This window comes from Petromyzon marinus, assembly GCF_048934315.1.
Source record: "Petromyzon marinus isolate PM22_M1 ecotype Great Lakes invasive population chromosome 73 unlocalized genomic scaffold, UKy_Petmar_22M1.pri1.0 chr73_unloc.3, whole genome shotgun sequence".
Taxonomy (NCBI): domain Eukaryota; kingdom Metazoa; phylum Chordata; class Hyperoartia; order Petromyzontiformes; family Petromyzontidae; genus Petromyzon; species Petromyzon marinus.
In genome coordinates, this window is record NW_027422609.1 from 2,183 (window position 1) to 74,271 (window position 72,089).

At 50.5% G+C, this 72,089-nt stretch overlaps 2 protein-coding genes across 2 annotated transcripts in view; one reads left to right on the forward strand and one right to left on the reverse strand.

Annotated features, from left to right (window-relative positions):
• Positions 1-1,761: 1,761 nt before the first annotated feature.
• LOC142908138 (chromatin assembly factor 1 subunit B-like) lies at positions 1,762-53,353 on the reverse strand (the record flags this gene model as incomplete). The annotated part of the gene is made up of 11 exons (XM_076058403.1): positions 53,161-53,353; positions 48,317-48,464; positions 46,334-46,466; positions 43,180-43,288; positions 40,070-40,173; positions 35,420-35,516; positions 29,465-29,558; positions 21,723-21,816; positions 21,031-21,100; positions 4,054-4,145; positions 1,762-1,904 (listed from the first exon to the last, which is right to left on the reverse strand). Coding segments are annotated over exons 2-11 (1,083 nt in total), but the record flags the coding sequence as incomplete, so codon positions are not given.
• Positions 53,354-58,364: 5,011 nt separating this feature from the next.
• Positions 58,365-72,089, forward strand: part of LOC142908131 (T-complex protein 1 subunit alpha-like) — a 21,098-nt gene continuing 7,373 nt past the window's right edge. The window contains exons 1-5 of the mRNA XM_076058394.1: positions 58,365-58,593; positions 66,536-66,621; positions 68,347-68,475; positions 70,070-70,167; positions 71,048-71,158. Of these exons, the coding sequence (XP_075914509.1) occupies positions 58,524-58,593; positions 66,536-66,621; positions 68,347-68,475; positions 70,070-70,167; positions 71,048-71,158 (494 nt within the window). The 5' untranslated portion in view covers positions 58,365-58,523. The remainder of the gene's footprint in view (positions 58,594-66,535; positions 66,622-68,346; positions 68,476-70,069; positions 70,168-71,047; positions 71,159-72,089) is intronic.

Genomic DNA, 72,089 nt, shown 5'->3' on the forward strand with positions numbered 1-72,089 from the left:
CCACCCACTCACCCACCCACCCACCCACCCACTCACCCACCCACTCACCCACTCCCCCACCCACCCACTCACCCACCCACCCACCCACCCACCCACTCACCCACCCACCCACTCACCCACCCACTCACCCACCCACTCACCCACCCACTCACCCACCCACTCACCCACCCACTCACCCACCCACTCACCCACCCACCCACCCACTCACCCACTCACCCACCCACTCACCCACCCACTCACCCACCCACTCACCCACCCACCCACCCACCCACTCACCCACCCACTCACCCACCCACTCACCCACCCACTCACCCACCCACTCACCCACCCACCCACCCACCCACCCACTCACCCACCCACTCACCCACCCACCACCCACCCACCCACCCACCCACTCACCCACCCACTCACCCACCCACCCACTCACCCACCCACTCACCCACCCACCCACCCACCCACCCACTCACCCACCCACCCACCCACCCACTCACCCACCCACCCACCCACTCACCCACCCACTCACCCACCCACTCACCCACCCACTCACCCACCCACTCACTCACCCACCCACTCACCCACCCACTCACCCACCCACTCACCCACCCACCCACCCACTCACCCACCCACTCACCCACCCACTCACTCACCCACCCACCCACCCACTCACCCACCCACCCACTCACCCACCCACCCACTCACCCACCCACTCACCCACCCACCCACCCACTCACCCACCCACCCACTCACCCACCCACTCACCCACCCACTCACCCACCCACTCACCCACCCACTCACCCACCCACCCACTCACCCACCCACTCACCCACCCACCCACCCACCCACCCACTCACCCACTCACCCACCCACCCACCCACCCACTCACCCACCCACTCACCCACCCACCCACCCACCCACTCACCCACCCACCCACCCACCCACCCACTCACCCACCCACCCACCCACCCACTCACCCACCCACCCACCCACTCACCCACTCACCCACCCACCCACCCACCCACTCACCCACCCACTCACCCACCCACTCACCCACCCACTCACCCACACACTCACCCACCCACTCACCCACCCACTCACCCACCCACCCACCCACCCACTCACCCACCCACTCACCCACCCACTCACCCACCCACTCACCCACCCACTCACCCACCCACTCACCCACCCACTCACCCACTCACCCACACATTCACCCACCCACTCACCCACCCACTCACCCACCCACTCACCCACCCACTCACCCACCCACTCACCCACCCACTCACCCACCCACTCACCCACCCACTCACCCACCCATTCACCCACCCACGGGGGTCATGGTGGTATGAAGGTGTGACGGTGGTGGTGACGGTGGTGATGGTGGTGGTGACGGTGGTGGTGGTGACGGTGGTGGTGGTGACGGTAACGGTGATGGTGGTGACGGTGGTGGTGGTGACAGTGGTGGTGACAGTGGTGGTGACGGTGGTGACGGTGGTGGTGACAGTGGTGGTGACAGTGGTGGTGACGGTGGTGGTGGTGGCGACAGTGGTGGTGACGGTGGTGGTGGTGGCAACAGTGGTGGTGGTGACAGTGGTGGTGACGGTGATGGTGGTGACGGTGGTGTACCAGGCGAGGTCGCTGAGCGTGTGGTAGTGCAGGCTGGAGATGGAGGCGAAGGGAGCGGCGTGCTGGGTGTGTGGTGGTGGTGGTGGTGACAGTGGTGGTGACAGTGGTGGTGACAGTGGTGGTGGTGGTGGTGTACCAGGCGAGGTCGCTGAGCGTGTGGTAGTGCAGGCTGGAGATGGAGGCGAAGGGAGCGGCGTGCTGGGTGTCGTACAGCAGCACGGTATCCTCAGTAGCCACCGCCACCAGCACACGGTAGGGCAAGTCCAGGAACGGGGGAGACGCTGAGGGGTGGGAGACACGGGGTAGGAGACACGGGGTGGTGGGAGACACGGGGTGGTGGGAGACACGGGGAGGAGACACGGGGGTGGGAGACACGGGGTGGTGGGAGACACGGGGTAGGAGACACGGGGGGTGAGAGACACGGGGTGGTGGGAGACACGGGGAGGAGACACGGGGTGGGAGACACGGGGTGGTGGGAGACACGGGGAGGAGACACGGGGTGGGAGACACGGGGTGGTGGGAGACACGGGGTGGGGGGTGGGAGACACGGGGTGGGAGACACGGGGTAGGAGACACGGGGAGGGAGACACGGGGTGGGAGAGACGGGGTAGGAGACACGGAATAGGAGACACGGGGGATGGGAGACACGGGGGTGGGAGACACGGGGTGGTGGGAGACACGGGGAGGAGACACGGGGTGGGAGACACGGGGTGGGAGACACGGGGTGGTGGGAGACACGGGGTTGGAGACACGGGGTGGTGGGAGACACGGGGTGGTGGGAGACACGGGGTAAGAGACACGGGGTGGGAGACACGGGGTGGGAGACACGGGGTGTGAGAGACACGGGGTGGTGGGAGACACGGGGTAAGAGACACGGGGTGGGAGACACGGGGGATGGGAATGAGATGAGACACGGGATGGGAGACACGGGGTAGGAGACACGGGGGTGGTGGGAGACACGGGGAGGAGACACGGGGTGGGAGACACGGGGTGGGAGACACGGGGTGGGAGTGAGATGAGACACGGGATGGGAGACACGGGGTGGGAGACACGGGGTAGGAGACACGGCGGTGGTGGGAGACACGGGGAGGAGACACGGGGTGGGAGACACGGGGTGGGAGACACGGGGTGGGAGTGAGATGAGACACGGGATGGGAGACACGGGGTGGGAGACACGGGGTGGGAGACACGGGGGATGGGAGACACGGGGAGGAGACACGGGGTGGGAGACACGGGGAGGAGACACGGGGGGTGGGAGACACGGGGTGGTGGGAGACACGGGGTGGGAGACACGGGGGTGGGAGACACGGGGTGGGAGACACGGGGAGGAGACACGGGGGGTGGGAGACACGGGGTGGTGGGAGACACGGGGTGGGAGACACGGGGTGGTGGGAGACACGGGGTGGGAGACACGGGGGGAGGAGACACGGGGTGGGAGTGAGATGAGACACGGGGTGGGAGACACGGGGTGGGAGACACGGGGAGGGGAGACACGGGGAGGGGAGACACGGGGAGGAGACACGGGGTAGGAGACACGGGGTAGGAGATACGGGGGATGGGAGACACGGGGGTGGGAGACACGGGGTGGTGGGAGATACGGGGAGGAGACACGGGGAGGAGACACGGGGGGTGGGAGTGAGATGAGACACGGGGTAGGAGACACGGGGGGTGGGAGACACGGGTGGTGATGATGGTGGTGAGGGTGGTGGTGGTTGTGAGGAGGTGAGGGTGGCGGTGGTAGTGAGGGTGGTGGCGAGGGTGGTGGTAAGGGTGGTGGTGGTGGTGATGAGGGTGGAGGTGGTGGTGAGGGTGGTGGTGAGGGTGGAGGTGGTGGTGAGGGTGGTGGTGAGGGTGGTGGTGAAGGTGGAGGTAATAGAGGGTGGAGGTGGTGGTGAGGGTGGTGGTGGTAGTGGTGAGGGTGGAGGTGGTGGTGAGGGTGGTGGTGAGGGTGGAGGTGGTGGTGAAGGTGGTGGTGAGGGTGGTGGTGAGGGTGGTGATGAGGGTGGTGAAGGTGGAGGTGAGGGTGGTGGTGGTGGTGAGGGTGGTGGTGAGGGTTGAGGTGGTGGTGAGGGTAGTGATGAGGGTGGTGGTAGTGGTGGTGGTGGTGAGGGTGGTGGTGAGGGTGGTGGTGAGGGTGGTGGTGGTGGTGAGGGTGGAGGTGGTGGTGAGCGTGGTGGTGAGGGTGGAGGTGGTGGTGAGGGTGGTGGTGGTGAGGGTGGTGGTGAGGGTGGTGGTGAGGGTGGTGGTGGTGGTGGTGAGGGTGGTGGTAGTGGTGAGGGTGGTGGTGGTGGTGAGGGTGGTGGTAGTGGTGAGGGTGGTGGTGGTGAGGGTGGTGGTGGTGAGGGTGGTGGAGGTGGTGGTGAGGGTGGTGGTGGTGAGGGTGGTGGTGGTGAGGGTGGTGGTGAGGGTGGTGGTGAGGGTGGTGCTCACCACCGGGTGGCGAGGGGCGGAGGCTGAACAACTGGGCACAGCAGCGCACAGCTACAGTGGCCTTGCCTGGGGAGGGCAAGTGGGCCAAAGGCCTGGGGGGATACAAAGGCGGGTGGGAGGGCCGTCGTGAACCCCACTCAGAGACACGGACATCGTGAACCCCGCAGAGAGACACGGACATCGTGAACCCCACTCAGAGAGACACGGACATCGTGAACCCCACTCAGAGACACGGACATCGTGAACCCCACTCAGAGACACGGACATCGTGAACCCCACAGAGAGACACGGACATCGTGAACCCCACTCAGTGACACGGACATCGTGAACCCCGCTCAGAGACACGGACATCGTGAACTACACAGAGAGACACGGACATCGTGAACCCCACTCAGAGACACAGACATCGTGAACCCCACAGAGAGACACGGACATCGTGAACCCCACTCAGAGACACGGACATCGTGAACCCCACAGAGAGACACGGACATCGTGAACCCCACTCAGTGACACGGACATCGTGAACCCCACAGAGAGACACGGACATCGTGAACCCCACTCAGAGACACGGACATCGTGAACCCCGCAGAGAGACACGGACATCGTGAACCCCACTCAGAGACACGGACATCGTGAACCCCACAGAGAGACACGGACATCGTGAACCCCACTCAGAGACACGGACATCGTGAACCCCACTCAGAGACACGGACATCGTGAACCCCACTCAGAGACACGGACATCGTGAACCCCACAGAGAGACACGGACATCGTGAACCCCACTCAGAGACACGGACATCGTGAACCCCGCAGAGAGACACGGACATCGTGAACCCCGCAGAGAGACACGGACATCGTGAACCCCACTCAGTGACACGGACATCGTGAACCCCACAGAGAGACACGGACATCGTGAACCCCGCAGAGAGACACGGACATCGTGAACCCCGCAGAGAGACACGGACATCGTGAACCCCACAGAGAGACACGGACATCGTGAACCCCGCAGAGAGACACGGACATCGTGAACCCCACTCAGAGACACGGACATCGTGAACCCCACTCAGAGACACGGACATCGTGAACCCCACTCAGAGACACGGACATCGTGAACCCCACCCAGAGACACGGACATCGTGAACCCCGCAGAGAGACACGGACATCGTGAACCCCACCCAGAGACACGGACATCGTGAACCCCGCAGAAAGACACGGACATCGTGAACCCCGCAGAGAGACACGGACATCGTGAACCCCACTCAGTGACACGGACATCGTGAACCCCACTCAGTGACACGGACATCGTGAACCCCACTCAGAGACACGGACATCGTGAACCCCACTCAGAGACACGGACATCGTGAACCCCACTCAGTGACACGGACATCGTGAACCCCACTCAGAGACACGGACATCGTGAACCCCACTCAGAGACACGGACATCGTGAACCCCGCAGAGAGACACGGACATCGTGAACCCCACTCAGAGACACGGACATCGTGAACCCCGCAGAGAGACACGGACATCGTGAACCCCACTCAGTGACACGGACATCGTGAACCCCACTCAGAGACACGGACATCGTGAACCCCACTCAGAGACACGGACATCGTGAACCCCACTCAGAGACACGGACATCGTGAACCCCGCAGAGAGACACGGACATCGTGAACCCCACTCAGAGAGACACGGACATCGTGAACCCCACTCAGAGACACGGACATCGTGAACCCCACTCAGAGACACGGACATCGTGAACCCCACTCAGAGACACGTCCATCGTGAACCCCACTCAGTGACACGGACATCGTGAACCCCACTCAGAGACACGGACATCGTGAACCCCGCAGAGAGACACGGACATCGTGAACCCCACTCAGAGACACGGACATCGTGAACCCCGCAGAGAGACACGGACATCGTGAACCCCACTCCAGAGACACGGACATCGTGAACCCCACTCAGTGACACGGACATCGTGAACCCCACTCAGAGACACGGACATCGTGAACCCCACTCAGAGACACGGACATCGTGAACCCCACTCAGAGACACGGACATCGTGAACCCCACAGAGAGACACGGACATCGTGAACCCCACTCAGAGACACGGACATCGTGAACCCCACAGAGAGACACGGACATCGTGAACCCCACTCAGAGACACGGACATCGTGAACCCCACTCAGAGACACGGACATCGTGAACCCCGCAGAGAGACACGGACATCGTGAACCCCGCAGAGAGACACGGACATCGTGAACCCCGCAGAGAGACACGGACATCGTGAACCCCGCAGAGAGACACGGACATCGTGAACCCCACTCAGAGACACGGACATCGTGAACCCCGCAGAGAGACACGGACATCGTGAACCCCATTCAGAGACACGGACATCGTGAACCCCGCAGAGAGACACGGACATCGTGAACCCCACTCAGAGACACGGACATCGTGAACCCCGCAGAGAGACACGGACATCGTGAACCCCACTCAGAGACACGGACATCGTGAACCCCACTCAGAGACACGGACATCGTGAACCCCACTCAGTGACACGGACATCGTGAACCCCACTCAGTGACACGGACATCGTGAACCCCACAGAGAGACACGGACATCGTGAACCCCACTCAGAGACACGGACATCGTAAACCCCACAGAGAGACACGGACATCGTGAACCCCACTCAGAGACACGGACATCGTGAACCCCGCAGAGAGACACGGACATCGTGAACCCCGCAGAGAGACACGGACATCGTGAACTACACAGAGAGACACGGACATCGTGAACCCCACTCAGAGACACGGACATCGTGAACCCCACAGAGAGACACGGACATCGTGAACCCCACTCAGTGACACGGACATCGTGAACCCCGCAGAGAGACACGGACATCGTGAACCCCACTCAGAGACACGGACATCGTGAACCCCACTCAGTGACACGGACATCGTGAACCCCACTCAGAGACACGGACATCGTGAACCCCACAGAGAGACACGGACATCGTGAACCCCACTCAGAGACACGGACATCGTGAACCCCGCAGAGAGACACGGACATCGTGAACCCCACTCAGTGACACGGACATCGTGAACCCCACAGAGAGACACGGACATCGTGAACCCCGCAGAGAGACACGGACATCGTGAACCCCACAGAGAGACACGGACATCGTGAACCCCACTCAGAGACACGGACATCGTGAACCCCACAGAGAGACACGGACATCGTGAACCCCACTCAGAGACACGGACATCGTGAACCCCACTCAGAGACACGGAGATCGTGAACCCCACTCAGAGACACGGACATCGTGAACCCCGCAGAGAGACACGGACATCGTGAACCCCACTCAGAGACACGGACATCGTGAACCCCACTCAGTGACACGGACATCGTGAACCCCACTCAGAGACACGGACATCGTGAACCCCGCAGAGAGACACGGACATCGTGAACCCCACAGAGAGACACGGACATCGTGAACCCCACTCAGAGACACGGACATCGTGAACTCCACTCAGAGACACGGACATCGTGAACCCCACAGAGAGACACGGACATCGTGAACCCCACAGAGAGACACGGACATCGTGAACCCCACTCAGAGACACGGACATCGTGAACCCCACTCAGAGACACGGACATCGTGAACCCCACTCAGAGACACGGACATCGTGAACCCCACTCAGAGACACGGACATCGTGAACCCCACAGAGAGACACGGACATCGTGAACTCCACTCAGAGACACGGACATCGTGAACCCCACTCAGAGACACGGACATCGTGAACCCCACTCAGAGACACGGACATCGTGAACCCCACTCAGAGACACGGACATCGTGAACCCCACTCAGAGACACGGACATCGTGAACCCCACTCAGAGACACGGACATCGTGAACCCCACTCAGAGACACGGACATCGTGAACCCCACTCAGAGACACGGACATCGTGAACCCCACTCAGAGACACGGACATCGTGAACCCCACTCAGAGACACGGACATCGTGAACCCCACTCAGAGACACGGACATCGTGAACCCCACTCAGTGACACGGACATCGTGAACCCCACTCAGTGACACGGACATCGTGAAACCCGCAGAGAGACACGGACATCGTGAACCCCGCAGAGAGACACGGACATCGTGAACCCTACTCAGTGACACGGACATCGTGAACCCCACTCAGTGACACGGACATCGTGAACCCCACTCAGTGACACGGACATCGTGAACCCCACTCAGAGACACGGACATCGTGAACCCCACTCAGTGACACGGACATCGTGAACCCCACTCAGAGACACGGACATCGTGAACCCCACTCAGAGACACGGACATCGTGAACCCCACTCAGAGACACGGACATCGTGAACCCCACAGAGAGACACAGACATCGTGAACCCCACTCAGAGACACGGACATCGTGAACCCCACTCAGAGACACGGACATCGTGAACCCCACTCAGAGACACGGACATCGTGAACCCCACTCAGTGACACGGACATCGTGAACCCCACAGAGAGACACGGACATCGTGAACCCCACTCAGAGAGACACGGACATCGTGAACCCCACTCAGAGACACGGACATCGTGAACCCCGCAGAGAGACACGGACATCGTGAACCCCACTCAGAGACACGGACATCGTGAACCCCACTCAGTGACACGGACATCGTGAACCCCACTCAGAGACACGGACATCGTGAACCCCACTCAGAGACACGGACATCGTGAACCCCGCAGAGAGACACGGACATCGTGAACCCCACTCAGTGACACGGACATCGTGAACCCCACTCAGAGACACGGACATCGTGAACCCCACTCAGAGACACGGACATCGTGAACCCCACAGAGAGACACGGACATCGTGAACCCCACAGAGAGACACGGACATCGTGAACCCCACTCAGAGACACGGACATCGTGAACCCCACTCAGAGACACGGACATCGTGAACCCCACTCAGAGACACGGACATCGTGAACCCCACTCAGAGACACGGACATCGTGAACCCCACTCAGTGACACGGACATCGTGAACCCCACTCAGAGACACGGACATCGTGAACCCCACTCAGAGACACGGACATCGTGAACCCCACAGAGAGACACGGACATCGTGAACCCCACAGAGAGACACGGACATCGTGAACCCCGCTCAGTGACACGGACATCGTGAACCCCACTCAGAGACACGGACATCGTGAAGCCCGCAGAGAGACACGGACATCGTGAACCCCACAGAGAGACACGGACATCGTGAACCCCGCTCAGAGACACGGACATCGTGAACCCCACAGAGAGACACGGACATCGTGAACCCCACTCAGAGACACGGACATCGTGAACCCCACTCAGAGACACGGACATCGTGAACCCCACTCAGAGACACGGACATCGTGAACCCCGCTCAGAGACACGGACATCGTGAACCCCGCAGAGAGACACGGACATCGTGAACCCCACTCAGAGAGACACGGACATCGTGAACCCCACTCAGAGACACGGACATCGTGAACCCCACTCAGAGACACGGACATCGTGAACTCCACTCAGAGACACGGACATCGTGAACCCCGCAGAGAGACACGGACATCGTGAACCTCACTTAGAGAGACACGGACATCGTGAACCCCGCAGAGAGACACGGACATCGTGAACCCCGCAGAGAGACACGGACATCGTGAACCCCGCTCAGAGACACGGACATCGTGAACCCCACAGAGAGACACGGACATCGTGAACCCCACTCAGAGACACGGACATCGTGAACCCCGCAGAGAGACACGGACATCGTGAACCCCGCAGAGAGACACGGACATCGTGAACCCCACTCAGAGACACGGACATCGTGAACCCCACTCAGTGACACGGACATCGTGAACCCCACTCAGAGACACGGACATCGTGAACCCCACTCAGTGACACGGACATCGTGAACCCCGCAGAGAGACACGGACATCGTGAACCCCACTCAGTGACACGGACATCGTGAACCCCACTCAGAGACACGGACATCGTGAACCCCACTCAGAGACACGGACATCGTGAACCACACTCAGTGACACGGACATCGTGAACCCCACTCAGTGACACGGACATCGTGAACCCCACAGAGAGACACGGACATCGTGAACCCCACTCAGAGACACGGACATCGTGAACCCCACTCAGAGACACGGACATCGTGAACCCCACTCAGAGACACGGACATCGTGAACCCCACTCAGAGACACGGACATCGTGAACCCCGCAGAGAGACACGGACATCGTGAACCCCACTCAGTGACACGGACATCGTGAACCCCACTCAGTGACACGGACATCGTGAACCCCACTCAGAGACACGGACATCGTGAACCCCACTCAGTGACACGGACATCGTGAACCCCACTCAGAGACACGGACATCGTGAACCCCACTCAGTGACACGGACATCGTGAACCCCACTCAGAGACACGGACATCGTGAACCCCACAGAGAGACACGGACATCGTGAACCCCACTCAGTGACACGGACATCGTGAACCCCACTCAGAGACACGGACATCGTGAACCCCACTCAGAGACACGGACATCGTGAACCCCACTCAGTGACACGGACATCGTGAACCCCACTCAGTGACACGGACATCGTGAACCCCGCAGAGAGACACGGACATCGTGAACCCCGCAGAGAGACACGGACATCGTGAACCCCACTCAGAGACACGGACATCGTGAACCCCACTCAGAGACACGGACATCGTGAACCCCACTCAGAGACACGGACATCGTGAACCCCACTCAGAGACACGGACATCGTGAACCTCACTCAGTGACACGGACATCGTGAACCCCACTCAGAGACACGGACATCGTGAACCCCACTCAGAGACACGGACATCGTGAACCCCGCAGAGAGACACGGACATCGTGAACCCCACTCAGTGACACGGACATCGTGAACCCCACTCAGAGACACGGACATCGTGAACCACACTCAGAGACACGGACATCGTGAACCCCGCAGAGAGACACGGACATCGTGAACCCAACAGAGAGACACGGACATCGTGAACCCCACCCAGAGACACGGACATCGTGAACCCTACTCAGTGACACGGACATCGTGAACCCCACTCAGAGACACGGACATCGTGAACCCCACTCAGAGACACGGACATCGTGAACCCCACTCAGAGACACGGACATCGTGAACCCCACTCAGTGACACGGACATCGTGAACCACACTCAGAGACACGGACATCGTGAACCCCACTCAGAGACACGGACATCGTGAACCCCACTCAGAGACACGGACATCGTGAACCCCGCAGAGAGACACGGACATCGTGAACCCCGCAGAGAGACACGGACATCGTGAACCCCACAGAGAGACACGGACATCGTGAACCCCACCCAGAGACACGGACATCGTGAACCCCACTCAGAGACACGGACATCGTGAACCCCACTCAGAGACACGGACATCGTGAACCCCGCAGAGAGACACGGACATCGTGAACCCCGCAGAGAGACACGGACATCGTGAACCCCGCAGAGAGACACGGACATCGTGAACCCCACTCAGTGACACGGACATCGTGAACCCCGCAGAGAGACACGGACATCGTGAACCCCACTCAGAGACACGGACATCGTGAACCCCACAGAGAGACACGGACATCGTGAACCCCACAGAGAGACACGGACATCGTGAACCTCACTCAGAGACACGGACATCGTGAACCCCGCTCAGAGACACGGACATCGTGAACCCCGCAGAGAGACACGGACATCGTGAACCCCGCAGAGAGACACGGACATCGTGAACCCCACTCAGAGACACGGACATCGTGAACCCCGCAGAGAGACACGGACATCGTGAACCCCACTCAGAGACACGGACATCGTGAACCTCACTCAGAGACACGGACATCGTGAACCCCACTCAGTGACACGGACATCGTGAACCCCACAGAGAGACACGGACATCGTGAACCCCGCAGAGAGACACGGACATCGTGAACCCCACAGAGAGACACGGACATCGTGAACCCCACTCAGAGACACGGACATCGTGAACCCCACCCAGAGACACGGACATCGTGAACCCCACTCAGAGACACGGACATCGTGAACCCCACCCAGAGACACGGACATCGTGAACCCCACTTAGAGACACGGACATCGCGAACCCCGCAGAGAGACACGGACATCGTGAACCCCACAGAGAGACACGGACATCGTGAACCCCACTCAGAGACACGGACATCGTGAACCCCACTCAGAGACACGGACATCGTGAACCCCACTCAGTGACACGGACATTGTGAACCCCACTCAGAGACACGGACATCGTGAACCCCACTCAGAGACACGGACATCGTGAACCCCACTCAGAGACACGGACATCGTGAACCCCACTCAGTGACACGGACATCGTGAACCCCACTCAGAGACACGGACATCGTGAACCCCACTCAGAGACACGGACATCGTGAACCCCACTCAGAGACACGGACATCGTGAACCCCACTCAGTGACACGGACATCGTGAACCCCGCAGAGAGACACGGACATCGTGAACCCCACTCAGTGACACGGACATCGTGAACCCCACTCAGAGACACGGACATCGTGAACCCCACTCAGTGACACGGACATCGTGAACCCCACTCAGTGACACGGACATCGTGAACCCCACTCAGAGACACGGACATCGTGAACCCCACTCAGAGACACGGACATCGTGAACCCCGCAGAGAGACACGGACATCGTGAATCCCGCAGAGAGACACGGACATCGTGAACCCCACTCAGAGACACGGACATCGTGAACCACACTCAGTGACACGGACATCGTGAACCCCACTCAGAGACACGGACATCGTGGACCCCACTTAGTGACACGGACATCGTGAACCCCACTCAGAGACACGGACATCGTGAACCCCACTCAGAGACACGGACATCGTGAACCCCACTCAGAGACACGGACATCGTGAACCCCGCAGAGAGACACGGACATCGTGAACCCCACAGAGAGACACGGACATCGTGAACCCCGCAGAGAGACACGGACATCGTGAACCCCACTCAGAGACACGGACATCGTGAACCTCACTCAGTGACACGGACATCGTGAACCCCACAGAGAGACACGGACATCGTGAACCCCACTCAGTGACACGGACATCGTGAACCCCACAGAGAGACACGGACATCGTGAACCCCACTCAGAGACACGGACATCGTGAACCCCACTCAGAGACACGGACATCGTGAACCCCACTCAGAGACACGGACATCGTGAACCTCACTCAGTGACACGGACATCGTGAACCCCGCTCAGAGACACGGACATCGTGAACCCCACTCAGTGACACGGACATCGTGAACCCCACAGAGAGACACGGACATCGTGAACCCCACTCAGAGACACGGACATCGTGAACCCCACTCAGAGACACGGACATCGTGAACCCCACTCAGAGACACGGACATCGTGAACCCCACTCAGAGACACGGACATCGTGAACCACACTCAGTGACACGGACATCGTGAACCCCACTCAGAGACACGGACATCGTGAACCCCACTCAGTGACACGGACATCGTGAACCACACTCAGTGACACGGACATCGTGAACCCCACTCAGAGACACGGACATCGTGAACCCCACTCAGAGACACGGACATCGTGAACCCCACTCAGAGACACGGACATCGTGAACTCCGCAGAGAGACACGGACATCGTGAACCCTACTCAGTGACACGGACATCGTGAACCCCACAGAGAGACACGGACATCGTGAACCTCGCACAGAGACACGGACATCGTGAACCCCACTCAGTGACACGGACATCGTGAACCCCACAGAGAGACACGGACATCGTGAACCCCACTCAGTGACACGGACATCGTGAACCCCACTCAGAGACACGGACATCGTGAACCCCGCTCAGTGACACGGACATCGTGAACCCCGCAGAGTGACACGGACATCGTGAACCCCACTCAGAGACACGGACATCGTGAACCCCACTCAGAGACACGGACATCGTGAACCCCACTCAGAGACACGGACATCGTGAACCCCGCAGAGAGACACGGACATCGTGAACCCCACTCAGAGACACGGACATCGTGAACCCCACTCAGAGACACGGACATCGTGAACCCCACTCAGAGACACGGACATCGTGAACCCCACAGAGAGACACGGACATCGTGAACCCCACTCAGAGACACGGACATCGTGAACCCCACTCAGTGACACGGACATCGTGAACCCCACTCAGAGACACGGACATCGTGAACCCCACTCAGAGACACGGACATCGTGAACCCCACTCAGAGACACGGACATCGTGAACCCCACTCAGAGACACGGACATCGTGAACCCTACTCAGAGACACGGACATCGTGAACCCCACAGAGAGACACGGACATCGTGAACCCCACTCAGAGACACGGACATCGTGAACCCCACTCAGTGACACGGACATCGTGAACCCCGCTCAGAGACACGGACATCGTGAACCCCGCAGAGAGACACGGACATCGTGAACCCCACAGAGAGACACGGACATCGTGAACCCCACTCAGAGACACGGACATCGTGAACCCCGCAGAGAGACACGGACATCGTGAACCCCGCAGAGAGACACGGACATCGTGAACCCCGCAGAGAGACACGGACATCGTGAACCCCACTCAGAGACACGGACATCGTGAACCCCGCAGAGAGACACGGACATCGTGAACCCCACTCAGAGACACGGACATCGTGAACCCCGCAGAGAGACACGGACATCGTGAACCCCACTCAGAGACACGGACATCGTGAATCCCACAGAGAGACACGGACATCGTGAACCCCACTCAGAGACACGGACATCGTGAACCCCACTCAGAGACACGGACATCGTGAACCCCACTCAGTGACACGGACATCGTGAACCCCACTCAGTGACACGGACATCGTGAACACCACAGAGAGACACGGACATCGTGAACCCCACAGAGAGACACGGACATCGTGAACCCCACTCAGAGACACGGACATCGTGAACCCCGCAGAGAGACACGGACATCGTGAACCCCACTCAGAGACACGGACATCGTGAACCCCACTCAGAGACACGGACATCGTGAACCACACAGAGAGACACGGACATCGTGAACCCCACTCAGAGACACGGACATCGTGAACCCCACTCAGAGACACGGACATCGTGAACCCCACAGAGAGACACGGACATCGTGAACCCCACTCAGAGACACGGACATCGTGAACCCCACTCAGAGACACGGACATCGTGAACCCTACTCAGTGACACGGACATCGTGAACCCCACTCAGTGACACGGACATCGTGAACCCCACTCAGTGACACGGACATCGTGAACCCCACTCAGAGACACGGACATCGTGAACCCCACTCAGAGACACGGACATCGTGAACCCCACTCAGAGACACGGACATCGTGAACCCCACTCAGTGACACGGACATCGTGAACCCCACTCAGAGACACGGACATCGTGAACCCCACTCAGTGACACGGACATCGTGAACCCCACTCAGAGACACGGACATCGTGAACCCCACTCAGAGACACAGACATCGTGAACCCCACAGAGAGACACGGACATCGTGAACCCCACTCAGAGACACGGACATCGTGAACCCCGCAGAGAGACACGGACATCGTGAACCCCGCTCAGAGACACGGACATCGTGAACCCCACTCAGTGACACGGACATCGTGAACCACGCAGAGAGACACGGACATCGTGAACCCCACTCAGAGACACGGACATCGTGAACCCCGCAGAGAGACACGGACATCGTGAACCCCACAGAGAGACACGGACATCGTGAACCCCACTCAGTGACACGGACATCGTGAACCCCACTCAGTGACACGGACATCGTGAACCCCACTCAGAGACACGGACATCGTGAACCCCGCTCAGTGACACGGACATCGTGAACCCCGCTCAGAGACACGGACATCGTGAACCCCACTCAGAGACACGGACATCGTGAACCCCACTCAGTGACACGGACATCGTGAACCCCACTCAGAGACACGGACATCGTGAACCCCACAGAGAGACACGGACATCGTGAACCCCGCAGAGAGACACGGACATCGTGAACCCCGCAGAGAGACACGGACATCGTGAACCCCGCAGAGAGACACGGACATCGTGAACCCCACAGAGAGACACGGACATCGTGAACCCCGCAGAGAGACACGGACATCGTGAACCTCACTCAGAGACACGGACATCGTGAACCCCACTCAGAGACACGGACATCGTGAACCCCACTCAGTGACACGGACATCGTGAACTCCACTCAGAGACACGGACATCGTGAACCCCACTCAGAGACACGGACATCGTGAACCCCACTCAGAGACACGGACATCGTGAACCCCACAGAGAGACACGGACATCGTGAACTCCGCAGAGAGACACGGACATCGTGAACCCCGCAGAGAGACACGGACATCGTGAACCCCACTCAGTGACACGGACATCGTGAACCCCACTCAGAGACACGGACATCGTGAACCCCACTCAGTGACACGGACATCGTGAACCCCACTCAGAGACACGGACATCGTGAACCCCGCTTAGTGACACGGACATCGTGAACCCCACTCAGAGACACGGACATCGTGAACCCCACAGAGAGACACGGACATCGTGAACCCCACTCAGAGACACGGACATCGTGAACCCCACTCAGAGACACGGACATCGTGAACCCCGCAGAGAGACACGGACATCGTGAACCCCACTCAGTGACACGGACATCGTGAACCCCACTCAGAGACACGGACATCGTGAACCCCACTCAGAGACACGGACATCGTGAACCCCACAGAGAGACACGGACATCGTGAACCCCACTCAGTGACACGGACATCGTGAACCCCGCAGAGAGACACGGACATCGTGAACTACAGAGAGACACGGACATCGTGAACCCCACTCAGAGACACGGACATCGTGAACCCCACTCAGAGACACGGACATCGTGAACCCCGCAGAGAGACACGGACATCGTGAACCCCACTCAGAGACACGGACATCGTGAACCCCACTCAGTGACACGGACATCGTGAACCCCACTCAGAGACACGGACATCGTGAACCCCACTCAGAGACACGGACATTGTGAACCCAACTCAGTGACACGGACATCGTGAACCCCACTCAGAGACACGGACATCGTGAACCCCACTCAGTGACACGGACATCGTGAACCCCACTCAGAGACACGGACATCGTGAACCCAACTCAGTGACACGGACATCGTGAACCCCACTCAGAGACACGGACATCGTGAACCCAACTCAGTGACACGGACATCGTGAACCCCACTCAGAGACACGGACATCGTGAACCCCACTCAGAGACACGGACATCGTGAACCCCGCAGAGAGACACGGACATCGTGAACCCCACTCAGAGACACGGACATCGTGAACCCCACTCAGAGACACGGACATCGTGAACCCCACAGAGAGACACGGACATCGTGAACCCCACTCAGTGACACGGACATCGTGAACCCCGCAGAGAGACACGGACATCGTGAACTACAGAGAGACACGGACATCGTGAACCCCACTCAGAGACACGGACATCGTGAACCCCACTCAGAGACACGGACATCGTGAACCCCGCAGAGAGACACGGACATCATGAACCCCACAGAGAGACACGGACATCGTGAACCCCACTCAGTGACACGGACATCGTGAACCCCACTCAGTGACACGGACATCGTGAACCCCACTCAGAGACACGGACATCGTGAACCCCACAGAGAGACACGGACATCGTGAACCCCACTCAGTGACACGGACATCGTGAACCCCACTCAGTGACATGGACATCGTGAACCCCACTCAGAGACACGGACATCGTGAACCCCACTCAGAGACACGGACATCGTGAACCCCACAGAGAGACACGGACATCGTGAACCCCACTCAGTGACACGGACATCGTGAACCCCACTCAGAGACACGGACATCGTGAACCCCACTCAGAGACACGGACATCGTGAACCCCACAGAGAGACACGGACATCGTGAACCCCACTCAGTGACACGGACATCGTGAACCCCACTCAGAGACACGGACATCGTGAACCCCACTCAGAGACACGGACATCGTGAACCCCACAGAGAGACACGGACATCGTGAACCCCACTCAGTGACACGGACATCGTGAACCCCACTCAGAGACACGGACATCGTGAACCCCACTCAGAGACACGGACATCGTGAACCCCACAGAGAGACACGGACATCGTGAACCCCACTCAGTGACACGGACATCGTGAACCCCACTCAGAGACACGGACATCGTGAACCCCGCAGAGAGACACGGACATCGTGAACCTCGCACAGAGACACGGACATCGTGAACCCCACTCAGTGACACGGACATCGTGAACCCCACAGAGAGACACGGACATCGTGAACCCCACTCAGAGACACGGACATCGTGAACCCCACAGAGAGACACGGAAATCGTGAACCCCACTCAGTGACACGGACATCGTGAACCCCACAGAGAGACACGGACATCGTGAACCACACTCAGAGACACGGACATCGTGAACCCCGCAGAGAGACACGGACATCGTGAACCCCACAGAGAGACACGGACATCGTGAACCCCACTCAGAGACACGGACATCGTGAACCCCGCTCAGAGACACGGACATCGTGAACCCCGCAGAGAGACACGGACATCGTGAACCCCACAGAGAGACACGGACATCGTGAACCCCGCTCAGAGACACGGACATCGTGAACCCCACTCAGAGACACGGACATCGTGAACCCCACTCAGTGACACGGACATCGTGAACCCCGCAGAGAGACACGGACATCGTGAACCCCACAGAGAGACACGGACATCGTGAACCCCACAGAGACACGGACATCGTGAACCCCACTCAGTGACACGGACATCGTGAACCCCACTCAGTGACACGGACATCGTGAACCCCACTCAGAGACACGGACATCGTGAACCCCGCAGAGAGACACGGACATCGTGAACCCCACAGAGAGACACGGACATCGTGAACCCCGCTCAGAGACACGGACATCGTGAACCCCGCAGAGAGACACGGACATCGTGAACCCCACAGAGAGACACGGACATCGTGAACCCCACTCAGAGACACGGACATCGTGAACCCCGCTCAGAGACACGGACATCGTGAACCACACTCAGAGACACGGACATCGTGAACCCCGCAGAGAGACACGGACATCGTGAACCCCACTCAGAGACACGGACATCGTGAACCCCGCAGAGAGACACGGACATCGTGAACCCCACTCAGAGACACGGACATCGTGAACCACACTCAGAGACACGGACATCGTGAACCCCGCAGAGAGACACGGACATCGTGAACCCCGCAGAGAGACACGGACATCGTGAACCTCACTCAGTGACACGGACATCGTGAACCCCACAGAGAGACACGGACATCGTGAACCCCACAGAGAGACACGGACATCGTGAACCCCGCAGAGAGACACGGACATCGTGAACCCCGCAGAGAGACACGGACATCGTGAACCCCACTCAGTGACACGGACATCGTGAACCCCACTCAGAGACACGGACATCGTGAACCCCACAGAGAGACACGGACATCGTGAACCCCGCTCAGAGACACGGACATCGTGAACCCCACTCAGAGACACGGACATCGTGAACCCCGCTCAGAGACACAGACATCGTGAACCCCGCAGAGAGACACGGACATCGTGAACCCCGCAGAGAGACACGGACATCGTGAACCCCACAGAGAGACACGGACATCGTGAACCCCACAGAGAGACACGGACATCGTGAACCCCACAGAGAGACACGGACATCGTGAACCCCGCAGAGAGACACGGACATCGTGAACCCCACTCAGAGACACGGACATCGTGAACCCCACTCAGTGACACGGACATCGTGAACCCCGCAGAGAGACACGGACATCGTGAACCCCACTCAGTGACACGGACATCGTGAACCCCACAGAGAGACACGGACATCGTGAACCCCACTCAGTGACACGGACATCGTGAACCCCACTCAGAGACACGGACATCGTGAACCCCACTCAGTGACACGGACATCGTGAACCCCACTCAGTGACACGGACATCGTGAACTACAGAGAGACACGGACATCGTGAACCCCACAGAGAGACACGGACATCGTGAACCCCACTCAGAGACACGGACATCGTGAACCCCACTCAGAGACACGGACATCGTGAACCCCACTCAGAGACACGGACATCGTGAACCCCACTCAGAGACACGGACATCGTGAACCCCACAGAGAGACACGGACATCGTGAACCCCACTCAGAGACACGGACATCGTGAACCCCACTCAGTGACACGGACATCGTGAACCCCACTCAGAGACACGGACATCGTGAACCCCACTCAGAGACACGGACATCGTGAACCCCACTCAGCGACACGGACATCGTGAACCCCGCTCAGAGACACGGACATCGTGAACCCCACTCAGTGACACGGACATCGTGAACCTCACTCAGTGATACGGACATCGTGAACCCCACTCAGAGACACGGACATTGTGAACCCCACTCAGTGACACGGACATTGTGAACCCCACTCAGTGACACGGACATCGTGAACCCCACTCAGTGACACGGACATCGTGAACCTCACTCAGTGATACGGACATCGTGAACCCCACTCAGAGACACGGACATCGTGAACCCCACAGAGAGACACGGACATCGTGAACCTCGCACAGAGACACGGACATCGTGAACCTCGCACAGAGACACGGACATCGTGAACCCCACAGAGAGACACGGACATCGTGAACCCCACTCAGAGACACGGACATCGTGAACCCCACTCAGCTCACTTTTTCAGGTTGCTCCGTGAGAACACGTAGGTTGTGTTCATGACCGAGTCTCCCGACTCGATGCAGCCAGCTGTGGATAGAGCACGCGGAACTCAGAAACACCATCACCACCACCATCACCATCACCAACGTCACCATCACCAACGTCACCGTCACCACCGTCACCCTCACCACCACCACCACCACCATCACCGTCACCACCACCGTCACCACCACCACCATCACCACCACCACCACCACCACCGCCACCACCACCACCATCACCACCACCGTCACCACCACCACCACCACCGTCACCACCACCACCACCACCACCGTCACCACCACCACCGTCACCGTCACCACCACCACCACCACCCTCACCACCATCACCCTTACCACCACCACCGTCACCACCGTCACCACCGTCACCACCACCACCACCACCGTCACCACCACCACCACCACCGTCACCACCACCGTCACCACCACCGTCACCACCATCACCACCACCGTCACCACCACCGTCACCACCATCACCACCACCGTCACCACCACCGTCACCACCACCGTCACCACCACCGTCACCACCACCGTCACCACCCTCATCACCACTACCACCACCCTTACCACCACCCTCACCACCACCACCACCACCGCCACCACCGCCACCACCGCCAGGTTCTCTCCACTGCTGGCTGCGTGCACCGCACCTGGTGCCAGAAGGTGGGAGCCGTCCGGCGTGAAGGAGAGACGCCGGAAGAACGACCTCATACTGTCGTCGTGAAACATGCGACCCATCTTCACCTACAGGCAACACCACAACAACAACAACAACCACGTCAACAACAACAACAACAAGCACGTTAACCACGTTAACAACGACCTCATACTGTCGTCGTGAAACATGCGACCCATCTTCACCTACAGGCAACACCACAACAACAACAACAACCACGTCAACAACAACAACAACAAGCACGTTAACCACGTTAACAACGACCTCATACTGTCGTCGTGAAACATGCGGCCCATCTTCACCTACAGGCAACACCACAACAACAACAACCACCACAACAACAACAACAACCACCACAACAACAACCACGTTAACCACGTCAACAACGACCTCATACTGTCGTCGTGAAACATGCGGCCCATCTTCACCTACAGGCAACACCACAACAACAACCATGTCAACAACAACAACAACCACCACAACAACAACAACAACAACAACCATGTCAACAACAACAACAACCACCACAACAACAACAACAACCACGTTAACCACGTCAACAACGACCTCATACTGTCGTCGTGAAACATGCGACCCATCTTCACCTGCAGGCAACAACACCACAACAACAACAACCACGTCAACAACAACAACCACGTTAACCACGTTAACAACGACCTCATACTGTCGTCGTGAAACATGCGACCCATCTTCACCTACAACCACCACCACCACAACAACCACCACGTCAACAACCACAACCACGTTAACCACGTTAACAACGACCTCATACTGTCGTCGTGAAACATGTGACCCATCTTCATCTACAGGCACCACCACCACCACCACCACAACAACAACCATGTCAACAACAACAACAACCACGTCAACAACAACAACCACGTTAACAACTTTAACAACGACCTCATACTGTCGTCGTGAAACATGCGACCCATCTTGACCTGCAGGAAACACCACAACAACAACAACCACGTTAACAACAACAACAACCACGTTAACCACGTTAACAACGACCTCATACTGTCGTCGTGAAACATGCGACCCATCTTCACCTACAGGCAACACCACAACCACCACCACCACAACAACAACCACTACAACAACAACCACCACGTTAATAACAACGTTAAACACGTTAACCACGTTAACCACGTTAACAACAACCTCATACTGTCGTCGTGAAACATGCGACCCATCTTCACCTACAGGCAACACCACAACAACAACCACAACAACCACGTTAACCACGTTAACAACCACCAGGTTAACAACAACAACCACGTTAACCACGTTAACCACGTTAACAACGACCTCATACTGTCGTCGTGAAACATGCGACCCATCTTCACCTACAGGCAACACCACAACAACAACCACAACCATGTCAACAACAACAACCAAGTCAACAACCACTACAACAACCACCACAACAACTACAACAACAACAACAACCACGTTAACCACGTTAACAACGACCTCATACTGTCGTCGTGAAACATGCGACCCATCTTCACCTACAGGCAACACCACAACCACCACCACCACAACAACAACCACAACCACTACAACCACGTTAACCACGTTAACAACGACCTCATACTGTCGTCGTGAAACATGCGACCCATCTTCACCTACAGGCAACACCACAACAACAACCACAACCATGTCAACAACAACAACAACCAAGTCAACAACCACTACAACAACCACCACAACAACAACAACAACCACGTTAACCACGTTAACAACGACCTCATACTGTCGTCGTGAAACATGCGACCCATCTTCACCTACAGGCAACACCACTACCACCACCACAACAACAACAACCATGTCAACAACCACTACAACAACAACCACTACAACAACAACCATGTCAACAACCACTACAACAACCACCACAACAACAACAACAACCACGTTAACCACGTTAACAACGACCTCATACTGTCGTCGTGAAACATGCGGCCCATCTTCACCTACAGGCAACACCACAACAACAACAACAACCACAACAACAACCACAACCACCACAACAACAACCACGTTAACCACGTTAACAACGACCTCATACTGTCGTCGTGAAACATGCGACCCATCTTCACCTACAACCACCACCACCACAACAACCACCACGTCAACAACCACAACCATGTTAACCACGTTAACAACGACCTCATACTGTCGTCGTGAAACATGTGACCCATCTTCACCTACAGGCACCACCACCACCACCACAACAACAACCATGTCAACAACAACAACAACCACGTCAACAACAACAACCACGTTAACAACTTTAACAACGACCTCATACTGTCGTCGTGAAACATGCGACCCATCTTGACCTGCAGGCAACACCACAACAACAACAACCACGTTAACAACAACAACAACCACGTTAACCACGTTAACAACGACCTCATACTGTCGTCGTGAAACATGCGACCCATCTTCACCTACAGGCAACACCACAACCACCACCACCACAACAACAACCACTACAACAACAACCACCACGTTAATAACAACGTTAAACACATTAACCACGTTAACAACAACCTCATACTGTCGTCGTGAAACATGCGACCCATCTTCACCTACAGGCAACACCACAACAACAACCACAACAACCACGTTAACCACGTTAACAACCACCAGGTTAACAACAACAACCACGTTAACCACGTTAACCACGTTAACAACGACCTCATACTGTCGTCGTGAAACATGCGACCCATCTTCACCTACAGGCAACACCACAACAACAACCACAACCATGTCAACAACAACAACCAAGTCAACAACCACTACAACAACCACCACAACAACTACAACAACAACAACCACGTTAACCACGTTAACAACGACCTCATACTGTCGTCGTGAAACATGCGACCCATCTTCATCTACAGGCAACACCACAACCACCACCACCACAACAACAACCACAACCACTACAACCACGTTAACAACGACCTCATACTGTCGTCGTGAAACATGCGACCCATCTTCACCTACAGGCAACACCACAACAACAACCACAACCATGTCAACAACAACAACAACCAAGTCAACAACCACTACAACAACCACCACAACAACAACAACCACGTTAACCACGTTAACAACGACCTCATACTGTCGTCGTGAAACATGCGACCCATCTTCACCTACAGGCAACACCACTACCACCACCACAACAACAACAACCATGTCAACAACCACTACAACAACAACCACTACAACAACAACCATGTCAACAACCACTACAACAACCACCACAACAACAACAACCACGTTAACCACGTTAACAACGACCTCATACTGTCGTCGTGAAACATGCGGCCCATCTTCACCTACAGGCAACACCACAACAACAACAACCACCACAACAACAACAACAACAACTACTACAACAACAACGTTAACCACGTTAACAACAACAACGTTAACCACGTTAACAACGACCTCATACTGTCGTCGTGAAACATGCGACCCATCTTCACCTACAGGCAACACCACCACAACAACCACCACGTTAACAACGACCTCATACTGTCGTCGTGAAACATGCGACCCATCTTCACCTACAGGCAACACCACAACAACCATGTCAACAACAACAACAACCACCACAACAACAACAACAACCACGTTAACCACGTTAACAACGACCTCATACTGTCGTCGTGAAACATGCGGCCCATCTTCACCTACAGGCAACACCACAACAACAACCACAACCACGTCAACAACAACAACCACGTCAACAACCACTACAACAACCACCACTACAACAACAACCACGTTAACCACGTTAACAACGACCTCATACTGTAGTCGTGAAACATGGGACTCATCTTCACCTACAGGCAACACCACAACAACAACAACCATGTCAACAACCACGTTAACAACGACCTCATACTGTCGTCGTGAAACATGCGACCAATCTTCACCTACAACCACCACCACCACAACAACAACCACCACGTTAACCACGTTAACAACGACCTCATACTGTCGTCGTGAAACATGCGGCCCATCTTCACCTACAGGCAACACCACCACCACAACCACAACCATGTCAACAACAACAACAACCACGTCAACAACAACAACCACGTTAACAACTTTAACAACGACCTCATACTGTCGTCGTGAAACATGCGACCCATCTTCACCTACAGGCAACACCACAACAACAACCACAACCATGTCAACAACAACAACAACCAAGTCAACAACCACTACAACAACCACCACAACAACAACAACAACAACCACGTTAACCACGTTAACAACGACCTCATACTGTCGTCGTGAAACATGCGACCCATCTTCACCTACAGGCAACACCACTACCACCACCACAACAACAACAACCATGTCAACAACCACTACAACAACAACCACTACAACAACAACCATGTCAACAACCACTACAACAACCACCACAACAACAACAACAACCACGTTAACCACGTTAACAACGACCTCATACTGTCGTCGTGAAACATGCGGCCCATCTTCACCTACAGGCAACACCACAACAACAACAACCACCACAACAACAACAACTACAACAACAACGTTAACCACGTTAACAACAACAACGTTAACCACGTTAACAACGACCTCATACTGTCGTCGTGAAACATGCGACCCATCTTCACCTACAGGCAACACCACCACAACAACCACCACGTTAACAACGACCTCATACTGTCGTCGTGAAACATGCGACCCATCTTCACCTACAGGCAACACCACAACAACCATGTCAACAACAACAACAACCACCACAACAACAACAACAACCACGTTAACCACGTTAACAACGACCTCATACTGTCGTCGTGAAACATGCGGCCCATCTTCACCTACAGGCAACACCACAACAACAACCACAACCACGTCAACAACAACAACCACGTCAACAACCACTACAACAACCACCACTACAACAACAACCACGTTAACCACGTTAACAACGACCTCATACTGTAGTCGTGAAACATGGGACTCATCTTCACCTACAGGCAACACCACAACAACAACAACCATGTCAACAACCACGTTAACAACGACCTCATACTGTCGTCGTGAAACATGCGACCAATCTTCACCTACAACCACCACCACCACAACAACAACCACCACGTTAACCACGTTAACAACGACCTCATACTGTCGTCGTGAAACATGCGGTCCATCTTCACCTACAGGCAACACCACCACCACAACCACAACCATGTCAACAACAACAACAACCACGTCAACAACCACTACAACAACCACCACTACAACAACAACCACAACCACGTTAACCACGTTAACAACGTTAACAACGTTAACAACGTTAACCACGACCTCATACTATCGTCGTGAAACATGCGACCCATCTTCACCTGCGGCCACCACCACCACCACAACAACCACTACCACCACGTTAACAACAACCACGTTAACCAACACAACAACCACTACCACCCACGTTAACCAACACAACAACAACAACCACGTTAACCAACACAACAACAACAACCACGTTAACCAACACAAGAACCACTACCACCCACGTTAACCAACACAACAACAACAACCACGTTAACCAACACAACAACAACAACCACGTTAACCAACACAACAACCACTACCACCCACGTTAACCAACACAACAACAACAACCACGTTAACCAACACAACAACAACAACCACGTTAACCAACACAACAACAACAACCACGTTAACCAACACAACAACAACAACCACTACAACCAACACAACAACAACCACGTTAACCAACACAACAACAACAACAACCACTACCAACACAACAACCACGTTAACCAACACAACAACAACAACCACTACCAACACAACAACAACAACCACGTTAACAACAACCACGTTAACCAACACAACCACGTTAACCAACACAACCACTACCACCATGTTAACCAACACAATAACAACAACCACGTTAACCAACACAACCACGTTAACCAACACAACAACCACGTTAACCAACACAACCACGTTAACCAACACAACAACCACGTTAACCAACACAACAACAACAACCACGTTAACCAACACAACAACAACAACAACCACGTTAACCAACACAACAACCACATTAACCAACACAACAACCACGTTAACCAACACAACAACCACGTTAACCAACACAACAACAACAACCACGTTAACCAACACAACAACAACAACCACGTTAACCAACACAACAACCACGTTAACCAACACAACAACCACGTTAACCAACACAACAACAACAACCACGTTAACCAACACAACAACAACAACCACGTTAACCAACACAACAACCACGTTAACCAACACAACAACCACGTTAACCAACACAACAACCACGTTAACCAACACAACAACAACGTTAACCAACACAACAACAACGTTAACCAACACAACAACAACGTTAACCAACACAACAACAACAACCACGTTAACCAACACAACAACAACCACGTTAACAACAACCACAACAACAACCACGTTAACCAACACAACAACCACGTTAACCAACACAACAACCACGTTAACCAACACAACAACAACCACGTTAACCAACACAACCACATTAACCAACACAACAACAACAACCACGTTAACCAACACAACAACAACCACGTTAACCAACACAACACAACAACAACCACGTTAACCAACACAACACAACAACAACCACGTTAACCAACACAACACAACAACAACCACGTTAACCAACACAACAACCACGTTAACCAACACAACAACCACGTTAACCAACACAACAACCACGTTAACCAACACAACAACAACCACGTTAACCAACACAACAACCACGTTAACCAACACAACAACCACGTTAACCAACACAACAACAACAACCACGTTAACCAACACAACAACCACGTTAACCAACACAACAACCACGTTAACCAACACAACAACCACGTTAACCAACACAACAACAACAACCACGTTAACCAACACAACAACAACAACCACGTTAACCAACACAACAACAACAACCACGTTAACCAACACAACAACAACAACCACGTTAACCAACACAACAACAACAACCACGTTAACCACGTTAACCAACACAACAACAACAACCACTACCACCACGTTAACCAACACAACCACGTTAACCAACACAACAACAACCACTACCACCACGTTAACCAACACAACCACGTTAACCAACACAACAACAACAACAACCACGTTAACCAACACAACAACAACAACAACAACCACGTTAACCAACACAACAACAACAACCACGTTAACCAACACAACAACAACAACCACGTTAACCAACACAACAACAACAACCACGTTAACCAACACAACAACAACAACCACGTTAACCACGTTAACCAACACAACAACAACAACCACTACCACCACGTTAACCAACACAACCACGTTAACCAACACAACAACAACCACTACCACCACGTTAACCAACACAACCACGTTAACCAACACAACAACCACAACCACGTTAACCAACACAACAACAACAACCACGTTAACCAACACAACAACAACAACCACGTTAATCAACACAACAACAACAACCACGTTAACCAACACAACAACAACAACCACGTTAACCAACATGTGTGGCTGAGGAGCGGCGGTTGCCACGGTTACCTCGCGGTGTGTGGTTGAGGAGCCGGTGAGCGAGGGGAGTTTGCTGACGTTGAACGCCACTCGGCGTGTTTGGGTGTTGTACACCCGCATCACCCTGCACACAGTCACAGCCGCACAGTGTCACAGTGTCAGTGTCACACGCACAGTCGCACAGTCACACACGCATAGTCACACAGTCTCACACACACACACACAGTCGCACAGTCACACACACAAACACGCATAGTCACACACACAAAGTCGCAGTCACAGACACACACGCATAGTCGCACAGTCACACACACACGCATAGTCAGACACACACGCATAGTCGCACAGTCACACACACACACGCATAGTCACACAGTCACAGACACACACATAGTCACAGTCACAGACACACACGCATAGTCGCACAGTCACACACACACACGCATAGTCAGACACACACGCATAGTCGCACAGTCACACACACACACGCATAGTCACACAGTCACAGACACACACATAGTCACAGTCACAGACACACATGCATAGTCGCACAGTCTCACACACACACACAGTCACACAGTCGCACACACACACATAGTCACAGTCACACACACACACATAGTCACAGTCACACACACAAACACGCATAGTCACACACACACAGTCACACACACAGTCACGGACACATACACATAGTCACAGTCACACACGCATAGTCGCACAGTCACACACACACGCATAGTCAGACACACACGCATAGTCGCACAGTCACAGACACACACGCATAGTCGCACAGTCACATACACACACGCATAGTCAGACACACACGCATAGTCGCACAGTCACACACACACACGCATAGTCACACAGTCACAGACACACACAAAGTCACAGTCACAGACACACATGCATAGTCGCACAGTCTCACACACACACACAGTCGCACACACACACATAGTCACAGTCACACACACAAACACGCATAGTCACACACACAGTCACAGACACACACGCATAGTCGCACAGTCACACACACACACGCATAGTCAGACACACACGCATAGTCGCACAGTCACACACACACACAAACATAGTCACACAGTCACACACACACACAGTCACACACACAAACATAGTCACAGTCACACACACACGCACATAGTCACACACACACAAACATAGTCACAGTCACACGCACATAGTCACACAGTCACACACAGTCACACACAGTCACACACAGTCACACACACACACAGTCAGCCGCAGTCACACACACAGTCACAGACACACACACACACAGTCAAGTGTCACACAGTCAGTGTCGCAGTGTTAGTGTCACAGCCACACACACGCTAGTCATACAGTCGCACAGTCAGACACACACAGTGAACTAGTCAGTCACACACACACACACAGTCACACCCGTGTGGGTGTTAGTGTGTGTGTGTCACTGTGTGTGTCAGTGTCACCGATCACAGCTGAGAGTTGCTATGTAGAGTCTCAGTGTGTCACTGTGTGTGTGTGTCACTGTGTCTGGCAAAACAACCCCCTACCTCCTCGCGGTGCTGGACGGGCAACGCTGTCGTGGACAGTGCTGTGGGGGAGAGGGCCAATTCCGATTGGCCCTCTCCCCTCATGGCGTCTGTGACCACCACAGTGGCTAAACGGGGGGCTCTGGATGGGTGCGAGGGGCTGATAACCCCTCCACCTTCAAAAATGTACCACTAAACCATGACTGAAATATGTTAACTAATAAGCTTGTGCCGGAGGCCCCGGGGGGACGGGCGTCTATGACGTCTCCTGGCCAAACCCCATTTGGCGGAGCCAGGAGATTGAATCTCTACCCGCGGGGCTCCTCCAGAAACAACGAAAAGCCACTACGTGTGGCCACGTGGAATGTTCGAACGCTCACTGCGGAGGAGAGGCTGCCCACTCCTCTGTCGGGAGCTGGACCGGTACCGCCTGGATCTATGCGGCATTCGGGAGGTCCGGTGGACCGGCTCTGGCTCCTGCCACCATGAGGGGTGGACAGTCCTCTACTTAGGGCAGGAGACTGCCAAACAACAGGGTGTGGCTCTTCTTCTGAACAAAATAATGAAGGGGGCGTGGGAGCGTGGCGGTGAGGTGTGGGAAGCTGTAAGCCCCAGGCTACTATGGGCTCACCTTCCCATCAACCGGAGGCGAGGGAGGAGTGGCGGTCGTGGTTACTTATGCCCCCACCGAAGACGAACATCCGTGGAGGGATGCAGGCAAGGCCGATGAGTCAGATGCCTTCTATGACCTCCTGTCACAGGTGCTGGCTAAAGTGGCCCCTTGGGATAGTCATCTTGTTGGGTGACTTCAATGCCCGAGTTGGTCATGATGCTGGCACCTGGTCTGGAGTGATTGGAAGGCATGGGCCAGATCAGCTCAATAACAACGGTAGGAGGCTGCTAGATTTTTGTGCAGCCCATGGGCTTGTAATTACCAACACGTGTTCCGGCATCGGCACATCCACACATCATGGATGCATGCCGGGTCCAAGCAAGAACATCTGCTGGACTACATAGTGACGGAACAGCGGATGCGGGCCCATGTCCTTGACACCAGGACCTACCGTGGAGTTGATCTGCCCACTGACCATCGACTAGTCATCTGTAAGATGCGCCTGCCATTCTTCCACTCCGGTGGTGGGTGTACACCCAGGACCCCATTCCAAACTAAGGTGGCCTGGTCTCAGCTAGCTGATGAAAGTTGCAAGCAAGAATTTCATCATCGCTTGCGGCTGGGGTTAGCATCGTCCCCCACTCCTCCTGATGTCGAGGGTAAATGGGCGAGGTTTAGGACTGTGACTCATGCAGCTGCAATGGCTGCTGTGGGTACGCGGTCCAGACCTCCCCAGAGACCCTGGCTGACAGAGGAGGTGTTCAGGATGGTTGAGAAAAAGCGACAGGCCCACTCTCATCGGCTACAGCATCCCACGTCAGAAAATGAGGAGGCTTACCGCAGCCTTCGCTCGGAGGTTCGGAGAGCCGTGAGGCGCTGCAAGGATGGGTGGTGGTCGCGGGTTGCTGAGGAGATGGAGTCTGCCTCAATGGCCCGTGATCACAAATCCCAATTTAACTCTATCAAAAAAGTAACCTGCAGCGCCACACCTATTACCATTATTAGGGGAAAGAACGGTGATCCAATCTGCCGACCCCCAGGAACAGGTTTGCAGATTTGCTGAGCATTTCAGTGAGGTCCCGTTAGAGGGGGGATCCCTCAGCCTGGAAAACATCGTGGCACAAAGTGAGGATAACCCTGCTGAGGCTGCGGTGCCTCAAATATTGGAAGTCACCCCCTGTGAGTGGCTGGCTGAGGTGCCATCTGCTGAGGAAGTACTGAAGGTGATCCAGAGTCTGAGACCAGGAAAGGCACCAGGCAGAGATGATCTCCCAAGCGAAATGCTGAGGGAGGATGGCGTTTGTGCACAGACTGCCCTATATGACATCATAACAACAGTCTGGACCACTGGATGGGTTCCGCAGGATTGGAAGGATGCCCTGGTGGGGTCCCCCTCTTTAAGAAGGTGGACCGCACAGACTGTAACAACTACAGGGGCATCTCACTCCTCAGTGTGCCCGGAAAGGTCCTGGCAAGGATTATTCAGCATCATCTTGCCAGGCACGCTGAGGAGAGGCTTGCGGAGCCCCAATGCGGTTTCAGGAAAGGGCGGTCTTGCAGATGCCAGATGGCACGGGCTAGAGAAGAGATGGAGTGATGTGGTACAGGAGGACGTGGAGCTGAGTGGACTTGCCAATGACTGGTACCAGCGGTGTCAAGATCGGCCTCTGTGGAGGATGCTCGTGAAGGATGCTACTGGGCAGTTGGAGGTAGTCGCCCTCCAACAACAACGGAGGGCGGAGGAGCGACGCTCAGAACAACGAGCGGAGCGCCGGGTGGCTAAAGCACAGCAGGTTGGCACAGTAGGGGGCACAGGTGGTGCATCAGCCAGTCATCTCAATCATCTCAGTCAGTCGACCCGTGGCACCTGGGTCTGCCCCGTGACCTCCTGCCAGCGGGCGTTCGACACTTCACGTGGCCTCACGGTGCACATAGCCTGGCACAAGCGTCGTGGTGACGTCACCGCCACTTAGTGGCGAATGGCGGTTGTTGTTGTGTCACTGTGTGTGTGTGTCACTGTGTGTGTGTCACTGTGTGTGTGTCACTGTGTGTGTGTGTCACTGTGTGTGTAACTGTGTGTGTCACTGTGTGTGCGTCACTGCGTGTGCGTCACTGTGTGTGTGTGTGTCACTGTGTGTGTGTGTGTGTGTCACTGTGTGTGTGTGTGTCACTGTGTGTCACTGTGTGTGTGTCACTGTGTGTGTCACTGTGTGTGTCACTGTGTGTGTGTGTGTCACTGTGTGTGTCACTGTGTGTGTGTCACTGTGTGTGCGTCACTGTGTGCATCACTGTGTGTGTGCGTCACTGTGTGTGTGCGTCACTGTGTGTGTGTGTCACTGTGTGTGTGTGTCACTGTGTGTGTGTGTCACTGTGTGTGTGTCACCGTGTGTATGTGTGAGTCACCGTGTGTGTGCGTGTCACTGTGTGCGTGTCACTGTGTGTGTGTGACTGTGTGTGTCACTGTGTGTGTGACTGTGTGTGTGTGACTGTGTGTGTCACTGTGTGTGTGTCACTGTGTGTGTCACTGTGTGTATCACTGTGTGTATCACTGTGTGTGTCACTATGTGTGTGTGACTGTGTGTGTCACTGTGTGTGTCACTGTGTGTGTCACTGTGTGTGTGTGACTGTGTGTGTGTGACTGTGTGTGTCACTGTGTGTGTGTGTGTCACTGTGTGTGTGTCACTGTGTGTGTATCACTGTGTGTGTATCACTGTGTGTGTGTGACTGTGTGTGTGACTGTGTGTGTGACTGTGTGTGTCACTGTGTGTGTGTGTGTCACTGTGTGTTTACTGTGTGTGTCTCTGTGTGTGTGTGTGTCACTGTGTGTGTGTATCTCTGTGTGTGTGTCACTGTGTGTGTCACTGTGTGTGTCACTGTGTGTCTCTGTGTTTGTGTCACTGTGTGTGTGTGTGTCACTGCGTGTGTCACTGTGTGTGTCTCTGTGTGTGTGTGTCACTGTGTGTGTGTATATCTCTGTGTGTGTGTATATCTCTGTGTGTGTGTATATCTCTGTGTGTGTGTCACTGTGTGTGTGTCACTGTGTGTGTGTGTGTGTATCTGTGTGTGTCACTGTGTGTGTATCTGTGTGTGTCACTGTGTGTGTGTCACTGTGTGTGTGTGTGTATCTCTGTGTGTGTGTCACTGTGTGTGTGTCACTGTGTGTGTGTGTCACTGTGTGTGTGTGTGTCACAGTGTGTGTGTGTGTGTCACTGTGTGTGTCTCTGTGTGTGTGTGTGTGTCACTGTGTGTGTGTATCTCTGTGTGTGTGTCACTGTGTGTGTGTGTCACTGTGTGTGTGTCACTGTGTGTGTGTCACTGTGTGTGTGTGTGTATCTCTGTGTGTGTGTCACTGTGTGTGTGTCACTGTGTGTGTGTCACTGTGTGTGTGTGTGTATCTCTGTGTGTGTGTCACTGTGTGTGTGTGTGTATCTGTGTGTGTGTCACTGTGTGTGTGTGTGTATCTCTGTGTGTGTGTCACTGTGTGTCACTGTGTGTGTATCACTGTGTGTGTGTGTCACTGTGTGTGTGTGTATATCTCTGTGTGTGTGTCACTGTGTGTGTGTGTCACTGTGTGTGTGACTGTGTGTGTGACTGTGTGTGTCACTGTGTGTGTGTGTGTCACTGTGTGTCACTGTGTGTGTGTGTCACTGTGTGTGTGTGTATCTCTGTGTGTGTGTCACTGTGTGTGTGTGTGTCACTGTGTGTGTGTGTGTCACTGTGTGTGTCACTGTGTGTGTCACTGTGTGTGTCACTGTGTGTGTGTGTCACTGTGTGTGTGTGTCACTGTGTGTGTGTGTCACTGTGTGTGTGTGTGTATCTCTGTGTGTATGTCACTGTCACCGATCACAGCTGAGAGTCGCTATGTAGAGTCCCAGTGGGTCCCAGGCCACACCCTGCACGTAGCTCTTGTGCTCTGTAAACATGTACAGCTTGTGGCCTACACACACACAGGTAGATACACACACACAGGTAGATACACACACACAGGTAGATACACACACACACACACAGGTACACACACACACAGGTAGATACACACACACAGGTAGATACACACAGGTACTGTAGATACACACACAGGTAGATAGATACACACACAGGTAGATACATACACACACAGGTAGACACACACACACAGGTAGATACACACACAGGTAGATACATACACAGGTAGATACACACACAGGTAGATACACACACACAGGTAGATACACACAGGTAGATACACACACACAGGTAGATACACACACACACAGGTAGATACACACACACACAGGTAGATACACACACACACAGGTAGATACACACACACAGGTAGATACACACACACAGGTAGATACACACACACAGGTAGATACACACAGGTAGATACACATACACACACACAGGTAGATACACATACACAGGTAGATACACATACACACACACAGGTAGATACACACACACAGGTAGATACACACACACAGGTAGATACACACACACAGGTAGATACACACACACACACACACACAGGTACACACACACACAGGTAGATACACACACACACACAGGTAGATACACATACACACACAGGTAGATACACATACACACACAGGTAGATACACATACACACAGGTACATACACATACACACACACAGGTAGATACACACACACACAGGTACATACACACACACACAGGTACATACACATACACACACAGGTACATACACATACACACACAGGTACATACACACACAGGTACATACACATACACACACACAGGTAGATACACACACACACAGGTACATACACACACACACAGGTACATACACATACACACACAGGTACATACACATACACACACAGGTACATACACACACAGGTACATACACATACACACACACAGGTAGATACACACACACACAGGTACATACACACACACACAGGTACATACACATACACACACAGGTACATACACATACACACACAGGTACATACACACACAGGTACATACACATACACACACACAGGTAGATACACATACACACACACGTACGTACACACACACAGGTAGATACATGCACACACACAGGTAGATACATACACACACACAGGTAGATACACATACACAGGTAGATACACATACACACACACAGGTAGATACACATACACAGGTAGATACACATACACACACACAGGTAGATACACATACACAGGTAGATACACATACACATACACAGGTAGATACACATACACACACACAGGTAGATACACATACACACACACAGGTAGATACACATACACACACACAGGTAGATACACATACACATACACACACACAAGTAGATACACACACACAGGTAGATACACACACACAGGTAGATACACACACACAGGTAGATACACACACACACACACACAGGTACACACACACACACACAGGTAGATACACATACACACACACAGGTAGATACACATACACACAGGTACATACACATACACACACAGGTAGATACACACACACAGGTAGATACACACACACAGGTAGATACACACACACAGGTAGATACACACACACAGGTAGATACACACACACAGGTAGATACACACACACACACACACACAGGTACACACACACACAGGTAGATACACACACACACACACACAGGTAGATACACATACACACACAGGTAGATACACATACACACACAGGTAGATACACATACACACAGGTACATACACATACACACACACAGGTAGATACACACACACACAGGTACATACACACACACACAGGTACATACACATACACACACAGGTACATACACATACACACACAGGTACATACACACACAGGTACATACACATACACACACACAGGTAGATACACACACACACAGGTACATACACACACACACAGGTACATACACATACACACACAGGTACATACACATACACACACAGGTACATACACACACAGGTACATACACATACACACACACAGGTAGATACACACACACACAGGTACATACACACACACACAGGTACATACACATACACACACAGGTACATACACATACACACACAGGTACATACACACACAGGTACATACACATACACACACACAGGTAGATACACATACACACACACGTACGTACACACACACAGGTAGATACATGCACACACACAGGTAGATACATACACACACACAGGTAGATACACATACACAGGTAGATACACATACACACACACAGGTAGATACACATACACAGGTAGATACACATACACACACACAGGTAGATACACATACACAGGTAGATACACATACACATACACAGGTAGATACACATACACACACACAGGTAGATACACATACACACACACAGGTAGATACACATACACACACACAGGTAGATACACATACACATACACACACACAAGTAGATACACACACACAGGTAGATACACACACACAGGTAGATACACACACACAGGTAGATACACACACACACACACACAGGTACACACACACACACACAGGTAGATACACATACACACACACAGGTAGATACACATACACACAGGTACATACACATACACACACAGGTAGATACACACACACAGGTAGATACACACACACAGGTAGATACACATACACACACAGGTACATACACATACACACACACAGGTACATACACATACACACACACAGGTAGGTACATACACACACACAGGTAGATACATACACATACACACACACAGGTAGGTACATACACATACACACACACAGGTAGGTACATACACATACACACACAGGTACATACACATACACACACAGGTACATACACATACACACACAGGTACATACACATACACAGGTAGATACACATACACACACACGTACGTACACACACACAGGTAGATACACATACACACACGTACGTACACACACACAGGTAGATACATGCACACACACAGGTAGATACATACACACACACACAGGTAGATACACACACACACAGGTAGATACACACACACAGGTAGATACACACACACACACAGGTAGATACACACACACACACAGGTAAATACACACACACAGGTACGTACACACACACAGGTAGACACACACACAGGTACGTACACACACACACAGGTAGATACACACACACACAGGTAGATACACAAACATAGGTAGATACACACACACACAGGTAGACACACACACACACAGGTACGTACACACACAGGTACGTACACACACACAGGTAGATACACACACACACAGGTAGACACACACACACACAGGTAGATACACACACACACACACACAGGTAGACACACACACACACAGGTAGATACACACACACACACAGGTAGATACACACACACATAGGTAGACACACACACACACAGGTAGATACACACACACACAGGTACACACACACACACAGGTAGATACACACACACACAGGTACACACACACACACAGGTACGTACACACACACAGGTAGACACACACACACACAGGTACGTACACATACACAGGTAGATACATACATACACACAGGTACGTACACACACAGGTACGTACACACACACACACGTACGTACACACACAGGTACGTACACACACACACACAGGTACGTACATACACAGGTAGATACATACACACACAGGTAGATACACACACACAGGTACGTACACACACACAGGTACTGTAGATACACACACACACAGGTAGGTACACACACACAGGTAGATACACACACACAGGAAGATACACACACACACACACACAGGTACGTACACACACACACACAGGTACGTACACACACACAGGTACTGTAGATACACACACACAGGTAGATACACACACACAGGTAGATACACACACACACAGGTAGATACACACACACACAGGTACGTACACACACAGGTAGCTACATACACACACAGGTAGATACATACACACACAGGTAGATACATACACACACAGGTAGATACATACACACACACAGGTAGATACACACACACAGGTAGATACACACACACACACAACAACCGCCATTCGCTACTAAGTGGCGGCGACGTCACCACGACGCTTGTGCCAGGCTAGGTGCACCCTGAGGCCACGTGAAGTGTCGAACGCCCGCTGGCAGGAGGTCACGGGGCAGACCCAGCAGGTGCCACGGGTCGACCGACTGAGTCGACCGGCTGAGTCGACCGGCTGAGTCGACCGGCTGAGTCGACCGGCTGAGTCGACTGGCTGAGTCGACCGACTGAGTCGACCGGCAGAGTCGACCGGCTGAGTCGACCGGTAGAGTCGACCGGCTGAGTCAACCGATTGAGATGACTGACTGAGATGACTGGCTGATGCACCACCTGTGCCCCCTACTGTGCCAACCTGCTGTGCTTTAGCCACCCGGCGCTCCTCCGCCCACCTCTCCCCCCCCACCACTCCCCCCACCCCTACCCCCCCCACCACTCCCCCCACCACTCCCCCCACCTCTCCCGACGTCCCACACGATGGCTGAGTTGTCCACCGAGCCGGAGACGAGGGACACGGAGTCGGACGTCCAGGACACGTCGTACACATCCTCCAGGTGACCCCTACAACAACAACAACCATGTCAACAACAACAACAATAACATCAACAACATCAACAACCACCACCACGTCACGTAGTACACATCCTCCAGGTGACCCCTACAACAACAACATCCATGTCAACAATAACATCAACAACATCAACATCAACAACAACCACCAGGACACGTCGTACACATCCTCCAGGTGACCCCTACAACAACATCAACAACCATGTCAACAACAACAACAACATCAACAACATCAACATCAACAACAACATCATCAACAACAACCACCACGTCACGTCGTACACATCCTGCAGGTGACCCCTACAACAACATCAACAACAACATCAACAACATCAACAACCATGTCAACAACAACAACATCAACAACATCAACAACCACCACGACACGTCGTACACATCCTCCAGGTGACCCCTACAACAACAACAACAACAACCATGTTAACAACAATAACAACATCAACAACAACAACAACCACCACGTCACGTAGTACACATCCTCCAGGTGACCCCTACAACAACATCAACATCATCAACAACAACATCAACAACAACAACAACCACCACGTCACGTCGTACACATCCTCCAGGTGACCTCTAGACATCAACAACAACAACCATGTCAACAACATCAACAACCACCACGTCACGTCGTACACATCTCCAGGTGACCCCTACAACAACAACAACATCAACAATAACATCAACAACAACATCAACAACAATAATAACAACAATAATAACATCATCAACAACAACATCAACAACAACAACCACCAGGACACATCGTACACATCCTCCAGGTGACCCCTACAACAACAACATCAACAACAATAACAACATCAACAACAATAACAACATCAACAACCACCACGTCACGTCGTACACATCCTCCAGGTGACCCCTACAACATCAACAACATCAACATCAACAACAACCACCACGTCACGTCGTACACATCCTCCAGGTGACCTCTACATCAACAACAACCACAACAACATCAACCATGTCAACATCAACAACAACAACCATGTCAACAACATCAACAACCACCACGTCACGTCGTACACATCCTCCAGGTGACCCCTAGACATCAACAACAACATCATCAACAACCACCATAGACATCAACATCAACATCATCAACAACCACCATAGACATCAATATCATGTGGTGGTTGTAGTTGTGGTGGTTGTTGTGGTCGTCGTCGTTGTAGTTGTGGTGGTTGCTGTTGTGGTGGTGGTTGCTGTTGTTGTGGTTGCTGTTGTTGTGGTGGTTGCTGTTGTGGTAGTTGTAGTTGCTGTTGTGGTGGTTGTAGTTGCTGTTGTTGTGGTGGCTATCGATGTGGTGGTTGCTGTTGTGGTGATTGTAGTTGCTGTTGTGGTGGTTGTAGTTGCTGTTGTGGTGGTTGTAGTTGCTGTTGTGGTGGTTGTAGTTGCTGTTGTTGTGGTGGTTGTAGTTGCTGCTGTTGTGGTGGTTGTAGTTGCTGTTGTTGTGGTGGTTATCGATGTGGTGGTTGCTGTTGTGGTGATTGTAGTTGCTGTTGTGGTGGTTGTAGTTGCTGTTGTGGTAGTTGTAGTTGCTGTTGTTGTGGTGGTTGTAGTTGCTGTTGTTGTGGTGGTTGTAGTTGCTGTTGTGGTGGTTGCTATTGTGGTGGTGGTTGCAGTTGCTGTGGTGGTTGTAGTTGTGGTGGTTGTAGTTGCTGTTGTTGTGGTGGTTGTAGTTGCTGTTGTTGTGGTGGTTGTAGTTGCTGTTGTTGTGGTGGTTGTAGTTGCTGTTGTGGTGGTTGCTATTGTGGTGGTGGTTGCAGTTGCTGTGGTGGTTGTAGTTGTGGTGGTTGTAGTTGCTGTTGTTGTGGTGGTTGCTGTTGTGATGGTTGTAGTTGCTGTTGTTGTGGTGGTTGCTGTTGTTGTGGTGGTTGCAGTTGTTGTGGTTGTAGTTGTGGTGGTTGTAGTTGCTGTTGTTGTGGTGGTTGTTGATGGTGGTTGTTGTTGTGGTGGTTGCTGTTGTGGTGGTTGCAGTTGTTGTGGTGGTTGCTGTTGTGGTGGTTGTAGTTGCTGTTGTGGTGGTTGTAGTTGTTGTGGTGGTTGTAGTTGTTGTGGTTGTAGTTGTGGTGGTTGTAGTTGCTGTTGTTGTGGTGGTTGTTGATGGTGGTTGTTGTTGTGGTGGTTGCTGTTGTGGTGGTTGCAGTTGTTGTGGTGGTTGCTGTTGTGGTGGTTGTAGTTGTGGTAGTTGTAGTGGTGGTTGCTGTTGTTGTGGTGGTTGTAGTTGCGGTTGTGGTGGTTGCTGTTGTTGTAGTTGTTGATGGTGGTGGTTGTAGTTGTGGTTGTAGTTGTTGTTGTGGTGGTTGTAGTTGCTGTTGTGGTGGTTGTAGTTGCTGTTGATTGTGGTGGTTGCTGTAGTTGTGGTGGTTGTAGTTGCTGTTGTGGTGGTGATTGTAGTTGTGGTGGTTGTAGTTGTGGTGGTTGCTGTAGTTGTGGTGGTTGTAGTTGTTGTTGTGGTGGTTGTTGATGGTGGTTGATGGTGGTGGTTGATGGTTGTTGTTGTCGTGGTGGTTGTTGTTGTCGTGGTGGTTGCTGTAGTTGTGGTGGTTGCTGTTGTGGTGGTTGTAGTTGTTGTGGTTGTAGTTGTTGTTGTGGTGGTTGTAGTAGTTGTGGTGGTTGTAGTAGTTGTTGATGGTGGTGGTTGTAGTTGTTGATGGTGGTTGTTGTAGTTGTGGTGGTTGTAGTTGTGGTTGTTGTGGTGGTTGTAGTGGTTGTTGTGGTGGTGGTTGTAGTTGTTGTGGTTGTTGTGGTGGTTGTAGTTGTTGTGGTGGTTGTTGATGGTGGTGGTTGTTGTGGTGGTTGTAGTTGTTGTGGTTGTTGTGGTGGTTGTAGTTGTTGTGGTGGTTGTTGATGGTGGTGGTTGTTGTGGTGGTTGTAGTTGTTGTGGTTGTTGTGGTGGTTGTAGTTGTTGTGGTGGTTGTTGTTGTAGTTGTTGTGGTGGTTGTAGTTGTCCACCTCAGCGTCTTGTGCACGGTCCACGTCTCTTTGTTGACCGTTCCCTCGTCGTCCTCCAGCGACGTAAAGTCCACCCCCTCGCTCAGCCTCCACACCACCACCGCAGAGTCTACCACAGAGTCCACCATCACACACACACAGAGTCCACCATCACACACACACACACACAGAGTCCACCATCACACACACACACACAGAGTCCACCATCACACACACACACACAGAGTCCACCATCACACACACAGAGTCCACCATCACACACACAGAGTCCACCATCACACACAGAGTCCACCATCACACACACAGAGTCCACCATCACACACACACAGAGTCCACCACCACACACACACAGAGTCCACCATCACACACACACAGAGTCCACCATCACACACACACAGAGTCCACCATCACACACACACAGAGTCCACCATCACACACACACAGAGTCCACCATCACACACACACAGAGTCCACCATCACACACACACACAGAGTCCAGCATCACACACACAGAGTCCACCATCACACACACAGAGTCCACCATCACACACACAGAGTCCACCATCACACACACACAGAGTCCACCATCACACACACACAGAGTCCACCATCACACACAGAGTCCACCATCACACACACACACACAGAGTCCACCATCACACACACACACAGAGTCCACCATCACACACACAGAGTCCACCATCACACACACAGAGTCCACCATCACACACACACACAGAATCCACCATCACACACACAGAGTCCACCATCACACACACAGAGTCCACCATCACACACACAGAGTCCACCATCACACACACAGAGTCCACCATCACACACACAGAGTCCACCATCACACACACAGAGTCCACCATCACACACACAGAGTCCACCATCACACACAGAGTCCACCATCACACACACACAGAGTCCACCATCACACACACACAACAGAGTCCACCATCACACACACACAGAGTCCACCATCACACACACACAGAGTCCACCATCACACACACAGAGTCCACCATCACACACACACAGAGTCCACCATCACACACACACAGAGTCCAGCATCACACACACACACAGAGTCCACCATCACACACACAGAGTCCACCATCACACACACACAGAGTCCACCATCACACACACAGAGTCCACCATCACACACACACAGAGTCCACCATCACACACAGAGTCCACCATCACACACACACAGAGTCCACCATCACACACACACACAGAGTCCACCATCACACACACAGAGTCCACCATCACACACACAGAGTCCACCATCACACACACACACAGAGTCCACCATCACACACACACAGAGTCCACCATCACACACACACAGAGTCCACCATCACACACACAGAGTCCACCATCACACACACAGAGTCCACCATCACACACACAGAGTCCACCATCACACACACAGAGTCCACCATCACACACACACACAGAGTCCACCATCACACACACACAGAGTCCACCATCACACACAACAGAGTCCACCATCACACACACACAGAGTCCACCATCACACACAACAGAGTCCACCATCACACACACACAGAGTCCACCATCACACACACAGAGTCCACCATCACACACACAGGGTCCACCATCACACACAGAGTCCACCATCACACACACAGAGGAGTCCACCATCACACACACAGAGTCCACCATCACACACACAAAGTCCACCATCACACACACAGAGTCCACCATCACACACACACAGAGTCCACCATCACACACACAGAGTCCACCATCACACACACAGAGTCCACCATCACACACACAGAGTCCACCATCACACACACACAGTCCACCATCACACACACAGAGTCCACCATCACACACACAGAGTCCACCATCACACACACAGAGTCCACCATCACACACACAGAGTCCACCATCACACACACAGAGTCCACCATCACACACACAGAGGAGTCCACCATCACACACACAGAGTCCACCATCACACACACAGAGTCCACCATCACACACACAGTCCAGCATCACACACACAGAGTCCACCATCACACACACACAGAGTCCACCATCACACACACAGAGTCCACCATCACACACAGAGTCCACCATCACACACACAGAGTCCACCATCACACACACAGTCCAGCATCACACACAGAGTCCACCATCACACACAGAGTCCACCATCACACACACACAGAGTCCACCATCACACACAGAGTCCACCATCACACAGAGTCCACCATCACACACACACAGAGTCCACCATCACACACACAGAGTCCAGCATCACACACACAGAGTCCACCATCACACGCACACAGAGTCCACCATCACACACACACAGAGTCCACCATCACACACAGAGTCCACCATCACACACACTTTTGTTGTTGAGATGGTGGTGGCCGTGATGGTGGTGGTGGACGTGATACAGGTGATGGACGTGATGGTGGACGTAGTGGTGATGGTGGACGTGGTGGTGATGATGGACGTGGTGGTGATGGTGGTGGTCGACGGTGGACGTGATGGTGTTGACGGTGGACGTGGTGGTGATGGTGTTGACGGTGGACGTGGTGAACGTGGTGCGGTGGACGTGGTGAACGTGGTGGTGGACGTGGTGTTGGTGGTGGACGTAGTGGTGGTGGTGACGGTGGACGTAGTGGTGGTGGTGGTGATGGTGGTGTTGACGGTGGACGTGGTGGTGGTGGTGGACGTGGTGATGGTGGTGGACGTGGTGATGGTGGTGTTAACGGTGGACGTGGTGGTGGTGGACATGGTGGTGGTGATGTTGACGGTGGACGTGGTGGTGGTGGACGTGGTGGTGGTGATGGTGGTGGTGATGGTGGTGTTGACGGTGGACGTGGTGGTGGACGTGGTGGTGGTGTTGACGGTGGACGTGGTGGTGGTGGACGTGGTGTTGACGGTGGACGTGGTGGTGGTGATGGTGGTGTTGACGGTGGACATGGTGGTGGTGATGGTGGTGTTGACGGTGGACGTGGTGGTGGTGGACGTGGTGACGGTGGACGTGGTGTTGAAGGTGGACGTGGTGGTGGTGATGGTGGTGTTGACGGTGGACATGGTGGTGGTGATGGTGGTGTTGACGGTGGACGTGGTGGTGGACGTGGTGGTGGACTCTCACCATCAGCCCCAGAAGCCAGGAATTCTCCGCTGGGTGAAAACCGGACGACGTTCACGGCCTTCGTGTGCCTCGACAGGGTGGACAAGAAGTCCACCACGGGAGAGTCGTCCTTTCCCCTCTCCACCTTCCACACCTGTAACACCGGGGGAGGGAGGGTGGACAACAGGTCGGCCACCGGGGGCGACTCGGGTTGACTGTGTGGGTGACTTGATGGGCGAGTGGGTGACTCAGTGGGTGAGTGGGCGACTCAGTGGGTGAGTGAGTGACTCAGTGGCTGGCTCAGTGGGTGACTCAGTGGGTGAGTGAGTGACTCAGTGGGTGAGTGGGTGACTCAGTGGGTGACTCAGTGGGTGAGTGAGTGACTCAGTGGGTGAGTGGGCGACTCAGTGGGTGACTCAGTGGGTGAGTGGGTGACTCAGTGGCTGGCTCAGTGGGTGAGTGAGTGGCTCAGTGGGTGACTCAGTGGGTGAGTGACTCAGTGGGTGACTCAGTGGGTGAGTGACTCAGTGGGTGAGTGGGCGACTCAGTGAGTGACTCAGTGGGCGAGTGACTCAGTGAGTGACTCAGTGGGTGACTCAGTGGGTGACTCAGTGGGTGACTCAGTGGGTGAGTGAGTGACTCAGTGGGTGACTCAGTGGGTGAGTGACTCAGTGGGTGACTCAGTGGGTGAGTGAGTGACTCAGTGGGTGACTCAGTGGGTGACTCAGTGGGTGAGTGAGTGACTCAGTGGGTGAGTGACTCAGTGGGTGACTCAGTGGGTGAGTGACTCAGTGGGTGAGTGAGTGGCTCAGTGGGTGACTCAGTGGGTGACTCAGTGAGTGACTCAGTGAGTGACTCAGTGGGTGAGTGACTCAGTGGCTGGCTCAGTGGGTGAGTGACTCAGTGGGTGAGTGACTCAGTGGGTGAGTGGGTGACTCAGTGGGTGAGTGACTCAGTGGCTGGCTCAGTGGGTAAGTGAGTGACTCAGTGGGTGACTCAGTGGGTGACTCAGTGGGTGACTCAGTGGGTGACTCAGTGGGTGACTCAGTGGGTGAGTGGGTAACTCAGTGGGTGAGTGACTCAGTAGGTGAGTGGGTGACTCAGTGGGTGAGTGGCTGACTCAGTGGGTGAGTGACTCAGTGGCTGGCTCAGTGGGTGAGTGAGTGACTCAGTGGGCCAGTGAGTGACTCAGTGGGTGACTCAGTGGGCGAGTGAGTGATTCAGTGGGTGACTCAGTGGGTGAGTGACTCAGTGACTCAGTGGGTGACTCAGTGGGTGAGTGACTCAGTGACTCAGTGGGTGACTCAGTGGGTCAGTGACTCAGTGGGTGAGTGACTCAGTGGGTGAGTGACTCAGTGGGTGAGTGACTCAGTGGGTGACTTAGTAGGTGAGTGGGTGACTCAGTGGGCGACTCAGTGGGTGAGTGAGTGACTCAGTGGGTGACTCAGTGGGTGAGCGACTCAGTGGGTGAGTGGGTGACTGAGTGGGTGAGTGACTCAGTGGGTTAGTGACTCAGTGGGTGCCTCAGTAGGTGAGTGGGCGACTCAGTGGGTGAGTGGGCGACTCAGTGGGCGACTCAGTGGGTGACTCAGGGGGTGAGTGACTCAGTGGGTGACTCAGTGGGTGAGTGACTCAGTGGGTGAGTGACTCAGTGGGTGACTCAGTGGGTGACTCAGTGGGTGACTCAGTGGGTCAGTGACTCAGTGGGTGACTCAGTGGGTGACTCAGTGGGTGACTCAGTGGGTGACTCAGTGGGTGACTCAGTGGGTGACTCAGTGGGTGACTCAGTGGGTGAGTGGGCGACTCAATGGGTGACTCAGTGGGTGACTCAGAGGGTGAGTGGGTGACTCAGTGGGTGACTCAGTGGGTGAGTGGGTGACTCAGTGGGTGACTCAGTGGGTGAGTGGGCGACTCAATGGGTGACTCAGTGGGTGAGTGGGTGACTCAGTGGGTGACTCAGTGGGTGACTCAGTGGGTGAGTGGGCGACTCAGTGGGTGACTCACCCTCACGGCAGTGTCCACCCCCGCTGTAGCCAACCTCTGTATCCCTCCACCACCACCACCTCCACCACCACCACCACGGGGTTGGAAGTCAAGGCTGTACACCGGCTGTTTGTTGTGCCACGCGATCTCGGACGTCACCACCTTCATCCTGCACAGCCACAGCATCACTAGTAGTAGTAGTATCAGTAGTATCACTAATAGTATCACTAGTAGTAGTAGTATCACTAGTAGTATCACTAGTAGTAGTAGTATCACTAGTAGTAGTAGTATCACTAGTAGTAGTATCACTAGTAGTAGTATCACTAGTAGTAGTATCACTAGTAGTAGTAGTATCAGTAGTATCACTAGTAGTATCACTAGTAGTAGTAGTATCAGTAGTAGTAGTAGTATCACTAGTAGTAGTAGTATCACTAGTAGTAGTATCACTAGTAGTATCACTAGTAGTAGTAGTATCACTAGTAGTAGTATCACTAGTAGTAGTATCACTAGTAGTAGTAGTATCAGTAGTATCACTAGTAGTATCACTAGTAGTAGTAGTATCACTAGTAGTAGTAGTATCACTAGTAGTAGTATCACTAGTAGTATCACTAGTAGTAGTAGTATCACTAGTAGTAGTATCACTAGTAGTAGTATCACTAGTAGTAGTAGTATCAGTAGTATCACTAGTAGTATCACTAGTAGTAGTAGTATCACTAGTAGTAGTATCACTAGTAGTAGTATCACTAGTAGTAGTATCACTAGTAGTAGTAGTATCACTAGTAGTAGTAGTATCACTAGTAGTAGTATCACTAGTAGTAGTATCACTAGTAGTAGTATCACTAGTAGTATCACTAGTAGTAGTAGTATCACTAGTAGTAGTAGCATCACTAGTAGTAGTAGTATCAGTAGTATCACTAGTAGTATCACTAGTAGTAGTAGTATCACTAGTAGTAGTAGTATCACTAGTAGTAGTATCACTAGTAGTAGTATCACTAGTAGTAGTATCACTAGTAGTAGTAGTATCACTAGTAGTAGTAGTATCACTAGTAGTAGTAGTATCACTAGTAGTAGTATCACTAGTAGTAGTAGTATCAGTAGTATCACTAGAAGTAGTAGTATCACTAGTAGTAGTATCACTAGTAGTAGTATCACTAGTAGTAGTATCACTAGTAGTAGTAGTATCACTAGTAGTAGTATCACTAGTAGTAGTATCACTAGTAGTAGTATCACTAGTAGTAGTATCACTAGTAGTATCACTAGTAGTAGTATCATCACTAGTAGTAGTAGCATCACTAGTAGTAGTAGTATCAGTAGTATCACTAGTAGTATCACTAGTAGTAGTATCACTAGTAGTAGTATCACTAGTAGTAGTATCACTAGTAGTAGTATCACTAGTAGTAGTAGTATCACTAGTAGTAGTATCACTAGTAGTAGTATCACTAGTAGTAGTATCACTAGTAGTAGTATCACTAGTAGTATCACTAGTAGTAGTATCATCACTAGTAGTAGTAGCATCACTAGTAGTAGTAGTATCAGTAGTATCACTAGTAGTATCACTAGTAGTAGTATCACTAGTAGTAGTATCACTAGTAGTAGTAGTATCACTAGTAGTAGTATCACTAGTAGTAGTAGTATCACTAGTAGTAGTATCACTAGTAGTAGTATCACTAGTAGTAGTATCACTAGTAGTAGTAGCATCACTAGTAGTAGTAGTATCACTAGTAGTAGTATCACTAGTAGTAGTATCACTAGTAGTAGTAGCATCACTAGTAGTATCACTAGTAGTAGTATCACTAGTAGTAGTAGTATCACTAGTAGTAGTATCACTAGTAGTAGTAGTAGTAGCACTAGTAGTAGTAGCACTAGTAGTAGTATCACTAGTAGTAGTATCAGTAGTATCACTAGTAGTAGTATCACTAGAAGTAGTAGTATCACTAGTAGTAGTATCACTAGAAGTAGTAGTATCACTAGTAGTAGTATCACTAGTATCACTAGTAGTAGTATCACTAGTAGTAGTAGTATCACTAGTAGTAGTAGTATCACTAGTAGTAGTATCACTAGTAGTAGTATCACTAGTAGTAGTAGTATCACTAGTAGTAGTATCACTAGTAGTAGTAGTATCAGTGGTATCACTAGTAGTAGTATCACTACTAGTAGTAGTATCAGTAGTAGTATCACTAGTAGTAGTATCACTAGTAGTAGTAGTATCACTACTAGTAGTATCACTAGTAGTAGTATCACTAGTAGTAGTATCACTAGTAGTAGTATCACTAGTAGTAGTATCACTAGTAGTAGTAGTATCAGTAGTATCACTAGTAGTAGTATCATCACTAGTAGTAGTATCACTAGTAGTAGTATCACTAGTAGTAGTAGTATCACTAGTAGTAGTATCATCACTAGTAGTAGTATCATCACTAGTAGTAGTATCACTAGTAGTAGTATCACTAGTAGTAGTATCACTAGTAGTAGTAGTATCACTAGTAGTAGTAGTATCACTAGTAGTAGTATCACTAGTAGTATCATCACTAGTAGTAGTATCACTAGTAGTAGTAGTATCACTAGTAGTAGTAGCATCACTAGTAGTAGTATCACTAGTAGTAGTATCACTAGTAGTAGTATCACTAGTAGTAGTAGTATCACTAGTAGTAGTATCACTAGTAGTAGTATCACTAGTAGTAGTATCATCACTAGTAGTAGTATCACTAGTAGTATCACTAGTAGTAGTATCACTAGTAGTAGTAGGATCACTAGTAGTAGTAGTATCACTAGTAGTAGTAGTATCACTAGTAGTAGTAGTATCACTAGTAGTAGTATCAGTAGTAGTATCAGTAGTAGTATCACTAGTAATAGTATCACTAGTAGTAGTAGTATCACTAGTAGTAGTATCACTAGTAGTAGTATCACTAGTAGTATCACTAGTAGTAGTATCACTAGTAGTAGTATCACTAGTAATAGTATCACTAGTAGTAGTAGTATCACTAGTAGTAGTATCACTAGTAGTAGTAGTATCACTAGTAGTAGTATCACTAGTAGTAGTATCAGTAGTAGTAGTATCACTAGTAGTAGTATCACTAGTATCACTAGTAGTAGTAGTATCAGTAGTAGTAGTATCACTAGTAGTAGTAGTATCACTAGTAGTAGTATCACTAGTAGTAGTATCACTAGTAGTAGTATCACTAGTAGTAGTATCACTAGTAGTATCACTAGTAGTAGTATCACTAGTAGTAGTATCACTAGTAGTAGTATCACTAGTAGTATCACTAGTAGTAGTATCACTAGTAGTAGTATAACTAGTAGTAGTATCAGTAGTATCACTAGTAGTAGTATCATCAGTAGTAGTATCACTAGTAGTAGTATCACTAGTAGTAGTATCACTAGTAGCAGTATCACTAGTAGTAGTATCACTAGTAGTAGTATCACTAGTAGTAGTATCACTAGTAGTAGTATCATCAGTAGTAGTATCACTAGTAGTAGTATCACTAGTAATAGTAGTATCACTAGTAGTAGTATCACTAGTAATAGTATCATCACTAGTAGTAGTAGCATCACTAGTAGTAGCATCACTAGTAGTAGCATCACTAGTAGTAGTATCATCAGTAGTAGTATCACTAGTAGTAGTATCATCATCACTAGTAGTAGTATCACTAGTAGTAGTATCATCAGTAGTAGTATCACTAGTAGTAGTATCATCAGTAGTAGTATCACTAGTAGTATCATCATCATCACTAGTAGTAGTATCACTAGTTAATCATCAGTAGTAGTATCATCATCATCAGTAGTAGTATCATCATCAGTAGTAGTAGCATCACTAGTAGTAGTATCACTACTAGTAGTATCATCATCAGTGGTAGTACCACTAGTAGTAGTAGTATCACTAGTAGTAGTATCACCATCAGTAGTAGTATCACTAGTAGTATCATCATCAGTAGTATCACTAGTAGTAGTATCACTAGTGGTATCATCATCAGTAGTAGTAGTATCACTAGTAGTAGTATCATCATCAGTAGCACCATCATCAGCAGTAGCATCATCATCAGTAGTAGTGTCATCATCGGCAGCAGTAGCAACATCATCAGCAGCAACAGCAGTAGCAACATCATCAGCAGCAACATCATCAGCAGCAGCAGTAGCATCATCAGCAGCAGTAGCAACATCATCATCAGCAGTAGCAATATCATCAGCAGCAGCAACATCATAATCATCAGCAGCAGTAGCATCATCAGCAGCAGCAACATCATCATCAGCAGCAGTAGCAACATCATCATCAGCAGCAGTAGCAACATCATAATCATCAGCAGCAGTAGCATCATCAGCAGCAGTAGCATCAGCAGCAGTAGCAACATCATCAGCAGCAGTAGCAACATCATCATCAGCAGCAACATCATCAGCAGCAGTAGCAACATCAGCAGCAACAACATCATCAGCAGTAGCATCAGCAGCAGTAGGAACATCATCAGCAGCAGCAGTAGCAACAGCAGCAGTAGCAACATCAGCAGCAACATCATCATCAGCAGCAACATCAGCAGCAACATCATCATCATCAGCAGTAGCAACATCATAATCATCATCAGCAACATCATCATCAGCAGCAGTAGCAACATCATCAGCAACATCATCATCAGCAGCAACATCATCTGCAGCAGTAGCAACATCATCAGCAGCAGTAGCAACATCATCAGCAGCAGTAGCAACATCATCAGCATTAATAGAATCATCAGCAGCAGCAACATCATCAGCATTAACAGAATCATCAGCAGTAGCAACATTATCATCAGCAGCAGTAGCAACATCATCAGCACGTTACAAATCTGAGGTAAATTTAGGACCCATTTGATTCCAAGCCATATTTTTTTTAAAGGGCTTACCTTTCTGAGTGGTTCGTTAACCGTCTAAACCTTACAAACCTCGCACTATTTAAATCAAACAGTTAATTTATCTATAATTCTGACTTAAGCGACGTTCAAAGTTACGCCTCAGCAGGCGAGCAGAGAAAGCGACTTTCCCGCCACAAACTATTTCGTTTTCCCGCGTTTTATCAACGATGAATGCGCGGTGACGTCGCGACGTAGCGACGGAGTGACGTCACTGGCCGTTGCCTCGGCCGGTGACGTCATGACGTAAAGCCGCGCTTGGGGGGATCCGACCTCCTCACGCGCGAATCGACGTCATCGCGTTCGTTTGTTTTGACTGTACGCGTCGTGACGCCATTACGCAGAGGCGGCGGTCGTGTACGTCACGACGTAACCGGGAATGGGCGTGGTGACGTCCTCCTTCCCGCAACGAGTCGCGACCGTGCGTCGTGACGTCACTCGCAAAGAATCGGCGTGAGGGACGTCAACCACGATGTTGGTGCGTCGTGACGTCATGCGAGATGATCGTGTTGGAGTATCTGCCCTACGTAGCCGGGCGACGTCATTACGTTAACCCGCGAGTGGCGTGACGTCGAGCAAAGATAACGGGTATTGGAAATGGGCTTACGTACCCGGGTGACGTCACCACGTTGTTCGTGCGTCGTGGCGTCACGCGAGAGGATTGAAACGTGCAGCGGAGTGACGTCACCACGCTGTTGTCAACAAAGAGTAAAGAATTTCGATTTAAAGCTTTCGTGACTGCAGGGATTCATATTCTTGGTTCTTTCGGTAAAGTCACCACGTAGCTAGAAAATAATATTATTACCAAATAATATTTTTCTAGAAAACAATATTTTTCTATCTATTATTACAAAATAATATTTTTCTATCAACGTAAAGCAACGTAGATAGAAATATATTATTATATTCTTAGCGCTTTCGGTAAAGTCACGTTGAAAGGGAAACAATAAAATAATAAAATATATGTAAAACAATAAAAAATCTCACGACGTTTCGACCATAACACAAACGGTCGTCATCAGGTGTGTCGGTTTGCATTAATTTATTTATTTTTAAAACGGTGCATTTATTTATTTAAAAAACCGTCAGCGCCACGCACAGTGATTTGGCAATTTATTTAGAAGGACTAGTCCATCTATGTTCTGAAAAGAGGAGGGGGGAGACGAAAATTTAATGTATGCTGTCTGAAAGCCACCGTAAGCGTGAACAATCAATTAAGACCTGAAATTGTTGATCAAATCCTTCCAATGATTGCTAAGCCAGAATCCATCTTCTCGGTTGAAATTGTCTCTGTGTTTGTATATGGTGGATAGCCTCATGAACGAATCTCTCATGGTAGCCAGATGGCTTACAAAGAACCTCTGTCTTGGAGAAGTCAATGTCATGTGAACCTACTGAATTATAACAATGATCAATCAATTAAGACCTGAAATGGTTTATCAAATCCTTCCAACGATTGCTAAGCCAGAATCCATCTTCTCGGTTGAAATTGTCTCTGTGTTTGTATATGGTGGATAGCCTCGTGAACGAATCTCTCGTGGTAGCCAGATGGTTTACAAAGAACCTCTGTCTTGGAGAAGTCAATGTCATGTGAGCCTACTGAATTATAACAATGATCAATCAATTAAGACCTGAAATGGTTTATCAAATCCTTCCAACGATTGCTAAGCCAGAATCCATCTTCTCGGTTGAAATTGTCTCTGTGTTTGTATATGGTGGATAGCCTCATGAACGAATCTCTCATGGTAGCCAGATGGCTTACAAAGAACCTCTGTCTTGGAGAAGTCAATGTCATGTGAGCCTACTGAATTATAACAATGATCAATCAATTAAGACCTGAAATGGTTTATCAAATCCTTCCAACGATTGCTGAGCCCAGAATCCATCTTCTCGGTTGAAATTGTCTCCGTGTTTGTATATGGTGGATAGCCTCATGAACGAATCTCTCATGGTAGCCAGATGGCTTACAAAGAACCTCTGTCTAGGAGAAGTCAATGTCATGTGAGCCTACTGAATTATAACAATGATCAATCAATTAAGACCTGAAATGGTTTATCAAATCCTTCCAATGATTGCTGAGCCCAGAATCCATCTTCTCGGTTGAAATTGTCTCCGTGTTTGTATATGGTGGATAGCCTCATGAACGAATCTCTCATGGTAGCCAGATGGCTTACAAAGAACCTCTGTCTTGGAGAAGTCAATGTCATGTGAGCCTACTGAATTATAACAATGATCAATCAATTAAGACCTGAAATGGTTTATCAAATCCTTCCAATGATTGCTAAACCAGAATCCATCTTCTCGGTTGAAATTGTCTCTGTGCTTGTATAGGGTGGATAGCCTCATGAACGAATCTCTCATGGTAGCCAGATGGCTTACAAAGAACCTCTGTCTTGGAGAAGTCAATGTCATGTGAGCCTACTGAATTATAACAATGCTCAATCAATTAAGACCTGAAATGGTTTATCAAATCCTTCCAATGATTGCTAAGCCAGAATCCATCTTCTCGGTTGAAATTGTCTCTGTGCTTGTATATGTGGATAGCCTCATGAACGAATCTCTCATGGTAGCCAGATGGCTTACAAAGAACCTCTGTCTTGGAAAAGTCAATGTCATGTGAGCCTACTGAATTATAACAATGATCAATCAATTAAGACCTGAAATGGTTTATCAAATCCTTCCAATGATTGCTAAGCCAGAATCCATCTTCTCGGTTGAAATTGTCTCTGTGCTTGTATATGTGGATAGCCTCATGAACGAATCTCTCATGGTAGCCAGATGGCTTACAAAGAACCTCTGTCTTGGAGAAGTCAATGTCATGTGAGCCTACTGAATTATAACAATGATCAATCAATTAAGACCTGAAATTGTTTATCAAATCCTTCCAATGATTGCTAAGCCAGAATCCATATTCTCGGTTGAAATTGTCTCTGTGTTTGTATATGGTGGATAGCTTCATGAACGAATCTCTCATTGGTAGCCAGATGGCTTACAAAGAACCTCTGTCTTGGAAAAGTCAATATCATGTGAGCCTACTGAATTATAACAATGATCAATCAATTAAGACCTGAAATGGTTTATCAAATCCTTCCAATGATTGCTAAGCCAGAATCCATCTTCTCGGTTGAAATTGTCTCTGTGTTTGTATATGGTGGATAGCCTCATGAACGAATCTCTCATGGTAGCCAGATGGCTTACAAAGAACCTCTGTCTTGGAGAAGTCAATGTCATGTGAGCCTACTGAATTATAACAATGATCAATCAATTACGACCTGAAATGGTTTATCAAATCCTTCCAATGATTGCTAAGCCAGAATCCATCTTCTCGGTTGAAATTGTCTCTGTGCTTGTATATGGTGGATAGCCTCATGAACTAATCTCTCATGGTAGCCAGATGGCTTACAAATAACCTCTGTCTTGGAGAAGTCAATGTCATGTGAGCCTACTGAATTATAACAATGATCAATCAATTAAGACCTGAAATGGTTTATCAAATCCTTCCAATGATTGCTAAGCCAGAATCCATATTCTCGGTTGAAATTGTCTCTGTGTTTGTATATGGTGGATAGCCTCATGAACGAATCTCTCATGGTAGCCAGGTGGCTTACAAAGAACCTCTGTCTTGGAGAAGTCAATGTCGTGTGAGCCTACTGAATTATAACAATGATCAATCAATTAAGACCTGAAATGGTTTATCAAATCCTTCCAATGATTGCTAAGCCAGAATCCATCTTCTTGGTTGAAATTCTCTCTGTGCTTGTATATGGTGGATAGCCTCATGAACGAATCTCTCATTGGTAGCCAGATGGCTTACAAAGAACGTCTGTCTTGGAGAAGTCAATGTCATGTGAGCCTACTGAAATAATATTGTTACTAAATAAAAATGTTCCATCGACGTGACTTTATGATTAAATTTCTATTATTTTTCTATCTACGTGACTTTACCGAAAGACTCAAAGAGTAGCAACAAATAAATTAAAGTATTATATTGTTACAATAAATATATGCCCAGCAACTAACTTATATTACAATCACGACATTTACGTACTAAATGTATTAAAATATTTTTTAAAAAATTATATAACTTATAATTAATTTAACTTTCCTTCAGTGACGCCAACTTCCGGCCAAGTTTTCCGACGAAGCTGCAATACCAACTGCGATTTGGATTTTTTTTTATATACAAATAAATTACATCATCACACATTACGTGATCAAATAATAATACTGACACTCAGAAAACAGCCGCAATACTTTTGAGCGAAAATATTACTTTTGTTTTAAAAGTTATAAATATCATTTAACCACAACTTCCGGTGCGGTTATCCGATCCACTCCCGCCCAATACATTCACAGCTGCTGATGCCACCAAACTGCGATATTTTAAAAATACATTTAATTATGACAAATACACCTTAAAGCCGTGACACTAATCACACGCAAATAACAAAGGATGAATTAATATACGAAATTAAACGCTACAATATTTTAAGTGCGCTAACGCAACTTCCGGTTAATGTGTGGCCGATTTCCGGCCAGGCTTCCCACAAGGCGATCTCTCAAACGGCCACTTTAATATTGACATTTTTATTTTCACAAGTAAATTACTTTTTCGCAAATGAACCGTAACCGACAACGTTATACACGCGTAGATAACGATCGAAATATTAATAAACGCAATTTTTTTTAGAGTAATTAATTAAACTTCTGGTTAATGTGACGCCGACTTCCGCCCAAGCTTCCAGCCCCTTTCCAAGGTGCTCACTCAAACCTCCAGTTAAATTTTAACAAACAAATTAATTCCTCGCAAATAAACCCCGCAACCTCTAAACATCACACGCACCGCGATAACGCTCGTGATATTAATAAACAAAAGTGGAACACAATTTTAAAAAAGTAAAAAATTATATAACTTCCGGTGAATCTGACGCCAACTTCCGGCCAAGCTTCCAGCTCTTTCCAGAGTCCCGCTACAAAGGCGCTCCCTCAACCGGCGCATTGAAAATTTTTTTTTTAAACAAATAAATTAAATCCTCGCAAACAAACCCCGACCTCAAACATCACCCGCACCGCGATAACGCTCCCGGTATCAATAAACAAACTATTTTTGCACGACGTTTTAAGGTCAACTTCAAGCCAACTTCCCGCGGCCGACGCCCACTTCCGGTCAATTTCCCGCCCTTTCCCCCCGCCGCCGCCCCACCACCACCACCCCACGTGGTTCACCGCCCCCCACCCCACCCACGCTATTCTCTGACAGTCGAACGTTGTGCGAACGTCCGATTAGACACGAAAAAGCAACCAAACGTGAGGAGAATTTTTGTTTTAAAACAACGACGACGAACGAACGAACAAAAATGGCTTTGGAACGACCGCTCAGCTTCTTCGGGCAGCGTACATCTGGCGAAACGATTCGTTCTCAGAACGGTGAGCGTGAGGGGAATGAAAAAAAACCGCGAGATAAGCCTGCGGCCTTCAGTGGGCTCCGGCGTTTGATGAGGAGGACGTGGGTTCGGTTTCATTCGCTTCGTTCGTTGGCTCATTCATCGAACTCATTCGTAGCTGGTGTGTGTGAGTGTCTGTGTGAGTGGCTGTGTGAGTGAGTGAGAGAGAGCGTCTTTAGATTGTCGGATTCGTGTAGATCCAAATTAATGACGTCCATGGCGGTCAGTCATTGATTGAACTCATTCATTGAATTCATTCATTGAACTCATTCGTAGCTGGTGTGTCTGTGTGAACGAGCGTCTTTAGATTGTCGGATTCGTGTAGGTCCAAATTAATGACGTCCATGGCGGTCAGTCATTCATTGAATTCATTCCTTGAACTCATTCATTGAACTCATTCATTGAACTCATTCGTAGCTGGTGTGTCTGTGAGTGAGAGAGCGAGCGTCTTTAGATTGTCGGATTCGTGTAGGTCCAAATTAATGACGTCCATGGCGGTCAGTCATTGAACTCATTCATTGAATTCATTCATTGAACTCATTCATTGAACTCATTCGTAGCTGGTGTGTGGTGTGAGTGTCTGTGTGAGTGAGAGAGCGAGCGTCTTTAGATTGTTGGATTCGTGTAGGTCCAAATTAATGACGTCCATGGCGGTCAGTCATTCATTGAACTCATTCATTGAATTCATTCATTGAACTCATTCATTGAACTCATTCGTAGCTGGTGTGTCTGTGAGTGAGAGCGAGCGTCTTTAGATTGTCGGATTCGTGTAGGTCCAAATTAATGACGTCCATGGCGGTCAGTCATTCATTGAACTCATTCATTGAACTCATTCGTAGCGTGTGTGTCTGTGAGAGAGCTTCTTTGATTGTCGGATTCGTTTACGTCCAAATGACACCCATAGCGTTCAGTCATTCATTGAACTCATTCATTGATTTCATTCATTGAACTCATTCCTAGCGGGTGTGTAAGAGAGAGCGTCTTTAGATTGTCGGATTCGTGTAGGTCCAAATTAATGACGTCCATGGCGGTCAGTCATTCATTGAATTCATTCATTGAACTCATTCGTAGCGGGTGTGTCTGTGAGAGAGCTTCTTTGATTGTCGGATTCGTTTACGTCCAAATGACACCCATAGCGTTCAGTCATTCATTGAACTCATTCATTGATTTCATTCATTGAACTCATTCCTAGCGGGTGTGTAAGAGAGAGCGTCTTTAGATTGTCGGATTCGTGTAGGTCCAAATTAATGACGTCCATGGCGGTCACTCATTCATTGAACTCATTCATTGAACTCATTCGTAGCTGGTGTGTCTGTGAGTGAGAGAGCGAACGTCTTTAGATTGTCGGATTCGTGTAGGTCTAAATAAATGACGTCCATGGCGGTCAGTCATTCATTGAACTCATTGAATTCATTCATTGAACTCATTCATTGGACTCATTCGTAGCGGGTGTCCGTGTGTGAGAGCTTCTTTGATTGTCGGATTCGTTTAGGTCTAAATAAATGACACCCATGGCCATCAGTCATTCATTTAACTCATTCATTGAACTCATTCGTAGCGGGTGTCAGAGAGAGCGTCTTTAGATTGTCGGATTCGTGTAGGTCTAAATAAATGACGTCCATGGCGGTCAGTCATTCATTGAACTTATTCATTGAACTCATTCATTGAACTCATTCATTGGACTCATTCGTAGCCGGTGTCCGTGTGTGAGAGCTTCTTTGATTGTCGGATTCGTGTAGGTCTAAATAAATGACGTCCATGGCGGTCAGTCATTCATTGAATTTATTCATTGAACTCATTCATTGAACTCATTCGTAGCTGGTGTGTCTGTGTGAGAGAGCGAGCGTCTTTAGATTGTCGGATTCGTGTAGGTCCAAATTAATGACGTCCATGGCGGTCAGTCATTCATTGAACTCATTCATTTAACTCATTCATTGAACTCATTCGTAGCGGGTGTCAGAGAGAGAGAGCGTCTTTAGATTGTCGGATTCGTTTAGGTCTAAATAACACCCATGGCGTTCAGTCATTCATTGAACTCATTCATTTAACTCATTCATTGAACTCATTCCTAGCGGGTGTGTAAGAGAGAGCGTCTTTAGATTGTCGGATTCGTGTAGGTCCAAATTAATGACGTCCATGGCGGTCAGTCATTCATTGAACTCATTCATTTAATTCATTCATTGAACTCATTCGTAGCTGGTGTGTGTGAGAGAGAGCGTATTTAGATTGTCGGATTTGCGTAGGTCCAAATTAATGACGTCCATGGCGTTCAGTCATTCATTGAATTAATTCATTGAACTCATTCATTGAACTCATTCCTAGCGGGTGTGTGTGAGAGAGAGCGTCTTTAGATTGTCGGATTCGTGTAGGTCCAAATTAATGACGTCCATGGCGGTCAGTCATTCATTGAACTCATTCATTGAATTCATTCATTGAACTCATTCGTAGCTGGTGTGTCTGTGTGAGAGAGCGAACGAGCGTCTTTAGATTGTCGGATTCGTGTAGGTCCAAATTAATGACGTCCATGGCGGTCAGTCATTCATTGAATTCATTCATTGAACTCATTCATTGAACTCATTCGTAGCTGGTGTGTGTCTGTGAGTGAGAGCGAGAGAGCGTCTTTAGATTGTCGGATTCGTGTAGGTCCAAATTAATGGCGTTCAGTCATTCATTGAATTCATTCATTGAACTCATTCATTGAACTCATTCGTAGCTGGTGTGTCTGTGAGAGAGCGAGCGAGCGTCTTTAGATTGTCGGATTCGTGTAGGTCCAAATTAATGACGTCCATGGCGGTCAGTCATTCATTGAACTCATTGAATTCATTCATTGAACTTATTCATTGAACTCATTCGTAGCGGGTGTCCGTGTGTGAGAGCTTCTTTGATTGTCGGATTCGTGTAGGTCTAAATAAATGACACCCATGGCCATCAGTCATTCATTGAACTCATTCATTGAACTCATTCATTGAACTCATTCATTGGACTCATTCGTAGCGGGTGTCCGTGTGTGAGGGCTTCTTTGATTGTCGGATTCGTATAGGTCCAAATTAATGACGTCCATGGCGGTCAGTCATTCATTGAATTCATTCATTGAATTCATTCATTGAACTCATTCATTGAACTCATTCATTGAACTCATTCGTAGCGGGTGTGTCTGTGATAGAGCTTCTTTGATTGTCGGATTCGTTTAGGTCTAAATAACACCCATAGCGTTCAGTCATTCATTGAACTCATTCATTGAACTCATTCGTAGCGGGTGTGTAAGAGAGAGCGTCTTTAGATTGTCGGATTCGTGTAGGTCTAAATAAATGACGTCCATGGCGGTCAGTCATTCATTTAACTCATTCATTGTATTCGTTCATTGAACTCATTCATTGGACTCATTCGTAGCGGGTGTCCGTGTGTGAGAGCTTCTTTGATTGTCGGATTCGTTTAGGTCTAAATAAATGACACCCATGGCCATCAGTCATTCATTTAACTCATTCATTGAACTCATTCGTAGCGGGTGTCAGAGAGAGCGTCTTTAGATTGTCGGATTCGTGTAGGTCTAAATAAATGACGTCCATGGCGGTCAGTCATTCATTGAACTTATTCATTGAACTCATTCATTGAACTCATTCATTGGACTCATTCGTAGCCGGTGTCCGTGTGTGAGAGCTTCTTTGATTGTCGGATTCGTTTAGGTCTAAATAAATGACACCCATGGCCATCAGTCATTCATTTAACTCATTCATTGAACTCATTCCTAGCGGGTGTGTAAGAGAGAGCGTCTTTAGATTGTTGGATTCGTGTAGGTCCAAATTAATGGCGTTCAGTCATTCATTGAATTCATTCATTGAACTCATTCATTGAACTCATTCATTGAACTCATTCGTAGCTGGTGTGTCTGTGAGTGAGAGAGCGAGCGTCTTTAGATTGTCGGATTCGTGTAGGTCCAAATTAATGACGTCCATGGCGGTCAGTCATTCATTGAACTCATTGAATTCATTCATTGAACTCATTCATTGGACTCATTCGTAGCGGGTGTCCGTGTGTGAGAGCTTCTTTGATTGTCGGATTCGTTTAGGTCTAAATAAATGACACCCATGGCCATCAGTCATTCATTTAACTCATTCATTGAACTCATTCCTAGCGGGTGTGTGAGAGAGAGCGTCTTTAGATTGTCGGATTCGTGTAGGTCTAAATAAATGACGTTCATGGCGTTCACTCATTCATTGAACTCATTCACTGAACTCATTCCTTTAACTCATTAATTGAACTCATTCCTAGCGGGTGTGTGTGAGAGAGAGCGTCTTTAGATTGTCGGATTCGTGTAGGTCTAAATAAATGACGTCCATGGCGGTCAGTCATTCATTGAACTCATTCATTGAACTCATTCATTGAACTCATTCATTGAACTCATTCATTGAACTCATTCGTAGCGGGTGTCTGTGAGAGAGCTTCTTTGATTGTCGGATTCGTTTAGGTCTAAATTAATGACGTCCATGGCGTTCAGTCATTCATTTAACTCATTCATTGAACTCATTCATCCACCTCATTCAACGACTCATTCGTACCGGGCGTGAAAGAGCTTCTTAGCTTGTCAGATTCTTTGAGGTCTAAATAAAAGACCCACTCGGTCATCTGCTCATTCATCCAACTCATTCAATCATCAACGAATTAATTCAACCACTCATTCACTCATCCACCCATTCACTCACCCAATCCAAACATTCACATTATTTACATTCACTTACCCAATCATTCACTCAGCTTCAATTATTTGCCCACCCATTAACTTATTCACTCACCAATCCACACATTCACTCAGTCATCTGCTCATTCATCCAACTCATTCAGTCATCAACTAATTCAACCACTCATTCACGCACTCATTCACTCACCCAATCGTTCACTCACCCAACCATTCATTTAATCATTCACCTTAAATCATTCACCCACCTATTAACTCATTCACTTATTCACTCACTCATCCACCCATTCACTCACCTAATCCAATCATTCACATTGATTAATTCATCCCACTCACCTTCAATTATTCACCCACCCATTAAATCATTCACCCATTCACTCACCCACTCACCCGTCCACTCATTCACTCACCCATCCACTCATTCACTCACTCATCCACCCATTCATTCACCCGTCCACTCATTCACTCACCCATCCACTCATTCACTCACTCATCCATTCATTCACCCGTCCACTCATTCACTCACCCATCCGCTCATTCAACCAACCATCATTCACTCACCCAATCATTCATATCACTCATCCACTCGCCTTCAATCATTCACCCACCCAGAACTCATTCACCCATCCACTCGCCCATCCACTCATTCACTCACCCATCCACTCATTCACTCACTCATCCACCCATTAATTCACCCGTCCACTCATTCACTCACCCATCCACTCATTCAACCAACCATCATTCACTCACTCAATCATTCATATCACTCATCCCACTCGCCTTCAATCATTCACCCACCCAGAACTCATTCACCCATCCACTCATTCACTCACCCATCCACTCATTCACTCACCCATCCACTCATTCACTCACTCATCCAACCATTCATTCACCCGTCCACTCATTCAACCAACCATCATTCACTCACCCAATCATTCATATCACTCATCCACTCGCCTTCAATCATTCACCCACCCAGAACTCATTCACCCATCCACTCATTATCTCACCCATCCACTCATTCACTCACTCATCCACCCATTCATTCACCCGTCCACTCATTCACTCACCCATCCACTCATTCAACCAACCATCATTCACTCACCCAATCATTCATATCACTCATCCACTCACCTTCAATCATTCACCCACCCATAACTCATTCACCCATCCATAACTCATTCACCCATCCACTCATTCACTCACCCATTCACTCATTCATTCACCCGTCCACTCATTCACTCACCCATCCACTCATTCACTCACCCATCCACTCATTCACTCACTCGTCCACCCATTCATTCACCCGTCCACTCATTCATTCACCCATCCACTCATTCAACCAACCATCATTCACTCACCCAATCATTCATATCACTCATCCAATCACCTTCGATCATTCAACCACTCATTCACTCATCCACCCATTCACTCACCCAATCCAAACATTCACATTTTTTACATTCACTTACCCAATCATTCACTCAGCTTCAATTATTTGCCCACCCATTAACTTATTCACTCACCAATCCACACATTCACTCAGTCATCTGCTCATTCATCCAACTCATTCAGTCAACTGCTAATTCACGCACTCATTCACTCACCCAATCGTGCATCCAGTCATTCACGCATTCATTCACTCACGCAATGTATAGTGTAGGATATAGTCGTTAGTGTAGTGTGTAATGTGTAGTGTATAGTGTAGTGTGTAATGTGTAGCGTAGTGTGTAATGTGTAGTGTATAGTGTAGGATTTAGTCTGTAGTGTAGTGTATAGTGTGTAATGTGTAGTGTAGTGTGTAATGTGTAGTGTAATGTGTAGTGTATAGTGTTGTGTGTAATGTGTAGTGTAGTGTGTAATGTATAGTGTAGTGTGTAATGTGTAGTGTGTAATGTATAGTGTAGTGTGTAATGTGTAGTGTATAGTGTAGTGTGTAATGTGTAGTGTAGTGTGTAATGTGTAATGTATAGTGTAATGTGTAGTGTGTAATGTGTAGTGTGTAATGTGTAGTGTATAGTGTAGTGTATAGTGTAGTGTGTAATGTGTAGTGTAATGTGTAGTGTGTAGTGCAATGTGTAGTGTATAGTGTAGTGTGTAATGTGTAGTGTATAGTGTAGTGTATAATGTGTAGTGTGTAGTGTGTATAGTGTAGTGTGTAATGTGTAGTGTATAGTGTAGTGTATAGTGTGTAATGTGTAGTATATAGTGTAGTGTGTAATGTGTAGTGTGTAATGTATAGTGTAGTGTGTAGTGTAATGTGTAGTGTAATGTGTAGTGTATAGTGTAGTGTAATGTATAGTGTAGTGTAATGTGTAGTGTATAGTGTAGTGTAATGTATAGTGTAGTGTAATGTATAGTGTGTGTAATGTATAGTGTAGTGTATAGTGTAGTGTGGAGTGTATAGTGTAGTGTATAGTGTAGTGTGTAGTGTATAGTATAGTGTAGTGTATAGTGTAGTGTATAGTGTAGTGTGTAATGTGTATGGTAGTGTGTAATGTGTAGTGTATAGTGTAGTGTGTAATGTGTAGTGTATAGTGTAGTGTATAATGTGTATAGTGTAGTGTGTAATGTGTAGTGTATAGTGTAGTGTGTATAGTGTAGTGTGTAATGTGTAGTGTATAGTGTAGTGTATAGTGTGTAATGTGTAGTATATAGTGTAGTGTGTAATGTGTAGTGTGTAATGTATAGTGTAGTGTGTAGTGTAATGTGTAGTGTAATGTATAGTGTAGTGTGTAATGTATAGTGTAGTGTGGAGTGTAATGTGTAGTGTAGTGTATAGTGTAGTGTATAGTGTAGTGTGTAATGTGTATGGTAGTGTGTAATGTGTAGTGTATAGTGTAGTGTGTAATGTGTAGTATATAGTGTAGTGTGTAATGTGTAGTGTAATGTGTAGTGTATAGTGTAATGTGTAGTGCAATGTGTAGTGTATAGTGTAGTGTGTAATGTGTAGTGTAGTGTGTAGTGTGTAATGTGTAGTGTGTATAGTGTAGTGTGTAATGTGTAGTGTATAGTGTAGTGTGTAATGTGTAATGTGTAGTATATAGTGTAGTGTATAGTGTAGTGTGTAATGTGTAGTGTAATGTGTAGTGTGTATAGTGTAGTGTGTAATGTGTAGTGTATAGTGTAGTGTGTAATGTGTAATGTGTAGTATATAGTGTAGTGTAGTGTCTAGCCCGGTGTGGGGGTAACTTTACTTTAACCTCCCCACTGCCCCCCCCCCCCCACTCAGTGATGGCTGCAAATTCCATTGCCAACATCGTGAAGAGCTCTCTAGGACCCGTTGGTCTAGACAAGATGCTGGTGGATGACATTGGGGTGAGTGGGTGGGTGAGTGAGTGGGTGAGTGGGTGAGAGGGTGAGTGGGTGGGTGAGAGGGTGGGTGAGAGGGTGGGTGGGTGGGTGAGTGGGTGAGTGGGTGGGTGGGTGAGTGGGTGGGTGGGTGAGTGGGTGGGTGGGTGGGTGAGTGAGTGAGTGAGTGGTTGGATGAGTTAGTGGGTGAGTGAGTGGGTGGGTGAGTGGGTGAGTGAGTGGCGGTGGGTGGGTGGGTGAGTGAGTGGGTGGGTGAGAGGGTGGATGAGAGGGTGGGTGAGTGGGTGGGTGAGAGGGTGGGTGAGTGAGTGGATGAGTGAGTGAGTGAGTGGATGAGTGGGTGAGTGGATGAGTGAGTGAGTGGATGGTGAGTGAGTGGATGAGTGAGTGAGTGGATGAGTGAGTGAGTGGATGAGTGAGTGAGTGGATGAGTGAGTGAGTGAGTGGGCGAGTGAGTGAGTGAGTGGGCGAGTGAGTGAGTGGATGAGCGAGTGAGTGAGTGGATGAGTGAGTGGATGAGTGAGTGAGTGGATGAGTGAGTGAGTGGATGAGTGAGTGAGTGAGTGGATGAGTGAGTGAGTGGATGAGTGAGTGAGTGGATGAGTGAGTGAGTGGGCGAGTGAGTGAGTGAGTGGGCGAGTGAGTGAGTGGATGAGCGAGTGAGTGGATGAGTGAGTGGATGAGTGAGTGAGTGGATGAGTGAGTGAGTGGATGAGTGAGTGAGTGGATGAGTGAGTGGATGAGTGGGTGAGTGGATGAGTGAGTGAGTGGATGAGCGAGTGAGTGGATGAGCGAGTGAGTGAGTGGATGAGTCAGTGAGTGGATGAGTGAGTGAGTGGATGAGTGAGTGAGTGAGTGGGTGAGTGGATGAGTGAGTGGATGAGTGAGTGAGTGGATGAGTGGGTGAGTGGATGAGTGAGTGAGTGAGTGGATGAGTGAGTGAGTGGATGAGCGAGTGAGTGGATGAGCGAGTGAGTGGATGAGCGAGTGAGTGAGTGGATGAGTGAGTGAGTGGATGAGTGAGTGAGTGGATGAGTGGGTGAGTGGATGAGTGAGTGAGTGGATGAGTGAGTGAGTGGATGAGTGAGTGAGTGGATGAGTGAGTGAGTGGATGAGTGAGTGGATGAGCGAGTGGATGAGCGAGTGAGTGGATGAGCGAGTGAGTGGATGAGCGAGTGAGTGGATGAGTGGGTGAGTGGATGAGTGAGTGAGTGGATGAGCGAGTGAGTGGATGAGCGAGTGAGTGAGTGGATGAGTCAGTGAGTGGATGAGTGAGTGAGTGGATGAGTGAGTGAGTGAGTGGGTGAGTGGATGAGTGAGTGGATGAGTGAGTGAGTGGATGAGTGGGTGAGTGGATGAGTGAGTGAGTGAGTGGATGAGTGAGTGAGTGGATGAGCGAGTGAGTGGATGAGCGAGTGAGTGGATGAGCGAGTGAGTGAGTGGATGAGTGAGTGAGTGGATGAGTGAGTGAGTGGATGAGTGGGTGAGTGGATGAGTGAGTGAGTGGATGAGTGAGTGAGTGGATGAGTGAGTGAGTGGATGAGTGAGTGAGTGGATGAGTGAGTGGATGAGCGAGTGGATGAGCGAGTGAGTGGATGAGCGAGTGAGTGGATGAGCGAGTGAGTGGATGAGCGAGTGAGTGGATGAGCGAGTGAGTGGATGAGTGAGTGAGTGGATGAGTGAGTGAGTGGATGAGTAATGGCTGGTGATGCTGGTTGACTAACCCTGAAGGACGTGACCATCACTAACGACGGGGCGACCATCCTGAAGCTTCTGGAGGTTCAGCACCCGGCGGCCAAGGTTCTGTGCGAGCTCGCTCAGCTGCAGGACCAGGAGGTGGGAGACGGGACGACTTCTGTGGTGAGTGGTGGACAGCCGGGGGTAGTCAACCACACCACACCGTCATGTGGTGGACACCTGGGGTAGTCATCCCGTGGTGGTGACGATTGCGGTGGTGGTTTTATGGGTGGGGTGATGGTCGTGGTGGTTAACGTGGTGGGTAATGTGGTGGGTAATGTGGTGGTTGTGGTAGTGGTGTGGTGGTAGTGGTGTGGTTAACGTGGTGGTGGTAGTGGTGGTTAACGAGGTGGTTAACGAGGTGGTTAACGTGGTTGTTAACGTGGTGGTTAACGTGGTTGTTAACGTGGTGGTTAACGTGGTGGTTAACGAGGTGGTTAGTGGTGGTTAACGAGGTGGTTAACGTGGTGGTTAACGTGGTGGTTGACGTGGTGGTTAACGTGGTGGTTAACGTGGTGGTTAATGTGGTGGTTGTGGTGGTTGTTAACGTGGTGGTTAACGAGGTGGTTAACGTGGTGGTTAACGTGGTGGTTAACGTGGTGGTTAACGAGGTTGTTAACGTGGTGGTTAACGAGGTGGTTAACGTGGTGGTTAACGTGGTGGTTAACGTGGTGGTTAACGAGGTGGTTAACGAGGTGGTTAACGTGGTGGTTAACGTGGTGGTTAACGAGGTTGTTAACGTGGTGGTTAACGTGGTGGTTAACGAGGTGGTTAACGAGGTGGTTAACGTGGTGGTTAACGTGGTGGTTAACGTGGTGGTTAACGAGGTGGTTAACGAGGTGGTTAACGTGGTGGTTAACGTGGTGGTTAACGAGGTTGTTAACGTGGTGGTTAACGTGGTGGTTAACGAGGTGGTTAACGTGGTGGTTAAAGAGGTGGTTAACGAGGTGGTTAACGTGGTGGTTAACGTGGTGGTTAACGTGGTTGTTAACGTCGTGGTTAACGTGGTGGTTAACGTGGTGGTTAACTTGGTGGTTGATGTGGTGGTTAACGTGGTTGTTAACGTGGTTGTTAACGTGGTGGTTAACGAGGTTGTTAACTTGGTGGTTAACGTGGTTGTTAACGTGGTGGTTAACGTGGTTGTTAACGTGGTGGTTAACGTGGTGGTTAACGTGGTGGTTAACTTGGTGGTTGATGTGGTGGTTGATGTGGTGGTTAACGTGGTTGTTAACGAGGTGGTTAACGTGGTGGTTAAAGAGGTGGTTAACGAGGTGGTTAACGAGGTGGTTAACGTGGTGGTTAACGTGGTGGTTAACGAGGTTGTTAACGTGGTGGTTAACGAGGTGGTTAACGTGGTGGTTAAAGAGGTGGTTAACGAGGTGGTTAACGAGGTGGTTAACGTGGTGGTTAACGTGGTTGTTAACGTGGTGGTTAACGTGGTGGTTAACGTGGTGGTTAACTTGGTGGTTGATGTGGTGGTTGATGTGGTGGTTAACGTGGTTGTTAACGTGGTTGTTAACGTGGTGGTTAACGAGGTTGTTAACTTGGTGGTTAACGTGGTTGTTAACGTGGTGGTTAACGTGGTTGTTAACGTGGTGGTTAACGTGGTGGTTAACGTGGTGGTTAACTTGGTGGTTGATGTGGTGGTTGATGTGGTGGTTAACGTGGTTGTTAACGAGGTGGTTAACGTGGTGGTTATCGATGTGATGCTGTCCAGGTGATCCTGGCGGCCGAGCTGCTCAAGAATGCTGATGAGTTGGTGAAGCAGCGAATCCACCCCACGTCCATCATCGCAGGTTACCGACTCGCCTGCCGGTAACCACCACAACCACCACCACAACCACCACAACCACCACTACCACAACCACCATTACCACAACCACCACCACTACCACCACCACCGCTACCACCACCACTACCACAACCACCACTACCACAACCACCACCATCAACACCACATCCACCACTACCACAACCACCACAACCACTACCACATCTACCACAACCACCACATACACCACAACCACCACCACAACCACCACTATCACATCCACCACTACCACCACAACCACCACTACCACATCCACCACTAACACAACTACCACAACCATCTCTAACCAACCACCACAACCACCACTACCACCGCAACCACCGCAACCACCACTACCACAACCACCACAACCATCACCACAACCACCACTACCACCACAACCACCACTACCACATCCACCACTACCACATCCACTACTACCACACAACTACCACTAACAACCACCACTACCACCACTACCACACAACCACCACTGACACACAACAACCACACCACCACCACGGACACACAACAACCACACCACCACCACCACCACGGACACACAACCATCACTACCACGTCAACCACCACGATCACTGCCACTGTTGTCATTGCTGGTGACCGACTCCCCTCCCTCCCCTCTCCCTCTCCCCCCTCCCCCCACCCTCCCCTCTCCCCCCTCCCTTCCCCTCTCCCCCCTCCCCCCACCCTCCCTCTCCCCTCTCCCCCCTCCCTCTCCCCCCACCCTCCCTCCCCCCCCCCTCCCTCTCCTCTCCCCCCTCCCTCTCCCCCCACCCTCCCTCCCCCCCCCTCCCTCTCCCCCCACCCTCCCTCTCCCCCCTCCCCTCTCTCCCCCCACCCCCCCTTCCCCCCCCTCCCCCCCAGGGAGGCAGTCCGCTACATTGGTGAGAATCTCACCGTGCCCGTGGACGACCTGAGCCGGGAAATCCTCCTGAACGTCGCTCAGACGTCCATGTCGTCAAAACTCATCGGACCGTATCCTCACCCTACGCTCACCACCACGCTCACCACCACACTCACCACCACCACACTCACCACCACGCTCACCACCACCACCACACTCACCACCACGCTCACCACCACACACTCACCGTGAACGTCGCTCAGACGTCCATGTCGTCAAAACTCATCGGACCGTATCCTCACCCTACGCTCACCACCACGCTCACCACCACGCTCACCACCACCACCACCACACTCACCACCACCCTCACCACCACACACTCACCCTGAACGTCGCTCAGACGTCCATGTCGTCAAAACTCATCGGACCGTATCCTCACCCTACGCTCACCACCACCACCAAGCTCACCACTACCACCACACTCACCACCACCACCACGCTCACCACCACCAAGCTCACCACTACCACCACGCTCACCACCACCACCACGCTCACCACCACCACGCTCACCACCACCACCACGCTCACCACCACACTCACCACCACGCTCACCACCACCACCAAGCTCACCACCACCCTCACCACCACACACTCACCCTGAACGTCGCTCAGACGTCCATGTCGTCAAAACTCATCGGACCGTATCCTCACCCTATGCTCACCACCACCACCAAGCTCACCACCACTACCACGCTCACCGCCACGCTCACCACCACGCTCACCACCACCACTACCACGCTCACCATCACCACCACCACCACCACCACGCTCACCACAACCACCACGCTCACCACCACGCTCACCACTACCACCAAGCTCACCATCACCACCACGCTCACCACTTTCACCACCACCACCACGCTCACCACCACCACGCTCACCACTACCACGCTCACCACCACCACGCTCACCACCACGCTCACCACTACCACCACGCTCACCACCACCACGCTCACCACCACTATCACCACGCTCACCACCACCACGCTCACCACTACCACC